The 72,089-nt window shown below is 43.6% G+C and overlaps 3 protein-coding genes and 1 pseudogene across 9 annotated transcripts; 1 reads left to right on the top strand and 3 right to left on the bottom strand.

Moving 5' to 3' along the window:
• The first annotated feature begins 34,852 nt into the window (after positions 1–34,852).
• On the top strand, positions 34,853–38,388 carry LOC125556039 (uncharacterized). 7 transcript variants are annotated; one of them, XR_015604711.1, is made up of 6 exons: positions 34,853–35,610; positions 35,841–35,984; positions 36,964–37,122; positions 37,769–37,835; positions 38,014–38,132; positions 38,205–38,362. XR_015604711.1 is itself a non-coding variant. In XM_087526149.1 (6 exons), exons 2-5 carry the CDS (start codon positions 35,899–35,901, stop codon positions 38,081–38,083), a joined length of 423 nt encoding a protein of 140 aa, XP_087382275.1. In that variant the 5' UTR covers positions 34,853–35,610; positions 35,841–35,898; the 3' UTR covers positions 38,084–38,132; positions 38,205–38,388. The 7 variants fall into 7 exon arrangements, 5 of the variants coding, with proteins under 5 accessions (XP_087382275.1, XP_087382276.1, XP_087382274.1 ...); XM_087526149.1 differs by having other exon boundaries at positions 37,973–38,132; positions 38,205–38,388; XM_087526150.1 differs by having other exon boundaries at positions 38,024–38,132; positions 38,205–38,384.
• A 736-nt stretch (positions 38,389–39,124) lies between these two features.
• LOC147971511 (endo-1,4-beta-xylanase 4-like) lies at positions 39,125–40,972 on the bottom strand. The gene is made up of 2 exons (XM_087522791.1): positions 40,721–40,972; positions 39,125–40,622 (listed from the first exon to the last, which is right to left on the bottom strand). The coding sequence occupies exons 1-2, from the start codon at positions 40,959–40,961 to the stop codon at positions 39,220–39,222; spliced, it is 1,644 nt and encodes a 547-aa protein (XP_087378917.1). The 5' UTR covers positions 40,962–40,972; the 3' UTR covers positions 39,125–39,219.
• A 3,975-nt stretch (positions 40,973–44,947) lies between these two features.
• Positions 44,948–48,030, bottom strand: LOC125509149 (ubiquitin-ribosomal protein eL40 fusion protein-like). Its single transcript, XM_048674051.2, has 4 exons — positions 47,847–48,030; positions 46,862–47,084; positions 46,534–46,600; positions 44,948–45,335 (listed from the first exon to the last, which is right to left on the bottom strand). The coding sequence occupies exons 1-4, from the start codon at positions 47,947–47,949 to the stop codon at positions 45,297–45,299; spliced, it is 432 nt and encodes a 143-aa protein (XP_048530008.1). The 5' UTR covers positions 47,950–48,030; the 3' UTR covers positions 44,948–45,296.
• Positions 48,031–52,498: 4,468 nt separating this feature from the next.
• LOC147971510 (uncharacterized) lies at positions 52,499–56,423 on the bottom strand (annotated as a pseudogene).
• Between the last annotated feature and the right edge of the window lie 15,666 nt (positions 56,424–72,089).

Genomic DNA, 72,089 nt, shown 5'->3' with positions numbered 1-72,089 from the left:
AACTCCTTGTGACGTCCAGGATCTCGTCCGGGACTCTGAACAACTTTCGGGTTACTGCATATTCATATCTCTACAACCCTAGCGTCACCGAACCTTAAGTGTGTAGACCCTACGGGTTCGGGAGACATGTAGACATGACCGAGACGGCTCTCCGGTCAATAACCAACAGCGGGATCTGGATACCCATGTTGGCTCCCACATGCTCCTCGATGATCTCATCGGATGAACCACGATGTCGAGGATTCAAGCAACCCCGTATACAATTCCCTTCGTCAATCGGTATGTTACTTGCCCGAGATTCGATCGTCGGTATCCCAATACCTCGTTCAATCTCGTTACCGGCAAGTCACTTTACTCGTACCATAATGCATGATCCCGTGACCAGACACTTGGTCACTTTGAGCTCATTATGATGATGCATTACCGAGTGGGCCCAGTGATACCTCTCTGTCATACGGAGTGACAAATCCCAGTCTTGATCCGTGTCAACCCAACAGACACTTTCGGAGATACCCGTAGTATACCTTTATAGTCACCCAGTTACGTTGTGACGTTTGGTATACCCAGAGCACTCCTACGTTATCCGGGAGTTACACGATCTCATGGTCTAAGGAAAAGATACTTGACATTGGAAAAACTCTAGCAAACGAACTATACGATCTTGTGCTATGTTTAGGATTGGGTCTTGTCCATCACATCATTCTCCTAATGATGTGATCTCGTTATCAATGACATCCAATGTCCATAGTCAGGAAACCATGACTATCTGTTAATCAACGAGCTAGTTAACTAGAGGCTTACTAGGGACATGTTGGTGTCTAAGTATTCACACATGTATTACAATTTCCGGATAACACAATTATAGCATGAATAAAAGACAATTATCATGAACAAGGAAATATAATAATAATGCTTTTATTATTGCCTCTAGGGCATATTTCCAACACCCCTCCCCCATGTCGCCCTCTGCGCCCAGCTCCTTTCCCTCTCCTCCCTCATCGCCGTCGTGCCCGTCGGTGGCCTCGGCGCCGTCTTTCGGATCTCGTTTCTGGGCTCTGGGCGATGATGGTGATGATTCCTCCGACGGGGAGGTCGCTCCCTCGTTGGTGCCCCTACTGTTGGCACTGGCGTCCAAGGGCGCGCCCCGCCCCCGCAAGTTTTCCCCTGGGGGTCGGTGCCGGCCAGTGGCGTCGCTGGAGGGGGCGATGGCTGGCTTCGCATGTCCCGCCGTCGTTGGAAGTCTGGTAAGTTCTCCTCCCCCTCTGCGGCTTATGGGATCCTTGGTGCGGCACAGGCCATGGTGAGGGCGGTGGACGGCGGTGTGTGCCTCCCTGGCTTGTGCGGCTCTCCAGCCTCCCCTTCGCCTTCTCTGGGGCGCCGTCGCCGGCGCTCCTTGGCTCATCGGGGGTTGCGGCGGCAGCGGACGTGCTAACCCTAGATCTGGCTCGCCCCTCGGTGGTTAGTGGGCCCCATGGGGGGCTGGATCCTGGGCCGTCCGCGAGTGGGCGGCCCGCACCCCTCCTCTGTCCTCGGTGGACGCTTTTCCTCCTCTCCCTTGTGTGGGCCCTGGGTAGTTGGTGGTGGCAATGGTCCCTCCCCTCCTCCTTGGCCCATGTGGCTTGCTCGGCCCAGGTGGGGCTGGCTCGCTCGGGCTATTTATGGGTGCGCCGCGGCTCCCTACCCCCATCCTAGGGTTTCCGGCCTTTGTTGCAGATCTGCGTAAACACAGAGCTCCTATCCGTTGTCTCCTCAGATCCACTCCACCTCCTCTTCTAGATAAGCCATGCTCGGCAGCAAGCGCCGGCACGAGGAGTTGTTGGGCTCTGGGCTTGATCTGTAGTATGAAGCTTCTCTGTGCTCAAAGCTGGAGGCCGAGCAGGCGGCACGTGAGTAGGTGGCTCGCGACCGCGAGGCTTGGGCGGCTGGCTCGAAGTGGCTCCAGCGCGATGAGCGCGAGCGGCGCAGCCTAGATCTGGCCTCCTGGGGTCTGGATCTGTTGCTGGAGGGCCTTTGCCGCGGGATCCCTGGGAGGTCGCGACGTCGGGCGGGGCTGGTGGCTCCTCCTTCTCGGGCCCGCGCCCGGCTCCTACTTCTGGTCAGGGCCCGGAAACTCCGCTGTGGCAGCCTCCTCGTCCCTCTAGTGCTGGGGCCGGCTCCCGTCCGCCTCCGCGCGACTTCTCTGGCCTTGCATCCATGCAGTTCAAGGCGCGCCGTCCTCCTACCCTGCCCCTGAATCCTCTTCAATGGGGCTGGGGGATGGCATCGTTCCCCCTCCTCCTCCTCCTCCCCCTCGCCAAAATGCCAGTGCGCCGAACAACCCTTCCGCTCTCACATGCTTCGCCTGCCACCATCCTGGCGACTTCCAATCGAGGTGCTTCAACCCTCCATTCTGTCCGATCTGTAGATCTGAGGAACACCTCATTGTTGACTGTCAAAACCGAATGAAACCCCCGGCTTTTGTTCACTTTGGGACGGGCCTCCTTGGATGCTCTTTCTTTGCTCTATATAGTGAGCTTCCGCTGGTGGTTACGGCCCCATCTCTCTCCAATGCTGCCATTGTGATGGTTCAGGGTCAAAAGATTTCTCCTCAGACCTTGCTGGAAGGGCTTCGGATCTGGGATGAGGGGGGTTGGGACTGGCGAGTGAACCAGCTATCTGATTTTGAGTTTGCGGTGGTCTTCCCCTCCAAGGATTGTCTGCACATGATCTCCTCCTGTACAAGCGGCGACTTGCGGCATTAAAGCGGTGGGACCGCTCTATCAAGTCTGGGTGCTAGTTGATGATGTTCCGGCCGGTCTGCGTTCGGTGCCGTTTCTGATGGCATTTGGTGTTTTAGTTGGTAAACCTGTGGAGGTGGATGCTGAGTCCTTGGAGAAGATTGGCCCGGTGCGGCTCAAGGTTTGGTGTGTGGATCCTGTGTGTGTCCGAGGTGCTATCGATGTCTTTGAAGGAAATATGCCCTAGAGGCAATAATAAAGTTGTTATTTATATTTCCTTATATCATGATAAATGTTTATTATTCATGCTACAATTGTATTAACCGGAAACTTAGTACATGTGTGAATACATAGACAAACAGAGTGTCACTAGTATGCCTCTACTTGACTAGCTCGTTAATCAAAGATGGTTAAGTTTCATAGCCATGGACATGAGTTATCATTTGATGAGCAAGTATCATTATAGAATGATGTGATTGACTTGACCCATCTGTTAGCTTAGCAGTATGATCGTTTAGTTTATTGTTATTACTTTCTTCATGACTTATACATGTTCCTATGACTATGAGATTATGCAACTCCCGAATACCGGAGGAACACTTAGTGTGCTATCAAATGTCACAATGTAACTGGGTGACTATAAAGATGCTCTACATGTCTCTCCGATGGTATTTGTTGAGTTGGCATAGATCGAGATTAGGATTTGTCACTCCGATTGTCGGAGAGGTATCTCTGGGCCTTCTCGGTAATGCACATCACTATAAGCCTTGCAAGCAATGTGACTAATGAGTTAGTTGTGGGATGATGCATTACGGAACGAGTAAAGAGACTTGCCGGTAACGAGATTGAACTAGGTATTGAGATACAGACGATCGAATCTCGGGCAAGTAACATACCGATGACAAAGGGAACAACGTATGTTGTTATGCGGTTTGACCAATAAAGATCTAGAATATGTAGGAACCAATATGAGCATCCAGGTTCCGCTATTGGTTATTGACCGGAAGTGAGTCTCGGTCATGTATACATAGTTCTCGAACCGTAGGGTCCGCACGCTTAACGTTCGATGGCGATCGGTATTATGAGTTTATGTGTTTTGATGTACCGAAGGTAGTTCGGAGTCCCAGATGTGATCGCGGACATGACGAGGAGTCTCGAAATGGTCGAGGCATAAAGATTGATATATTGGAAGGCTATGTCTGGACATCGGAATGGTTCCGGATGAGTTCGGGCATTTACCGGAGTACCCGGGGGTTACCGGAACCCCCCGGGGAGTCAATGTGCCTTATTGGGCCTTAGTGGGAGAGAGGAGGAGGCGGCCAAGTGGAGGGCGCCCCCCCAATCCCAATCCGAATTAGGTGGGGGGCCAGCCCCCCCTTTCCTTCCCTCTCTCGCCCTCTTCCTTCTTCTCCTACTCCAACTAGGGAAGGGGGGAACCTACTCCTACTGGGAGTAGGACTCCCCCTTGGGCGCGCCATAGAGAGGGCCGACCCTCCCCTCCTCCCCTCCTTTATATACGGTGGAGGGGGCACCCCATAGACACACAAGTTGATTGTTTAGCCGTGTGCGGTGCCCCCCTCCACAGAATTCCACCTCGGTCATATCGTTGTAGTGCTTAGGTGAAGCCCTGCGTCGGTAACTTCATCATCACCGTCATCACGTCATCGTGCTGATGAAACTCTCCCTCGACCTCAACTGGATCAAGAGTATGAAGGACGTCACCGAGCTGAACGTGTGCAGATCACGGAGGTGCCGTGCGTTCGGTACTTGATCGGTTGGATCGTGAATATATTCGACTACATCAACCGCGTTTCATAATGCTTCCGCTTTCGGTCTATGAGGGTACGTAGAGATACTCTCCCCTCTCATTGCTATGCATATCCTAGATAGATCTTGCGTGATCATATGGAATTTTTTGAAATACTGCGTTCCCCAACAGTCTTCCCATCGTCTGATGGCATGCGGCTGCGGGTTCGGGTGGAGGGTGGTGAGGCGTTTGAGGCTCCCCCACCCCCTCCTCCTCCTAGTTCTAAGAATCTTGATAAAAATGACAAGAATGGTGATGGCTCTGTTGGTGGGCAGAATCCTAGTGAGGGCTCTGACCCTCGTTTCACTCACTCTGAACGGGGTGGCCTTGATGATGCTGAGCGCGAGTTGTTTAAGTCCAATGCCCCGGTGGGTAAGGCTCAAAAGGAGGCGATGGAGGTGCCTAGTCAAGGAGTAGGGTACGTGCGTGAGGGTGTTCAAAAGGAAAATGCTGCTACGACCACGGGCACTCCCATCTCTGGGGTTTGCTCCAATCTGTCAGTTCGCCCGCTGTCCCCCACCTTCTCTGGGATTGAGGACCTGCCTCCTTCTCCTCTCCGGCCATCGGAGCCGCCCTCGTCTAAGCAAAAGAAGAAATATATGCTGAGGAAATATTCGTCAAAGAGCAGGGCTTCCTCGGGCTTCAAGCAGTCGATGATGGGCATTTGTCGGCGTCTGGATAAGGACCGGGTCGGCTTCAAGATCTGGTCCTGCTTCGGCTTCTCCTACAACGTGTTCTCCCCTGATCCGCTCTCATGCTTCCACAGCGCGCAAGCGTCGACATGTTCGGGACTCGGGCGAGCCGGTGGCCCTGCGGGCGTAGCGCCATGTGGCTGCCAAGGATCTGTTGGGGAACGTAGTATTTCAAAAAATTCCTACGATCACGCAAGATCTATCTAGGAGAATCATAGCAACGAGCAGGGAGAGTGTGTCCACGTACCCTCGTAGACTGAAAGCAGAAGCGTTTAGTAACGCGGTTGATGTAGTCGAACATCTTCACTATCCAACCGATCCAAGTACCGAATGGACGGCACCTCCGCGATTTGCACACGTTCAGCTCGGTGATGTCCCTCGAACTCTTGATCCAGTTGAGGCCGTGGGAGAGTTTTGTCAGCACGACGACGTGGTGACGGTGATGATGAAGTTACCGACGCAGGGCTTCGCCTAAGCACTACGACAATATGACCGAGGTGAAAAACTCTGGAGGGGGGCATGGGGTGTCCATGGGGTGCCCCCTCCCCCGTATATAAAGGAGGGGAGGAGGAGGAGGGCCATCCACAAGGGGCGCGCCAAAAGGGGGGATTCCTACTCCTAGTAGGAGTAGGTTTCCCCCTTTCCTAGTCCAAGTAGGAGAAGAAGGAAGGAGAGGAGAGGGAGAAGGAAAGAGGGGGGAGCCGCCCCCTCCCTAGTCTAATTCGGACCAGCCCATGGGTGGGCGCGCGGCCTCCCCTTGTGGCCCTTCTCTCCTTTCCACTAAGGCCCATGAAGACTCAATACTTCCCTCGGTGAATTCCTGTAACTCTCTGGTACTCCGAAAAATACCCGAACCACTCAGAACCTTTCCGATGTCTAAATATAGCCTTCCAATATATCGATCTTGACATCTCGACCATTTCGAGACTCCTCATCATGTCCGTGATCTCATCCGGGACTCCGAACAAACTTTGGTCATCAAATCACATAACTCATAATACAAATCGTCATCGAACGTTAAGCGTGCGGACCCTACGGGTTCGAGAACTATGTAGACATGACCGAGACACATCTCCGGTCAATAACCAATAGTGGACACTGGATGCTCCTATTGGCTCCTACATATTCTACGAAGATCTTTATCGATCAAACCGCATAACAACATATGTTGTTCCCTTTGTCATCGGTATGTTACTTGCCCGAGATTCGATCGTCGGTATCCTCATACCTAGTTCAATCTCGTTACCGGCAAGTCTCTTTACTCATTCCATAATGCATCATCCCGTAACTAACTCTTTAGTCACATTGCTTGCAAGGCTTATAGTGATGAGCATTACCGAGAGGGCCCAGAGATACCTCTCTGACAATTGGAGTGACAAATCCTAATCTCGATCTATGCCAACTCAACAAACACCATCGGAGACACCTGTAGAGTGATACATCTCCAACATATCAATAATTTTTGATTGTTCCATGCTATTATATTATCTGTTTTGGATGTTTATGGGCTTTATTATACACTTTTATATTATTTTTGGGACTAACCTATTAACCGGAGACCCAGCCCAAATTGTTGTTTTCTTGGCTATTTCAGTGTTTCAAAGAAAAGGAATATCAAACGGAGTCCAAGCAGAATGAAACCTTCGGGAGAGTTATTTTTGGAATGGAAGCAATCCAGGAGACTTGGAGTAGACGTCAGGGAAGCTTCAAGGAAGCCACGAGGCAGGGAGGCGCGCCCTACCCCCTGGGCATGCCTCCACCCTCGTGGGCTCCTCGTGGCTCCCCTAACCGACTTCTTTCTCCTATACATGTCCATATCCCCTAAAAACATCGGGTAACAGAATAGATCGGGAGTTCCGCCGCCAGAAGCCTCCGTAGCCACCGAAAACCAATCTAGACCCATTCCGGCACCCTACTGGAGGGGGCAATCCCTCTTTGGTGGCCATCTTCATCATCCCGGCGCTCTCCATGACGAGGAGGGAGTAGTTCACCCTCGGGCTGAGGGTATTTACCAGTAGCTATGTGTTCGATCTCTCTCTCTCTCTCGTGTTCTTCAGTCGGCACAATCTTGATGTATCGCGAGCTTTGCTATTATATTTGGATCTTATGATGTTTCTTCCCCTCTACTCTCTTGTGATGAATTGAGTTTTCCCTTTGAAGTTATTTATCGGATTGAGTCTTTAAGGATTTGAGAACACTTGATGTATGTCTTGCACGTTCTTCTCTATGGTGACAATGGGATATCACGTGATCCACTTGATGTATGTTTTGGTGATCAACGTGACCTCGTGAACTTATGCATAGGGGTTGGCACACGTTTTCGTCTTGACTCTCCGGTAGAAACTTTGGGGCACTCTTTGAAGTTCTTTGTGTTGGTTGAATAGATGAATCTGAGATTGTGTGATACATATCGTATAATCATACCCACAGATACTTGAGGTGACATTGGAGTATCTAGGTGACATTAGGGTTTTGGTTGATTTGTGTCTTAAGGTGTTATTCTAGTACGAACTCTTTGATAGATTGAACGGGAAGAATAGCTTCGCATTATTTTACTATGGAATCTTGAATAGATCGATCAGAAAGGATACCTTTGAGGTGGTTTCATACCCTACAATAATCTCTTCGTTTGTTCTCCGCTATTAGTGACTTTGGAGTGACTCTTTGTTGCATGTTGAGGGATAGTTATGTGATCCAATTATGTTATTATTGTTGAGGGAACTTGCACTAGTGAAAGTATGAACCCTAGGCCTTGTTTCAACACATTGCAATACTGTTTACGCCCACTTTTACCATTAGTTACCTTGCTGTTTTTATATATTCAGATTACAAAAACCATTATCTACTATCCATATTGCGCTTGTATCACCATCTCTTCTCCAAACTAGTGCACCTATACAATTTACCATTGTATTGGGTGTGTTGGGGACACAAGAGACTCTTTGTTATTTGGTTGCAGGGTTGTTTGAGAGAGACCATCTTCAACCTATGCCTCCCACGGATTGATAAACCTTAGGTCATCCACTTGAGGGAAATTTGCTACTGTCCTACAAACCTCTGCACTTGGAGGCCCAACAACGTCTACAAGAAGAAGGTTGTGTAGTAGACATCAAGCTCTTTTTTGGCGCCGTTGCCGGGGAGGTTAGCGCTTGAAGGTAACGAGGAGGAGCCTTCTATTCAACCAATTTCATCAATAAGGAGCTCCGAAAAGAGGATTAAATATACACATGATGTGAAGAAGAAAAAGAAAAGACGGAGAAGCAAAGGTAAAAATGTATCCCTCCCAAATGATGTTGCTCCTATTACTCATTGTGATGATGATAATTGTTATACTATTGGTGTTATCCATACTACTAATGATGAGAGTGATTATGCTTATGATATGAAAAGGCCCAAGCTTGGGGATGCTATGTTTGATGAGAATGACATGTTTGAAAATGTATTTGCTGCAATTAATGTTTGTACAAAGCTTGGGGATGGTATGTTTAATGAAGATGATATTTGTAGTTTCCCAAGTTTTGATATGCAAATTTATCATGATGATAGCATGCCTCCTACTTATGATGATTATATTGATGAAAGTGGGTTTGGAAGAGTGTCAACTTTAGGAAGTAATGATCCCACTATTTTGGAGGATGTTGAATCTTACTGTGATAATTATGAAAGTGGATTTGGAGAGGTCATGACTTTATTTAGTAATGATTCCACTATCTTGGAAGAGGTTTCAATTGATTATGATGAGAACAAAGTTGCTACCTATGATGATTATTGTGATGACACTTATGCTATAAAAAGTAGTGATGATTATATTTATAAAACTTGTCATGATTATGATTACCCTTTTTCTGAACATTACTCTTTTAATGTGGAAACAATTTATAGTATTCGAGTTTCTTATGATACTCCCACTATTCCGAATGAGAAGAATTTTTCTTATGTGGAGAGTAATAAAATTTCTATGCTTGTAGATCATGAAAAGAATGCTTTATGTGATAGTTATATTGTTGAATTAATTCATGAAGCTACTGAAAATTATTATGAGGGAGGAATATATGCTTGTAGGAATTGCAATAATATCAAGTTTCCTCTCTATGTGCTTAAAGTTTTGAAGTTATGCTTGTTTTGCCTTCCTATGCTAGTTGATTATTGTTCCCATAAGTTGTTTGCTCACAAAATCCCTATGCATAGGAAGTGGGTTAGACTTAAATGTGCTAGTCATATTTCTTCATGATGCTCTCTTTATGTTTCAATTCTTATCTTTTATCTGAGCATCATTGAAATCATCATGCCTAGCTAGGGGCCTTAAACGTTAGCGCTTGTTGGGAGGCAACCCAATTTTATTTTTGTTCCTGTTTAGTAATAAATAATTTATCTAGCCTTTTTTATATGTGTTTTTATGCTTTTAATTAGTGTTTGTGCCAAGTAGAACCTTTGGGAAGACTTGGGTGAAGTCTTTGTGATCTTGCTGTAAAAAACAGAAACTTTAGCGCTCACGAGATTAGCTGCCATTTTTTACCGGAGAGTGTGATTAAGTTGATTCTTTTTGCAGATGATTAATAGACAAATTCCTCACGTCCAGAATTTTATTTTATAATTTTTGGGGTTCCATAAGTATACGTTTGATCCATATTACTACAGACTGTTCTATTTTTGACAGATTCTGTTTTCTATGTGTTGTTTGCTTATTTTGATGAATCTATGAGTAGTATCGGAGGGTATGAACCATAGATGAGTTGCAATACAGTAGATATTACACCAATATGAATTTAGAATGAGTTCACAACAGTACCTAAGTGGTGATTTATTTTCTTATACTAACGGAGCTCACGACTTTTCTATTAAGTTTTGTGTTGTGAAGTTTTCAAGTTTTGGGTAAAGATCCGATGGACTATGGAATAAGGAGTGGCAAGAGCCTAAGCTTGGGGATGCCCAAGGCACCCCAAGGTAATATTCAAGGACAACCAAGATCCTAAGCTTGGGGATGCCCCGGATGGCATCCCCTCTTTCGTCTTAGTTCATTGGTAACTTTACTTGGAGCTATATTTTTATTCGCCACATGATATGTGTTTTTCTTGGAGCGTCATTTTATTTTATTTTGCTTGCTGTTTTAATAAAATAACAAGATCTGAAATTCTTAAATGTTAGAGAGTATTCACATAGTTGCATAATTATTCGACTACTCATTGATCTTCACTTATATCTTTTGGAGTAGTTTGTCATTTGCTCTAGTGCTTCACTTATATCTTTTAGAGCACGGCGGTGTTTTATTTTATAGAAATAATTAATCTCTCATGCTTCACTTATATTATTTTTGAGGGTCCTTGAGAACAGCATGGTAATTCGCTTTTGAGATAATGAAAAACTTTCATATAAGTGCATTGAATACTAAGAGAAGTTTGATACTTGATGATTGTTTTGAGATATGGATATAGTGATATTAAAGTTGTGCTAGTTGAGTAGTTGTGAATTTGAGAAATACTTGTGTTGAAGTTTGCAAGTCTCGTAGCATGCACGTATGGTAAACGTTGTGTAACAAATTTGAAACATGAGGTGTTATTTGATTGTCTTCCTTATGAGTGGCGGTCGGGGACGATCGATGGTCTTTTCCTACCAATCTATCCCCCTAGGAGCATGCACGTAGTACTTGGTTTTTTATGACTTGTAGATTGTTGCAATAAGTATGTGAGTTCTTTATGACTAATGTCGAGTCCATGGATTATACGCACTCTCATCCTTCCATCATTGCTAGCCTCTTCGGTACCGTGCATTGCCCTTTCTCACCTTGAGAGTTGGTGCAAACTTCGCCAGTGCATCCGAACCCCGTGATACGATACACTCTATCACACATAAACCTCCTTATATCTTCCTCAAAACAGCCACCATACCTACCTATTATGGCATTTCCATAGCCATTATGAGATATATTGCCATGCGACTTTCCACCGTTCCGTTTATTATGACACGCATCATCATTGTCATATTGCCTTGCATGATCATATAGTTGACATCGTATTTGTGGCAAAGCCACCGTTCATAATTCTTTCATACATGTCAATCATGAGTCATTGCACATCCTGGTACACCGCCGGAGGCATTCATATAGAGTCATACTTTGTTCTAGTATCGAGTTGTAATCTTTGAGTTGTAAATAAACAGAAGTGTGATGATCATCATTAATAGAGCATTGTCCCAAAAAAAGAAAAAAAGAAAAAAAGAAAGGCCAAATAAAAAAATAAAGGCAAAATAAAAAAGGGACAATGCTACTATCCTTTTTTCCACACTTGTGCTTCAAAGTAGCACCATGCATCTATTGCATGGTAATCCCTACTCCTTGCATTGACATCAATTGATGGGCATCTCCCTAGCCCATTGATTAGCCGCGTCAATGTGAGACTTTCTCCTTTTTGTCTTCTCCACATAACCCCCTTCATTATATTCTATTCCACCCATAGTGCTATATCCATGGCTCACTCTCATGTATTGCGCGAAAGTTGAAAAAAGTTTGAGATTACTGAAGTATGAAACAATTGCTTGGCTTGTCATCAGGGTTGTGCATGATGAGAGCATTCTTGTGTGACGAAAATGGAGCATGACCAAACTATATGATTTTGTAGGGATGAACTTTCTTTGGCCATCTTATTTTGAGAAGACATGATTGCTTAGTTAGTATGCTTGAAGTATTATTATTTTTATGTCAATATTAAACTTTTGTCTTGAATCTTATGGATCTGAATATTCTTGCCACAATAAAGAGGATTACATGGATAAATATGTTAGGTAGCATTCCACATCAAAAATTCTGTTTTTATCATTTACCTACTCGAGGACGAGCAAGAATTAAGCTTGGGGAAGCTCATACGTCTCCAATGTATCTATAATTTTTGATTTTTTTCATGCTATTATATTATCTATTTTGGATGTTTATGGGCTTTATTATACACTTTTATATTATTTTTGGGACTAATCTATTAACCGGAGGCCCAACCCAAATTGTTGTTTTCTTGCCTATTTCAGTGTTTCGAAGAAAAGGAATACCAAACGGAGTCCAAATGGAATGAAACCTTCGGGAGAGTTATTTTTGGAACGGAAGCAATCCAGGAGACTTGGATTAGACGTCAGGGAAGCTTCGAGGAAGCCACGAGGCAGGGAGGCGCGCCCTACCCCCTGGGTGCGCCCCCACCCTCGTGGGCCCCACGTGGCTCCCCTGATCGACTTCTTTCACTTATATATGTCCATATACCCTAAAAACATCGAGGAACAGAATAGATCGGGAGTTCCGCCGCCAGAAGCCTCCGTAGCCACCGAAAACCAATCTAGACCCGTTCCGGCACCCTGCTGGAGGGGGCAATCCCTCTCCGGTGGCCATCTTCATCATCCCGGCGCTCTCCATGACGAGGAGGGAGTGGTTCACCCTCGGGCTGAGGGTATTTACCAGTAGCTATGTGTTCGATCTCTCTCTCTCTCGTGTTCTTCAGTCGGCACAATCTTGATGTATCGCGAGCTTTGCTATTATATTTGGATCTTATGATGTTTCTTCCCCTCTACTCTCTTGTGATGAATTGAGTTTTCCCTTTGAAGTTATCTTATCGGATTGAGTCTTTAAGGATTTGAGAACACTTGATGTATGTCTTGCACGTTCTTCTCTATGGTGACAATGGGATATCACGTGATCCACTTGATGTATGTTTTGGTGATCAACGTGACCTCGTGAACTTATGCATAGGGGTTGGCACACGTTTTCGTCTTGACTCTCCGGTAGAAACTTTGGGGCACTCTTTGAAGTTCTTTGTGTTGGTTGAATAGATGAATCTGAGATTGTGTGATACATATCGTATAATCATACCCACAGATACTTGAGGTGACATTGGAGTATCTAGGTGACATTAGGGTTTTGGTTGATTTGTGTCTTAAGGTGTTATTCTAGTATGAACTCTTTGATAGATTGAACGGGAAGAATAGCTTCGCATTATTTTACCATGGAATCTTGAATAGATCGATCAGAAAGGATACCTTTGAGGTGGTTTCATACCCTACAATAATCTCTTCGTTTGTTCTCCGCTATTAGTGACTTTGGAGTGACTCTTTGTTGCATGTTGAGGGATAGTTATATGATCCAATTATGTTATTATTGTTGAGAGAACTTGCACTAGTGAAAGTATGAACCCTAGGCCTTGTTTCCTAGCATTGCAATACCATTTACGCTCACTTTTATTACTTGTTATCTTGTTGTTTTTATAATTTCAGATTGCAAAAAACCTATGTCTACCATCCATATTGCACTTGTATCACCATCTCTTCGCCGAACTAGTGCACCTATACAATTTACCATTGTATTGGGTGTGTTGGGGACACAAGAGACTCTTTGTTATTTGGTTGTAGGGTTGTTTGAGAGAGACCATCTTCAACCTACGCCTCCCACGGATTGATAAACCTTAGGTCATCCACTTGGGGGAAAATTTTTACTGTCCTACAAACCTCTGCACTTGGAGGCCCAACAACGTCTACAAGAAGAAGGTTGTGTAGTAGACATCATAGAGCATCTTTATAATCACCCAGTTACATTGTGACGTTTGAGAGCACACTAAGTATTCCTCCGGTATTCAGGAGTTGCATAATCTCATAGTCATAGGAACATGTATAAGTCATGAAGAAAGCAATAGCAACAAACTAAACAATCATAGTGCTAAGCTAATGGATGGGTCTTGTCCATCACATCATTCTCTAATGATGTGATTCCATTCATCAAATGACAACACATGTCTATGGCTAGGAAACTTAACCATCTTTGATTAACAAGCTAGTCAAGTAGAGGCATACTAGGGACACTCTGTTTGTCTATGTATTCACACATGTATCAAGTTTTCGGTTAATACAATTCTAGCATGAATAATAAACATTTATCATAATATAAGGAAATATAAATAACAACTTTATTATTGCCTCTAGGTCATATTTCCTTCAGTCTCCCACTTGCACTAGAGTCAATAATCTAGTTCACATCGTCATGTGATTTAATGCCAATAGTTCACATCTTTATGTGATTAGTTCACATCTCCATGTGACTAATACCCAAAGGGTTTACTAGAGTCAATAATCTAGTTCACATCACTATGTGATTAACACCCAAAGAGTGATCATGTTTTGCCTGTGAGAGAAATTTAGTCAACGGGTCTGCCACATTCAGAGCCGTATGTATTTTGCAAATTTTTCTATGTCTATAATGCTCTGCACGGAGCTACTCTAGCTAATTGCTCCCACTTTCAATATATATCCAGATTGAGACTCAGAGTCATCCAGATCGGTGTCAAAACTTGCATCGACGTAACTCTTTATGACGAACTTTTTTCACCTCCATAACCGAGAAACATATCCTTATTCCACTAAGGATAATTCTGACCGATGTCCAGTGATCCACTCCTGGATCACTATTGTACCCTCTTGCCAAACTCATGCTGAGGTACATAATAGGTCTGGTACACAACATATCATGCTTTATAGAACCTATGGCTGAGGCATAGGGAATGACTTTTCATTCTCTTATTACTTTCTGCCATGGTCGGGTTTTGAGTCTTTACTCAACTTCATACCTTGCAACACAGGCAAGAACTCCTTCTTTGACTGTTCCATTTTGAACTACTTCAAAAACTTGTCAAGGTATGTACTCATTGAAATTTTTTATCAAGCATCTTGATCTATCTCTATAGATCTTGATGCTCAATATGTAAGAAGCTTCACTGAGGTGTTTCTTTGAAAAACTTCTTTCAACTACTCCTTTATGCTTTCCAAAAATTCTACATTATTTCTGATCAACAATATGTCATTTACATATACTTATCAGAAAGGCTGTAGTGCTCCCAGTCACTTTCTTGTAAATACAGGCTTCACCGCAAGTCTGTATAAAACTATAAGCTTTGATCAACTTATCAAAGCGCAAATTCCAACTCCGAGATGCTTGCACTAGTCCATAGATGGATCGTTGGAGCTTGCTCATTTTGTTAGCACCTTTAGGATTGACAAAACCTTCTGGTTGCATCATATACAATTCTTCTTTAAGATATCCATTAAGGAATGCAGTTTTGACATCCATTTGCCAAATTTCATAAAATGTGGCAATTGCTAACATGATTCGGACAGACTTTAAGCATCGATATGAGTGAGAAAATCTCATCGTAGTCAACATCTTGAACTTGTAAAAACCCTTTTCGACAAGTCAATCTTTGTAGATAGTAACACTACTATCAGCGTCTGTATTTCTCTTGAAGATCCATTTATTCTCAATGGCTCGCCAATCATTGGGCAAGTCAATCAAAGTCCATACTTTGTTCTCATACATGGATCCCATCTCAGATTTCATGGCCTCAAGCCATTTCGCGGAATCTGGGCTCATCATCGCTTCCTCATAGTTCGTAGGTTCATCATGGTCTAGTAACATGGCTTCCAGAACAGGATTACCATACCACTCTGGTGCGTAACATACTCTGGTTGACCTACGAGGTTCGGTAGTAACTTGATCTGAAGTTTCATGATCATCATCATTAACTTCCTCACTAATTGGTGTAGGCATCACTGGAATTGTTTTCTGTGATGAACCATTTTCCAATTTGGGAGAAGGTACAACTACCTCATCAAGTTTTACTTTCCTCCCACTCACTTCTTTCGAGAGAAACTCCTTCTCTAGAAAGGATCCATTCTTAGCAACAGATAACTTGCCTTCGGATCTGTGATAGAAGATGTATCCAACAGTTTCCTTTGGGCATCCTATGAAGATGGATTTCTCCGATTTGGGTTCGAGCTTATCAGGTTGTAACTTTTTCACATAAGCATAGCAACCCTAAAATTTAAGAAACGATAGCTTAGGTTTCTTGCCAAACCACAATTCATATGGTGTCGTCTCAACGGATTTATATGGTGCCCTATTTAACGTGAATGCAGCTGTCTCTAATGCATAACCCCAAAACGATAGTAGTAATTCGGTAAGAGACATCATAGATCGCACCATATCTAATAAAGTACGGTTATGACATTCACACACACCATTATGTTGTGGTGTTCCAGGTGGCATGAGTCTGTGAAACTATTCCACATTGTTTTAATTGAAGGCCAAACTCATAACTCAAATATTCGCCTCTGCGATCAGATCATAGAAACTTTATTTTCTTGTTACAATGATTCTCTACTTCACTCTGAAATTCTTTGAACTTTTCAAATGTTTTAGACTTGTGTTTCATCAAGTAGATATACCCATATCTGCTCAAATCATCTGTGAAGGTCAGAAAATAATGATGCCCTCCACGAGCCTTAACACTCATCAGACCGCATACATCGGTATGTATTATTTTTGATAAGTTAGTGGCTCGCTCCATTGTTCCAGAGAACGGAGTTTTAGTCATCTTGCCCATGAGGCATGGTTCGCAAGCATCAAGTGATTCATAATTAAGTGATTCCAAAAACCCATCAGCATGGAGTTTCTTCATGCGTTTTACACCAATATGACCTAAATGGCAGTGCCACACAATAAGTTGCACTATCATTATTAACTTTGTATCTTTTGGCATCAATATTATGTGTATCACTGTGATCGAGATTCAGTAAACCATTTACATTGGATGTAAGACCATATAAGGTTGATACGTCTCCAACGTATCTATAATTTTTGATTGCTCCATGCTATTACATTATCTATTTTGGATGTCAATGGGCTTTATTTTAACTTTATATCATTTTTGGGACTAACCTACTAACCGGATACCCAGCCCAAATTGTTGTTTTTTGCCTATTTTAGGGTTTCACCGAAAAGGAATATCAAACAGAGTCCAAACGGAATGAAACCTTCGGGAACGTGATTTTCTCAACGAACGCGATCCAGGAGAATTGGAGTGGGCATCAAGAAACAATCGAGGAAGCCACGAGGCAGGGGGCGCGCCTACCCTCCCTGGGCGCGCCCTCCACCCTCGTGGGCCCCTCGTTGCTCCACCGACCTACTTCTTCCTCCTATATATATCCACGTACCCTCCCCCCCCCAAACATCTAGGAGCACCACGAAAACCTAATTGCACTGCCGCAACCTTCTGTACCCGAGAGATCCCATCTCGGGGCCTTTTCCGGAGCTTAGCCGGAGGGGACATTAATCATAGAGGGCCTCTACATCAACTCCATGGCCTCTCTGGTGATGTGTGAGTAGTTTACTTCAGACCTGCGGGTCCATAGCTATTAGCTAGATGGCTTCTTCTCTCTCTTCGGATCTCAATACAAAGTTCTCCTCGATCTTCTTGGAGATCTATTCGATGTAATCTTCTTTTGCGGTGTGTTTGTCGAGATCCGATGAATTGTGGGATTATGATCCAGTTTATCTATGAACAATATTTGAATCTCCTCTGAATTCTTTTATGTATGATTGGTTTATCTTTGCAAGTCTCTTCGAATTATCAGTTTGGTTGTGCCTACCAGATTGATCTTTCTTGCAATGGGAGAAGTGCTTAGCTTTGGGTTCAATCTTGCGGTGCTCAATCCCAGTGACATAAAGGGAAACGACACGTATTGTATTGTTGACATTGAGGATAAAAAGATGGGGTTTATATAATATTGCATGAGTTTATCCCTCTACATCATGTCATCTTCCTTAAAGCATTACTCTGTTCTTATGAACTTAATACTCTAGATGCATGCTGGATAGCGGTCGATGTGTGGAGTAATAGTAGTAGATGCAGAATCGTTTCGGTCTAATTGTCATGGACGTGATGCCTATATACATGATCATACCTAGATATTCTCATAACTACGCTCAATTCTATCAATTTCTCGACAGTAGTTCGTTTACCCACTGTGATACTTATGCCATTGAGAGAAGCCACTAGTGAAACCTATGGCCCCCGGGTCTATCTTCCATCATATTAATCTCCCAACACTTAGTTATTTATATTGCCATTTATTTTACTTTGCATCTTTATTTCTCTTTATCATAAAAATACCAAAAATATTATCTTATCATATCTATCAGATCTCACTCTCGCAAGTGACCGTGAAGGGATTGACAACCCCTTTATCGCGTTGGTTGCGAGGTTCTTATTTGTTTGTGTAGGTGCGTGGGACTTGAGCATGATCTCCTACTGGATTGATACCTTGGTTCTAATAAACTGAGGGAAATACTTACACTACTTTGCTGCATCTCCCTTTCCTCTTCAAGGGAAAACCAATGCAGTGCTCAAGAGGTAGCAAGAAGGATTTCTGGTGCCGTTACCGGGGAGATTCGCGCCAAGTCAAGTCAAGATTTGACTCCCGACAACGAGCCATTTCTGGCGTCGTTGCCAAGTCAAGACATACCAAGTACCCATCACAAACTCTTATCCCTCGCATTACATTATTTGCCATTTGCCTCTCGTTTTCCTCTCCCCCACTTCACCCTTGCAATTTTATTCGCCCTCTTTTCCTCTCGCCCTCTCTTTTTCTGTTCGCCTCTTTTTCGCCTGCTTCTTGTTTGCTCATGTGTTGGATTGCTTGCTTGTCACGATGGCTCAAGATAATACTAAATTGTGTGACTTTGCCAATACCAACAACAATGATTTTCTTAGCACTCCAATTGCTCCTCTTACCAATGCTGAATCTTGTGAAATTAATGTTGCTTTGTTGAATCTTGTCATGAAAGATCAATTCGCCGGCCTTCCTAGTGAAGATGCCGCTACCCATCTAAACAACTTTGTTGATTTGTGTGATATGCAAAAGAACAAAGATGTGGACAATGATATTGTTAAATTGAAGCTATTTCCGTTTTTGCTTAGAGATCGTGCTAAAGCTTGGTTTTCATCTTTGCCTAAAAATAGTATTGATTCATGGACTAACTGCAAAGATGCTTTTATCTCTAAGTATTTTCCTCCCGCTAAGATCATCTCTCTTAGAAACGATATTATGAATTTTAAGCAACTTGATCATGAACATGTTGCACAAGCTTGGGAGAGGATGAAATTAATGATACGTAATTGCCCTACACATGGTTTGAATTTATGGATGATTATACAGAATTTTTATGCCGGATTGAATTTTGCTTCTAGAAATCTTTTAGATTCGGCAGCGGGAGGCACTTTTATGGAAATCACTTTAGGAGAAGCTACTAAACTCCTAGATAATATTATGGTTAATTATTCTCAATGGCACACCGAAAGATCTACTAATAAAAAAGTGCATGCGATAGAAGAAATTAATGTTTTGAGTGGAAAGATGGATGAATTTATGAAATTGTTTGCTAATAAGAGTGTTCCTCTGATCCTAATGATGTGCCTTTGTCTACCTTGATTGAGAATAATAATGAATCTATGGATGTGAATTTTGTTGCTAGAAACAATTTTGGTAATAACGCGTATAGAGGTAATTTTAATTCTAGGCCGTTTCCTAGTAATTCCTCTAATAATTATGGTAATTCCTACAACAATTCTTATGGAAATTTTAATAAGATGCCCTCTGAATTTGAGACTAGTGTTAAGGAGTTTATGAATTCGCAAAAGAATTTCAATGCTTTGCTTGAAGAAAAATTGCTTAAGGTTGATGAATTGGCAAGGAACGTTGATATAATTTCTCTTGATGTTGATTCTTTGAAACTTAGATCTATTCCACCTAAGCATGATATCAATGAGTCTCTCAAAGCCATGAGAATTTCCATTGATGAGTGCAAATAAAGAACCGCTAGGATGCATGCTAAGAAAGATTGCTTTGTGAAAGCGTGTTCTTCTAGTTTCTATGAAAATAAAGATGAAGATCTAAAAGTTATTGATGTGTTCCTATTAAATCATTGTTTTGCAATATGAATCTTGATAATGATGGGACTTAAGATGAGCCACCTTTACCTAGAAGGCGTTCCAAAAATCTGGAGTTTTTAGATCTTGATGCAAAAATTGGTAAAAGTGGGATTGAAGAGGTCAAAACTTTAAATATCAATGAACCCACTATTTTGGATTTCAAGGAATTTAATTATGATAATTGCTCTTTGATAGATTGTATTTTCTTGTTGCAATCCACGCTAAATTCTCCTCATGCTTATAGTCAAAATAAAGCTTTTACTAAACACATCGTTGATGCTTTGATGCAATCTTATGAAGAAAAACTTGAGTTGGAAGTTTATATCCCTATAAAACTTTATGATGAGTGGGAACCTACAATAAAAATAAAAATTAAAGATCATGAGTGCTATGCTTTGTGTGATTTGGGTGCTAGTGTTTCCACGATTCCAAAAACATTGTGTGATTTGCTAGGTTTCCGTGATTTTGATGATTGTTCTTTAAACTTGCACCTTGCGGATTCCACTATTAAGAAAACTATGGGAAGAATTAATGATGTTCTTATTGTTTCAAATAGGAACTATGTGCCCGTAGACTTCATTGTTCTTGATATAGATTGCATTCCTTCATGTCCTATTATTCTTGGTAGACCTTTCCTTAGAACGATTGGTGCAATTATTGATATGAAGGAAGAGAATATTAGATTCCAATTTCCATTAAAGAAAGGCATGGAACACTTCCCAAGAAAGAAAATTAAATTACCATATGAATCTATTATGAGATCCAGTTATGGATTGCCTACCAAAGATGGCAATACCTAGATCTATCTTCGCTTTTATGCCTAGCTAGGGGCGTTAAACGATAGCGCTTGTTGGGAGGCAACCCAATTATTTTTATTCCTTGCCTTTTGCTCCTGTTTAGTAATAAATAATTTATCTAGCCTTCGTTTTTGTTGTGTTTTTTGTGTTTAATTAGTGTTTGCGCCAAGTGGAACCGTTGGGAAGACTTGGGGAAAGTCTTTTTGATCTTGCTGTAAAAAACAGAAACTTTAGCGCTCACGAGAATCGCTGCAATTTTTATTTGGAAATTGCTATTTAGTTAATTCTTTTTCAGATGATTAATAGATAAATTCATCACGTCCAGCGATTTATTTTAGAATTTTTGGGTTTCCATAGGTTGCGTTAGCTATAGATTACTACAGACTGTTCTGTTTTTGACAGATTCTGTTTTTCGTGTGTTGTTTGCTTATTTTGATGAATCTATGGCTAGTAAAAGAGTTTATAAACCATAGAGAAGTTGGAATATAGTAGGTTTAACACCAATATAAATAAATAATGAGTTCATTACAGTACCTTGAAGTGGTGTTTTGTTTTCTTTCGCTAACGGAGCTCACGAGATTTTCTATTTAAGTTTTGTGTTGTGAAGTTTTCAAGTTTTGGGTAAAGATTTGATGGATTATGGAACAAAGAGTGGCAAGAGCCTAAGCTTGGGGATTCCCATGTAACCCCAAGGTAAAATTCAAGGACACCAAAAAGCCTAAGCTTGGGGATTCCCCGGAAGGCATCCCCTCTTTCGTCTTCGTCTATCGGTAACTTTACTTGGAGCTATATTTTTATTCACCACATGACATGTGTTTTGCTTGGAGCGTCTTATATGATTTGAGTCTTTGATTTTTAGTTTACCACAATCATTCTTGCTGTACACACCTTTTGATAGAGACTCACATGATTTGAAATTTATTAGAATACTCTATGTGCATCACTTATATATCTTTTGAGCTATATAGTTTTTGCTCTAGTGCTTCACTTATATCTTTTAGAGCACGGCGGTGGCTTTATTTTATAGAAATAATTGATCTCTCATGCTTCACTTATATTATTTTGAGAGTCCTTTAGAACAACATGGAAATTTGCTTTAATATAAAAACTTTCATAGAAGTCCACTGAATACTATGAGAAGTTTGATACTTGATAATTGTTTTGAGATATGGAGAGGGTGATATTAGAGTCATGCTAGTTGAGTAGTTGTGAATTTGAGAAATACTTGTGTTGAAGTTTGTGATTCCCGTAGCATGCACGTATGGTGAACCGTTATGTGATGAAGTTGGAGCATGATTTATTTATTGATTGTCTTCCTTATGAGTGGCGGTTGGGGACGAGCGATGGTCTTTTCCTACCAATCTATCCCCCTAGGAGCATGCGCATAATACTTTGTTTCGATAACTAATAGATTTTTGCATTAAGTATGTGAGTTCTTTATGACTAATGTTGAGTCCATGGATTATACGCACTCTCACCCTTCCACCATTAATTGCTAGCCTCTCTAATACCGCGCACTTTTCGCCGGTATCATACAGCCACCATATACCTTCCTCAAAACAGCCACCATACCTACCTATTATGGCATTTCCATAGCCATCCCGAAGAGGCTAGCAATGATGGAGGGTGAGAGTGCGTATAATCCATGGACTCAACATTAGTCTTAAAGAACTCACATACTTATTGCAAAAATATACAAGTCATCAAAAACCAAGCACTAGGTGCATGCTCCTAGAGGGATAGATTGGTAGGAAAAGACCATCGCTCGTCCCCGACCGCCACTCATAAGGAAGACAATCAAAGAACACCTCATGTTTCAAATTTGTTACACAACGGTTACCATCCGAGCATGCTACGAGACTTGCAATCTTCAACACAAGTATTTCTAAAATTCACAACTACTCAACTAGAACACTCTAATATCACCATCTTTATATCTCAAAACAATTATCAAGTATCAAACTTCTCATAGTATTCAATGCACTTTCTATGATAGTTTTTATTATACCCATCTTGGATGCCTATCATATTAGGACTAGTTTCATAACCAAAGAAAATTACCATGATGTTCTAAAGGACTCTCAAAATAATATAAATGAATCATGAGAGATCAATAATTTCTATAAAATAAAACCACCACCATGCTCTAAAATAATATAAGTGAAGCACTAGAGCAAAATTATCTAGCTCAAAAGATATAAGTGAAGCACATAGAGTATTCTAATAAATTCCAATTCATGTGTGTCTTTCCCAAAAGGTGTGTACAGCAAGTATTATTGTGGCAAACTAAAAATAAAAGACTCAAATCATACAAGATGCTCCAAGCAAAACACATATCATGTGGTGAATAAAAATATAGCCTCAAGTAAAGTTACCGATAGAAGAAGACGAAAGAGGGGATGCCTTCCAGGGCATCCCCAAGATTAGGCTCTTTGTTGTCCTTTAATTTTACCTTGGGGTGCCTTGGGCATCCCCAATCTTAGGCTCTTGCCACTCCTTATTCCATAATCCATCAAATCTTTACCCAAAACTTGAAAACTTCACAACACAAAACTTAAACAGAAAATCTCATGAGCTCCATTAGTATAAGAAAACAAACCACCACTTAAGGTGCTGTAATGAACTCATTATTTATTTATATTGGTGTTAAACCTACTGTATTCCAATTTCTCTATGGTTCATACCCTCCGATACTAGGCATAGATTCATCAAAATAAGCAAATAACACACGAAAAACAGAATCTGTCAAAAACAGAACAGTCTGTAGTAATCTGTAGGTTTCGAATACTTCTGTAACCCCAAAAATTCTAAAATACATTTCTGGACGTGAGTAATTTATCTATTAATCATCTTCAAAAAGAATCAACCTAATCGCACTCTCCAGTAAAAATGGCAGCAAATCTCATGAGCGCTAAAGTTTCTGTTTTTTACAGCAAGATCGCAAAGACTTTCCCCAAGTCTTCCCAAAGGTTCTACTTGGCACAAACACTAATTAAAAGCATAAAACCACATATAAAAAGAGGCTAGATGAATTATTTATTGAAAAATAGCAAGGAAAAATATTGTGTTTTCTCCCAGCAAGCGCTTTTCTTTAACATTAAAGACAAGAACTGAAGCACAAAGAGAGCATCATAAAACACGTGACAAACACATCTAAGTTTAACATACTTCCTATGCACAGGCATCTTATAGGCAAACAAATTATCAAGGCAAGCAAAAACTAGCATATGCAAGGAAGTGGAAAGAAACAATAGCAATCTCAACATAACGAGAGGTAATTTAGTAACATGAAAATTTCTACAACCATATTTTCCTCTCTCATAATAATTACATGTAGGATCATAAGTAAATTCAACAATATAGCTATCACAAAACATATTCTTAACACGATCCACATGTATGCAAAGTTGACACTCTTCCAAAATAGTGGGATTAGCATTAACTAAATTCATGACCTCTCCAAACCCACTTTTATCAAAAACTTCATAAGATTGAAGATTCTCCAAATATGTGGGATCTAAAGTTGACACTCTTCCAAACCCACTTTCAATATTATTGCAAACATTATAATCAATCTCATATTCATCATGGGAATTAAATAAATTTTCAAGATAATAAGAAGAATCACCCCAATCATGATCATTGCAACAAATAGTAGTCATAGCAAAACTAGCATCCCCAAGCTTGAGGTTTTGCATATCATTAACACAATTGACATTAAGAGAATTTATAATAACATCATTGCAATCATGTTTTTCATCGAAGGAACTATCAAGTATGGGTGCAATAGCAATGATCTCATGTTTAACATAAGGAACTATAGGAAATTCATCTTCATAAATATTGGCATCATGGCCACAAGAATAGCAAGCATCATGTTCATCAAGGGATATTTCAATCAAATCACTGGAATCATAATCATCTATAGATTCATGCATATCATTATTTTCTTCTGAAGCAACGGTCATTCCTTCAATAAATTCTTTGGCATAGACATTATGAGCATAGTTTTTATAGCAATATTTAAGTATGTCAAAATTTTCAGATTCGTAGAGAGTAATATCATACTTTTCAATCAAAGAAGCAACTTCATAATCACCCTTAAAAGCAACAAATTCTTCAATTTGTTCGATATCGTAGTAACTATAAACACCCTTTGCATAAGAAGATAAGATTTCATTATCATTAAACTCACAAAGGTAGGGGAGGTGTTTTTTAGGGTTCTTAGAGCAACAAGTAAAATCAAAAATTTCACAAAGATTCCAAGAATAACACATCAATCTGTTTATTTGATCCCATAAGAGTCTCCCTTTTTCAGACAAACGATGACGCACAAAATGAGCATGCTCATCTAAAGATTTCCCATCAACTAGGCTAGTTGGGGTTTCAGCACGAGCGCATAGGGATCGAAGATTATCCAAGAGAACACTTTAAGTGGATCCATATCAATAGATTTTTAGCAAGAAAAGATGCAAGCAAATAGAAGGCACGTGGAAACACAAACAAAAATACATACGGGAAGAGGGCGAAGAGAAGGCAAAGGCAAAGGTGAAATGGGGGAGAGGAAAACGAGAGGCAAATGGAAAATAATGTAATGCGAGGGATAAGAGTTTGTGATGGGTACTTGGTATGTCTTGACTTGTTGTCGATCTCCCCGGCAACGGCGCCAGAAATGGCTTGCTGACGGGAGATCAAATCTTGACTTGACTTGGTGCAACCTCCCCGGCAACGGCGCCAGAAATCCTTCTTGCTACCTCTTGAGCATTGGGTCGGTTTTCCTTTGAAGAGGAAAGGGTGATGCGGCAAAGTAGCGTAAGTATTTCCCTTAGTTTTTGAGAACCAAGGTATCAATCCGGTAGGAGACTACACGCAAGTCCCTCGTACCTACACAAACAAATAAGAACCTTGCAACCAACGCGATAAAGGGGTTAACAATCCCTTCACGGCCACTTACGAGAGTGAGATCTAATAGAGATAATAATAATAAGATAAATATTTTTGGTATTTTATGATATAGATTGAAAGTAAAGATTGCGAAATAAAATAGATTGGAAACTTATATGATAAAAGATAGACCCGAGGGCCATAGGTTTCACTAGTGGCTTCTCTCAAGATAGCATAAGTATTACGGTGGGTGAACAAATTGCTGTCGAGCAATTGATAGAAAAGTGCATAATTATGAGAATATCTAGGCATGATCATGTATATAGGCATCACGTCCGCGACAAGTAGACCGAAACAATTTTGCATCTACTACTATTACTCCACACATCAACGACTATCCAGCATGCATCTAGAGTATTAAGTTCATAAGAACAGAGTAACGCATTAGGCAAGATGACATGATGTAGAGGGATAAACTCAAGCAATATGATATAAACCCCATCTTTTTATCCTCGATGACGACAATAAAATACGTGCCTCGCTGCCCCTGCTGTCACTGGGAAAGGACACCGCAAGATTGAACCCAAAGCTAAGCACTTCTCCCATTGCAAGAAAGATCAATCTAGTAGGCCAAACCAAACTGATAATTCAAAGAGACTTGCAAAGATAACCAATCATACATAAAAGATTTCAAAGAAGAATCAAATATTGTTCATAGATAAACTTGATCATAAACCCACAATTCATCGGATCTCGACAAACACACCGCAAAAAAGAGTTACATCAAATAGACCTCCAAGAAGATCGAGGAGAACATTGTATTGAGATCTAAAGAGAGAGAAGAAGCCATCTAGCTAATAACTATGGACCTGAAGGTCTGAGGTAAACTGCTCACACGTCATCGGAGAGGCTATGGTGTTGATGTAGAAGCCCTCCATGATCGATTCCCTCTCCGGTGGAGCTCCGAAAAAGGCCCCAAGATGGGATCTCTTGGGTACAGAAGGCTGCGGCGGTGGAAATACGGTTTCGTGGTGCTCCTTTGTTTTCGGGGTATATGGATATATATAGGAGGAAGAAGTAGGTCGGTGGAGCTACGAGGGGCCCATGAGGGTGGGGGCGCCCAGGGGGGCAGGCGCGCCGCCCTGCCTCGTGGCTCCCTCGTTTCTTTCTTGACGTCCACTCCAAGTCCCCTGGATCACGTTTGTTCCAAAAATAACTCTCCCGAAGGTTTCATTCCGTTTGGATTCCATTTGATATTCTTTTTCTGTGAAACACTGAAATAGGCAAAAAAATAGCAATTTGCACTGGGCCTTGGGTTAGTAGGTTAGTCCCAAAAATAATATAAAAGTGTATAAATAAGCCCATTAACATCCAAAACAGATAATATAATAGCATGGAACAATCAAAAATTATAGATACGTTGGAGACATATCAGTAGCCCCAAGGGCCGTCTCATTACGATGTGATGAGTCGGGTCTTCAATAAGGCAAGTAAAAAATGACTTTGCATTAGCCCCCAAGTGTCATGGTGCATGCTTGCAGCGACATGGGACTTGCATATTTGTTGTAATCTCAACTTTGAACAATGTAGCCCCCAAGTGCCGGGTCGTAAGCGTGCAGCGACTCGGGACTACTCCTTCCATTATAGAATAAATCATATCCATTGATAAAATAATAGCCATTGCGCTGAAGCGACTTTGAAAACCTCAATCATAATACTGGTTATTGATAACCATAACAAAAAATCCAGCCATGTTGGCTATTCAAGATTTGAATAATATAATCCAATGATTTATAAGCGCATGATTCCAATGGCGCAATCCAAAATATACTAGCGACTTAACATCCAAAACCAGGGCAGGGGGTAATATTCCAGAACTTAGAGCATATCGCTTCCAAGTATATAAGATCATCATACACTAACGACTTATTGTCCAAAGCCATGTCGGGTTAATAAACACTGGATAATTTCATGTATGAACCATAAGGCATCATAGCCCTCATCGGTTTTTAACCATGTATTAATATGTCACAGGAGAGGAACCTCAAAAAATGTTCAAATCAAATAACAAAAAATCAAGGCTTTCATAGGCGGCCAGGCCTAAAAAATCAAGTGCTTTCAAGGGCCGCACATCCACTGAGTTAAACCTTCATACAAACCTTATAAGCCGGACCTCACATAACCAATCGTCGTTTTAACTTTGACAAGTTCAGGGTCTGTATAAGATTGACTTGTCAAAAGTACGGCGGGTCATTCGAAGATTACCTGGGTGGAGTGGCAGACTTAAAAAGGCAGGATAACCCGGGTTTTTAGGTGAAAAAACCTGGCTTTCAAGCCTATTACAAGGGTCATAAAAACTCTTGTCCGTTGAACAAAGAGCCCCCAAGTAACATTTTATTTCAGGCATATAAGCCGGATCAACAAGAGTAATCATAGCTATGCTCGATGAGCAGGAAGCCCCCAAGTGATATATTTCTGAGCTGTGCTCGCCGGGTACCTATGTTTGAGTTGTGTTGTCCAATAAACTCTCTTTGGTCCCTAGTGTGAGGACTTAGTCGTGAGGCCAACGCATCTATGTGGTAGCTTGAGAGGGGTTGATCGGGATGAGAGACGTTAAGCGTATTAACACACAAGAGAAGGGTTTAGACAGCTTCGGGCCCCGGGAAACATCATCCGGTAATAGCCCTATATGCTGTTTGTGGCTAGGTCTCACTATACTCATGAGGGACTCACCGCATAAGCTGGCTCCCCTTTGTTGTATCTAGCCTTGGCGATTATTTTATGTCCCTCTTGGGGTGCCCTGCCCCTCCTTATATAAGTTGAAAGGGCGGGTTACATGTAGAGTCCTAGTCGGATTAAGACTTAAACTATTCTGACTTATCATCACGGGCTTCTCTCCATGGGCTTCTTAACGTCTTGGGCTTCTTAACATCTCGGGCTTGTTAACCCCAGGCGACTCCGTCTGCCAGGTTATTGTCTGGCTTGCCATTATCTGCCGGCTTACCATATGGCTTACCATCTGACTTACCATTATCTGCCGGCTTACCATCTAGCTTATAATCTGGCTCATAATCTGTTCGCCGGCTTACAATCTGGATTATAACTGTCCGTCGACTTACCATCTGGCTTATAACTGTCCGCCGACTTACCATCTGTCTTACTAATATCTGGCTTATAATCTGTCTTGTCATCAATGAAATACCAAGTCCTGGCCGGGTCATATCTCCGGCCGGGTCATACCGCGGGGTATATCCCCGACAGCCATCATCATCTTGCACCTTTGATCTCCATCTCGAAAGTACCGTCATGATCTCTATCGTCACCAGCATGACACCATGATCTCCATCATCTTGATCTTTATCAATGTGTCGTCACATGGTCATCTCGCCAACTATTACTTTTGCAACTATTGCTATCGCATAGCTATAAAGTAAAGCAAGTATATGGCGCTTGCATCTTATGCAATAAAGAGACAACCATAAGGATCCTGCCAGTTGCCGATAACTTTAACAAAACATGATCATCTCATGCAACAATTTATATCTCATGACGTCTTGACCATATCACATCACAACATACCCTGCAAAAACAAGTTAGACGTCCTCTACTTTGTTGTTGCAAGTTTTACGTGGCTGCTACGGGCTTCTAGCAAGAACCGTTCTTACCTACGCATAAAAACCACAACGATTTTTTTGTCAAGTGTGCTGTTTTAACCTTCAACAAGGACCGGGCGTAGTCAAACTCGATTCAACTAAAGTTGGAGAAACAGACACCCACTAGCCACCTGTGTGCGAAGCATGGCGGTAGAACCAGTCTCATGAACGTGGTCATGTAATGTCGATCTGGGCTGCTTCATCCAACAATACCACCGAATCAAAGTATAACATGCTGGTAAGCAGTATGACTATTATCGCCCACAACTCTTTGTGTTCTGCTCCTGCATATAACATCTACGCATAGACCTGACTTGGATGCCACTTTTGGGGAACGTAGTATTTCAAAAAAATTCCTACGATCATGCAAGATCTATCTAGGAGAAGCATCGCAATGAGCGGGGAGAGTGTGTACACGTACCCTCGTAGACAGAAAGCGGAAGCGTTTAGTAACGCGGTTGATGTACTCGAACGTCTTCGCGATCCAACCGATCCAAGTACCGAATGCACGGCACCTCCACGATGTGCACACGTTCAACTCGGTGACGTTCCTCGAACTCTTGATCCAGTTGAGGCAGAGCGAGAGTTTTCTCAGCACGACGACATGGTTACGGTGATGATGAAGTTACTGACGCAAGGCTTCGCCTAAGCACTACGACAATATGACCGAGGTGGAAAACTATGGAGGGGGGCATCGCACACGGCTAAGAAAAATCTTGTGTGTCTATGGGGCCCCTCCCCCGTATATAAAGGAGGGGAGGAGGAGGAGGAGGGCCGGCCACAAGGGGCGCGCCCAAAGTGGGGATTCCTACTCCTAGTAGGAGTAGGTTTCCCCCTTTCCTAGTCCAAGTAAGAGAAGAAGAAAAGAGAGGAGAGGGAGAAGGAAAGAGGGGGGCGCTGCCCCCTCCCTAGTCCAATTCGTACCAGCCCATGGGTGGGCACGTGGTCTCCCCTTGTCGCCCTTCTCTTCTTTCCACTAAGGCCCATGAAGGCCCAATACTTCCCCCGGCGAATTTCCGTAACTCTCTAGTACTCCGATCCCCCGGCGAATTTACGGTCTGAATGATGAAGCTATTGTGGTGATCAAGGTGTTTGGACCAGAGTACTTGAGAGAAACAACTTCCAAAGACACCCCACGGCTCATGGAACTTTCAGAAGCAAGAGGTAGGCCAGGTATGCTCTGATCTCTGGATTGCATGCACGGGCAATGGAAGAATTGCTTATATGCACTACAATGGCAATATCAGGGCCAATGCAAAGAAGCCCGCCATCATTTTTGAAGCACTTGCATCACAAGACTTCTGGATTTGGCACTCTTTCTTTGGGATGTCCGGTCTCACAATGATATCAACATGCTGCAGTGGCATGGGCAGAGCTACAAGGGTACTTGGGTGTACAAATGTACACCCATCATTTTGCCAAAAAAAACATTAAGTATTCACATGTACAGAATAATATGCATCATATAAATTAGAAAACATGAGTAAATCTATAAATTAGGGACTTTCAACACCCATTATATGAATGTTAGCTCCGCCACTGTGCAGCGGTCCCCATTGTTTGCGATATTCTGTGCGAAAACTCCTCTATGCAACTATAACATGAATGGTCATGACTGCAACATGGGCTATTATCTTTGTGATGGTATTTATCCTTCATGGAAGGCCTTTGTCAAGATCATATCTAATCCAAGGGGTGAGAAAAAATCTCACTTTTCCCGGCAAGGAGTTAGAAAGGACCTTGAGACGGCATTTGGAGAGCTCCAAACCATTTTTGTAGTTGTGTTGAGGACCTGTAAAAATATTGGATCCAGAGACATTGTGTGTGCGTGGGAGGGGCCGGGGGGTGATGACAGCCTGTGTGTGATTATGCACAACATGATTGTGGAGGATGAGGGTGACGGAGTTTGTCACGGTATGGAATTTGAGCGCATGAGTGATCCTCTCCGACTTGCAGAACAGAATCTGACAACGTTTGAGGATTTTAGCCAAATGTATCAATAGATTCTCCATGTAGCAACTCATGAGCAACTTCAACAGATCTAGTTGAGCATTTGTGGGCACTTCGAGGGAAGAACTAACAAATGTATCCGCATAAGTTGAATTCAAGTTTAAACTATTTTATCAGAAAACTTCATGTTTAGATATTCCCTCCCTCCCAAAATAAGTAACTCAACTTTGTCCTAACTTTGATACAAACTTAGTACATAGTTGAGTCACTTATTTTAGGACGGAGTGATTAATGTTTATATTTGAATTGTTATTGCATTGGGATCTTTGCACAACATGATTATGGTGAATTTATCTTTAATCTATACCTATACCAATATAAAAAGACACAAAGGGACAAATCCAATAATCGGAACCATCAAACCATGTCAAGCCAACGACCTACATTCTCCAATGGTGAGCCTTCAACATGTTTCTCATGCAATTAATACCATACCAAAAATCAACGTCTACGCTAATCACACAATAACTGCATAATTGATATCCTACCTATTATCAATGTACGATCAATTTCCTTCCTAATATCAACGTGCATTGCATGTACGTATTTACTAGTTATTTTAAGTGCTCTGGGTATAGGAAAAAAATAGAGACAAATATTTCATGCATAGGGTTGGATGACTGTCACCTATCTGCTATCCACGAACATGTCCAGACATATCCACGGATATTTGGAGTGTCCATTTCATGGCATTAGAGATGCCCTCAAGAGGCTATTTATGCAAGAATTAAGCTTTCCTATTAACCTTTTTTTGTCATCATACAACTATTTTTTTCCGCAAACATAGTTGTGGTAACATTCACGATGAAAATTGTGTGCCAAAATCACCAATTTATCAATAAATGCATTAAGTTTGTGCGTATTACTGTCTCCGTTCTAGACAGGTGACACAAATGTGTAATAATTTTTTTTCTTACATTGAAAACTTATTAAGGAAAACACTATTTAAACTGGTTAAGGTGAAAAATAGAAACAGGATCCTGATAAGTGCCGCACGTGTGGGCTGAAGGATGTCAGATCACACGCCCTTCTAGCCACACATTGTGACACGTCAGCCTTTTTATCTTTTTCACACATGCATATATACAAGCAGAGAAGAAAACCGATGATGTCAACGAGAATCTTTGAGTTTTTCAAACTTAAAAATGTTTTATCTCTTAAATGAAAAATCCGATTGAAAATCCATTTTCAACATTAGATCCGTCGCGGCGAGAACTTCAAAACTAGATCACATATCTATATATTTCAACGATATTTTTTGGCGATCAAAAGTTGCCATGTCTATTGCACATAAATTGCCATGATGTTTACACTGAAGTTGTCATGATATGTTGCAACTACATTTTCTTCAAGTTTAAAGTAAATTTTGACATGTTATGAAAAAAGAAATTAAACTTGCCATGGTGAATTACTAAAATTTGACATGATCCAGGAAATAATTTTGACATGGTTCACAATTAAAAAGAAAATCTGTCATCGGTTACTTTAAAAATGCATGGTCAATGACCCTAATTTACCATGAACTAGAAACTAAAATTGCCATGATGAATTACTTAATTTTCCATGATACATGCACAAAAATTTGCCATGGTTCATACAAAAAATAATTTTCATGGTCAAATACTATAATCGCCATGGTCAAAATACTAAAATCACCATGATTTGTAAATTAAAATTGCCATCATGAATTACTAAAAATTGCCATGATCCATGAATTAAATTTGTTGTGGTTAATTAGTAAAAATTTCCATGGTCAATTAATAGAAAAATCATGAAAAGTAGTTGAAATACAATGGTATTTTCAAATCTAGAAGAAAAAAATAGATGAAACATATCATGGCAACTTTAGTGTAAACACTATGGCAACTTCAGTGTAACATCATGGAAACTTTTGGCCCCAAAAAAGTCGTCGAAACATATCAATATGCAATCTAGTTTTGAAGATCTCGCCAAGACAGATTCAATGATGAAAACGGATTTTTAATTGAATTTTTTATTTAAGAGATAAACCATTTTTAAGTCTAAAAAACCAAAAAGATTTCGCTGATGTCATCTATTTGATGTGGCAAAATGAATGATAATGGGAGTGTTTGGACCATGTTGTGTCATGCCACACGCGTGGCAATTATCATTTGGGTAGAAATAATGTTTTCACGAAGTCAACCAAGTGAAACACACCATTAGTTACGAAACTCATCAAAGATGTGTGGATTGGCCACACATCTCAAGTTTGGGTTGCAAAGCACGTATTTCATGTGTTGATTGGCCACACATCTAGTAAAATATGATGTAGTGGTTACATAACTTTGTTTTATGAGCACCTTGATCGCTTTCTGACCCCACAAATGAAATGACGCTAATGTGGCGTGTTGACTAGGTAAAGGAGATCATTTTGGCACAATGTACAATAATCAGTGAGTATACCGCATTGCTGGAAGCGAGTATTTTACAAAAAAGACCCTTACATAATCTATTTAAGATTCTTTTCACACACATTGTGATTCGAGTTAAAATTCCCCAATCCGATATAGGGCACATACAATGATGATATCTTAACGATGCCACATACAATAATTAGTGAGGTAGAAAACATTGCATTCTCTTGCCTAAGAAATGACCTCTTAATAAGAAAGCTTTAAAAAATAAAGACGCCAAAGGGCGTCTGATAAAAAACAAAACAAAAAACAAAAGTCAGTACAATGGACAGAAAACTCGGCGCGGATGGACCAGAAAAGCTAAATTACATTGAAAATGATATTAGACTTGTTCTTCCTTAGTTGTATGCCGCCCGCTAAAGATTGAAAATTTGACTTAACCAACACTAAAGGAAAGGGACACCCGCTGACGCACTTGTCATACCAGGCTTTCAAGACTGCAATAGCTACTCGCCCCCTGAGACGAGATCTATAAGTCAGCGAAGCATGCATCACCCCAGATAGTACATGCTTGCAATCGATCACCACCATTTAGAGGGTTGGAGAAACTGAACCATGCCACCGAACAACATGAAAGAAGATGTCAAAGCCGCCGCACCAATAGACATCCAATAGCTCTCACTGAAAGACACACCAACTGCCAAGATCGAAAGAGAACCAACAGATGTGGGGAGACAAACTCTCACAAGCATCTTCCGCAACGCCGAATTGGACATTGTCGATGTAGGAAGCTACCAAAGAGACATTAATTCAACACACCATCGCCGCGACCACCTCGTCGATATCACTAGAGAAACAAAAATCTAAGGAAAAGAAAATGAAACGACGGGTCCCCACTCCCGTCTATGTGGTAGCCGGACAGGAAAGAGGGGGAGGACTGAGGCGCTGGCCTGTGGGGAAGTTGTGACATCACCGACTAGGGTTGCGAGTTATGAGCAGCAACCGGTGAGTTTGTCATGCTTTTCGTAGTCTCTACTACTATTAAACAAGCAAACATATTCTTTTCTAAACACACCTGAAAACACGTACACAGAACTACCGAGAGAAAATATCACCACACGATCTGGCCCACCTAATTAGATCTAACCGTCAACATAAAACTTAACCCTCACCTGTGTACGTCTAGCAATTCACGAGGGCGGACGAAACTCTGCCATATCTATCGAACGCTTGTAGTCCGCGGCCAAGAAAAATAGGCACAATTAACGTGTCCTCCCCTGCCGTGGACGTTGCCGCTGGCGATTGTGACGGCCACGAGAATCCCCTCTGTGTCGGCGTCCCTGGCGGCTGCACTCGCCGAGCCATCCTCGGGATCATCCGCGGGTTCTTTCCCTTGGGCTCTCCGAGACCTAGCACCCATTCCCTTATTTCACCTCCCGTCGAGGAAGACCGGTAAGAGTAGGCAGGGGGAGATGGGAATGGGAGGTCGGTCCTGTGGTACGCGGTGAGGGACGAGGCACCGCTGCGGCAGGAGAAGAAAGCGCGGGCGGGAGCTGACGCCCGCGGAGCGCCTGCTCGACCTCGTCGAGCTGAAGCGGCTGCGGCGGGCGGGATGGGGGACGGGTCGGTGCGGGCCAAGAAGTCCGGGGTGACGACAAGGTGATGAAGGGCGTGTGCAGGGTGTGATCCGGCTGCCAGGATCTCGCTACCGTCTGGGTCGTCGGGCCGCAATGTGGGGTGACGGAAGCCACGACAAACCCGCAGCAGCCGGTGGTGGCCGCCTCCGGTGGGCGGCACACGAGGCCTCCTAGCCGGCGTCGCAGTCGGCAAGCAAGCCTGAGAAGTGGCGTGGTGGAGCGGCCCCTGGGTTGCAGTCATCAATAATAAAGGTATGTTCTCTGCCCATATCTCTATTGTATGCGCATCCTCAAGAAGTACCCCAACTCTCACCTCGACACCGTGAAACTCAACAAGATGTTCGTGGCCATGCTCCGCAGCAAGTAGCTTCGGTGATTGACTCATATGTCATATCTCCCTCTATATCAGTTGACATGATTCTGCATCCAGTGTAGCATTATTTTCAAGATCTGATTTCTGAACACCTCTTGCTGTAATACAGGGCCTCCCTTAGCTGGTATAATGTGAGGTACAAGGCTGAGGAGATTTTCAAGGATTTGATGGCCAAGACTCCCAAGTTCAATGACCTGCTGCGGTTGCCCAATCACCGAGACAGGCCCCACCGCATTCTCCCCATAGGATCCTGGTATGTTCTTCGTACTTCAAATTCTCACTCATGTTCTGAATCCTTGACAATCTAAGTCATCACACCTTGCTCCATTTCAACAAGTATGTGATTGATCTTCAGTTCCAGTTAGAATTGATGTATCTATACTCTTTATAATTGATGTAATCAAATTGGTTGCTTCAAATTTTGTTCGGGTATGTGCTTTCACTGATTACCTTAATACCAGTAATTCATGATTTTCGCTTCATATATGAAATGATTTGGCTGCTCTTGATTAATATCCTTCAGTACACCTGTAAGTTCTATAGCAAATGGTTGTAAGCAGTCTCGGTTCGACTAACAATATTGATAGATACCAAATAGTGCTACCAATCATCAATGTCAACTATCCCAACTCTATATTAGTTCTAGCAAATAATCTGATAGAAAATAATCGATTTCAGAAAAAATCTGCAAAACTTGTAAGTTTACACAATTCTGTTGTTTTAATCTTTGCACTAAGAATTTCCATGCCTATATTTTTATAGGTATTCTTAGCAATTCGGATTGTACACTGAAATTTAGGTGCTTTTGGAGAGCTTACTGTACAATAAAATTATCTACCTTGCAACATCATTTATACTTCATGTTTGGGGTTCTATTCATGAGCACTAGGCACTTCCCGACACTGCCACAATTATTCTAGAACCTCTTTAAATTTGCAATTGTCATCAGACCATGTCACGTGTCCAGTACAGGTTTTCCAGTCAACTATTCAGATTATTGACTTTGGACGATATTTTCAGTCCTACTGAGTTTGCAAAGGACGCGCCAGGCCAAGATTAATTACAATTTTTGTAAATTACATCGATTTATTCATGTACCTGCTCCTTAAATTATAGTGATTCAATCATAGAAATTTCAGGTCTTTCTTCGAGTGTCCGGAAAAATGATTCAACGCACGTTTGCCAGAAACTGTAGAAACACGTGTTGAGCATGTCAGTCTATGCATGGGCAGGAGTGAACCTGTAGATTATGCTGGAGACGAGTATCCAAAAAAAGTCTTCGAGATGGCGTTGCTGCTGCTGCTGCTCCAGTGCTCCTTCTATGGGCAAAGTGGAGGCTGCAGTTCGAGGACTTCAAGGAGGAAAGGAAGACATGATTGCTTCTTGGAGAGGTGAGTTGTTTCCTTGCAGAAAAAAAATCTTTAGAGTTGTTTGACTGAACCTTTTCCACTGTCATTGTTATGTTGAGATAAAAAAACTTGCATGAATTGTTATTGGTCACTCAATGCCGGAGCCGTTGTTGGTTAATTAGAAATTGGATTGTACTCCAAGAGTCCATAAGATGTCATTTCCATATGTGGTAGCTAATTTCAGAACTTGGCAACATTTTTCTAAATATAGGGCTGGGCAGTATGAGCCAACCACAGGGGAGGATATTTCAAGAGAATAAACTGATTGTAGTTGCCGAATTGGTATTAGTAAGTTGCTGTTCCAACTTCCTAGAGAACCACAGGGGTTCTTTTCTAAAAATGCTTCTAATGCGTAATTCATCTAAGGAGTGTTTTAGTGTTGTGATTCAGCCCTCCTGCAAGCGGTCATTTTGGAGCTTTCCATTGCCTCCGGCGAATGTCATCTCCCAGCTTGTGGCCTTGCCCCCAAGTTTTTTCTTACTGTAGTACGCCGCAAATGATTTTCTATTGGTTATTTTAACTGATCACAACACTCCATATAGAAAGCGTGATAATAAGATTGCCCCTTTTGTGTTTTCTACAAAAAGTAGCCTCCATGCTTCTCAAATCTGGGTGTTGTTTTCTCCAGAGGCTTTCATTTACAGAGAAGCACATCAATGGAGAAAAAAGGTGTGGTGAAAGGCAATCTGTTTCAGGTACATACTCTGTACTGATTAAAACATACGAGCAAGGTTGCCAAAATGATATTCTATCTCAAAATGTTTTCTAAAACCTGACCTCATAAATTTTGTTGTCTTATTCATATTTGTTCTCCACCGCTTTTTGTCCATAGCTTTTGGTCTCATTCTCTTCATTGTGTTGGGATTTTACAAGCATTGAGCAGTCACATGGCAAGTATAAGGGACATCCTCACTGCAACAGAGAGGTTGAAATAAGAAGTTGAGGTGATCAATCAAGGCAATAAATTGTATCATATTCTTCTGAATGAAGAGGTACCTATCCCCACTGTTTCAAAATCGAATATCGGAATGGTGCTTTGGTTTTTTTACTCTTATTTGTTGCAGCGCATCGCGACGATGACGAGCACTTGTGTTTTTGACATGCTGCACGTCTGTTTTTGTCGACCTTTGATTCATGTATATATGTAAATTCTATGGAAATGTATCATATGAAATGTGAATTCATAACTCTATGTTTGATGTAATCTTTATTATGTATATTCTCAATAATGAAATACATATTAATATGAAATTCTTTTTTCATTCATTTCTTATTTTTCCTAACGGTTATAACAGACTAGGATATATCACTCCCTGCTTTGCCAAACCATTTTTTTAGACACTAATTTGCCAAAACTGACACCCACATAACCATTGCTCATGTTTGAACTATGAAGTCATCACTTAAATATCCCACTAAGTTTTTTTGCATGGTTTGACGTGCATTGCACGTGCACAATTACTAGTACTCCCTCCTTCCATCTATATAGGGCCTAATGCGTTTTTTAAGACCGCCTTTGACTATTGAAAAGATTAATAATGCATGACATGCATAATGTGAAAATTATATCATTGAAAGCTCCTTTCACACATGAATTTAACGGTGTGCTTTATGTAAGTTGCATGTCATATATTATTGCTCTAATATTTGGTCAAAGTTAGCCTTAAAAAATGTATTAGGCCCTATATAGATGAAAGGAGGAAGTAGCAACCAGTCACCGCTCTTAACAAGAAAGATTGACATTTATCTTTGTTGTACGGGATTCTTCCTTGTATTCACAATTTTTTAATTTTTACTTTTATTCTATCACCCCATAATTTCTTTAAGAGCTCGTAACATTAAATGCCAGAGATATCAATACTACATTATATAACAAGTTCCCTTTCTATTCCATTCCTAACATGGGGAGGTTCCTTTATTTTACTATTTGTTTCCGTTATCTGATGGTAGTGAAAAAGAAAATATAACAAGTTTTATTGCATTCTCTAGTTGGCGTGGAACTACATAAAAGAAGAATTCCTATGATCGCCTTATTTTATCAACCATTCTACGTGGCTAAATAAGTCTCATAGTATATTCCTACAGCTTCACACTGATGATGTGCTCGGAGGCTGCTGACCCCGCATCCACCGTCATGGTGTGGGACACGGCCGTCGTCTGCGAAGGGTGGTCCACCGTTAACTTGTAATCGCCGTGGGCGAGGTCGAGCTCGAGCATTCCATTCGCGTCGGTGGCGGCGGACGTCTTGTGCGTCTTCCACTCGGCGATGAGCTTGTCGACGAGGTCGCCGACGGGTAGGTTCTTGAAGCTGTTGTCGGTGAGGCACATGACGTAGCATCCGTAGGGGTGCCACGCGGCCCACATGACGATGCCCTGCACGCCCGGGTGGCCGTAGGCTTCCCTTAGCACCTGCTCGAGGAACTTGACCTGGTTGGGGCCCTTGACGACGTCGACCTCGGTCATCCACATTGGCAGCTTGAGCTGCGCGAGCGTGTCGAGGGCGCCCCTGACGTAGGGGAGATTGGGCGTGGTGAAGTGGCTCTCGAGCCCGACACCGAACTTGAAGCCGGCGTTGCCAGGGTAGCCCTGAATGAGCTTCATCTTGGCGACGTACTTGGTGGGCGTGCCGTTGGGGTCCATGGGCTGCTCCAGCGTGTTGAACTCGTTCATGAAGAGGACGGCGGTGTGGTCGATCTGGCCGACCTGCTGGTAGATCATGGGCGACGCGCTGGGGCCGAGCTTGGTCTCGAAGAAGTTGAAGTGCAGGTTCTCGTTCACCACGTCCCAGTGGATGAGCTTCCCGGCGTAGCGCGACACCACGTTCTTGAGCCGCTTCTGCATGGCCGCCTTGAGCTGGTTCAGGTTCATCGGCATCACCCACTTGAGCTGCGAGCTCTGGTCGTCCCAGAACACGTTGTGCCCGCGCACCTTGACGCCGTACTTCTGGGCCAGCGCCAGCATGGCGTCCGGGGTGCGGTAGTCCTCCTGGTTCTGGACCCACTCCGTGCCGTACCACTTCATCTCGTTCTCCATGGTGGCCACCGTGAAGCGCGAGAAGAACCACTTCTCGTACGCCGGGTTGCCCAGGATCTCCTTGGTCATCGCGTTGCCGAACGGGAACCCGGCGCGGAGTTGCTGGATGCTCACGTTGGCGTTCGCCATCGGCTGCCCGTCGGGGCCCCTGGCGACGATCTTCACCGTGCTCCGGCGGGCCTTGTTGGCGGACTGGCGAGCGTGGGCGTTCCATTCCTCGAAAGAGAAGGGCTGCAGGGAGACGCTGTCCACCCAGATGTCCACCGGAGCGTCACTCTCGAAGAAGACCTCGCCTTGCCCGTGGTGATAGGCGCGCGCGGTCATGCCGCCCTTGAGCATGGTCCAGCAGCCGGACTGGGCGTCGATGGCGCCGGCGGTGATGTTCTCGCCGTTGGGGGCCTTGACCACCGCACGCACGTGGGCCGTGCCGGCCGACACCCGCAGCCATGCTGCACACGCGGAACACCAAGATGAACTTGGTCACATGCACTGCATCATGCACACCTACGTACGTTACGTACATTCGGTATGGAATGTATATATATACCTGATAGCGAGTAGTGAGTGTCGCCCTTCATCTGGATTTTCTGGTAGACGCTGTGGGACGGCGACGCGGCCACGGCGCCGGTGCCCAACGGGGAGCTGCTCGCGCCCTGCACCACGGCGAACTTGTTGCCGGAGGCCGACTTTCTGACGCCGGCCTTGATGTCCCGGCGCGTCGACCACCCCATCAGGCCGTTGTTGAACTCGCCGTTCTGGATGATGCCGCCTTTGTAGAGGGGCTTCATCGGATCACCCAGGCACTGAAACCACAACGACATGCTTGTAAACGAATTATGAAAACTGATGGTTGTTTCTTTGTCACACAACAATATCGATCTAACTATAGATTTCGTTTTTGGAGGCTGCATGCATGCATGCACAGATCAAGATCGAGACAAACAACACCAGAAAGACTCAACAGGAACGCCGTGACTTGCCTCGATACTAGCCCTATGATCATATTCCACAGACTGGACAATGCACCCTGCATCAACACAGACACACGTCAGCGAGGTGACCGTGCGTTTCATGCCCATATTCACGTTAATTAACGTACGGGCACATAAAATTAATCACCATCAAGGCATCAACTGACCTTGGAGCAGCGAGATCCATAGCAAAGAGAGCACCAGTTTCTCGACGAAATTCCTCATTGTCACTCCCTCTGAGTTACTCGTACTGACTGAGATGCGTTAGTGAATGGACAGATGGAGGTAAATATCCCACATATATAAGCACGCACTGCAGAGTAACCGGTGAATTTGTCAGTTTCACTTGACTCGGCACTACTCAGCGACAGATACGGTGTAACGAAGAGGCAGTTCAGAATGTGCGGATGCCATATCAAGTTCCCAAAGAGTGTTACAGACTGTGTCCTCGTTGCATGCGTCGCCCCAGCCACTCGTGTTGGAGCTCCTCCAGCAGAGCTGTCGTGTGTGGCCGATCACCGTAAATAACCGCCGGTGTAATATTTTGACCCCCAAAATCAATCGAGCAGAGTCGTTACGAGCTCCATCGTCATGTTTTTGGAGATCACTCTAAACCGAACCTGCACGCCTCCATATTTGAAGGGTGTTTTTGGAGCACACTTCATCCTGAAAAAGGTTTGGCCCGACCGACATTTCCCCACTCTTCTTTCATCGTGTGACGCCTCCTCCCTCCCTCGTCATAGCGTCGTCTTTAGCGCCCGCAGTCCCCGCCGACAACACCATGGACTCTATCCCGACTCCCATGTCACATTCCTCTGGTTTGAAGCCGGTTCCCGCGACTTCGCTGCCTACACATCACCTCCCGCTCTCCGCTGGCCCAACATTAGTGCAGAAATGCCACCAGACTGACTTCATAAGTGATGCGTCAATTTCAATCCATGTCAATGCGATTTTTTTCGAAATAGTGATGGTGTGGGTATATTTGGTAGGTTACTGGTGGCGTGGCTGCATTTTCACACGACACAAGTGTGTGACACCAAGTGTCCGGCACAAGTTAATGGTGACGAGGCACAAGTCTGCACGCCACTGGTATTGTCACTAGTGCTGACGTGTGTGCCTTCTCCACATGCGCTGCAATGTGTTCCATCGAAGAACCGGGGTAAGAAGGCGGCTGCGACGGGCAGCATCCCTTCCGCTCACCCCTTCGTCTTGGTGGCGGGTGAAACTCGGATGTCTACCCAACTCCAATACATTCATAGATTTTCCTAGTTGGTAAAGAAAACCTCTTACCTGTCTTTTCTTTCGATAGGTTCATTTGAATGTAGTTTGGCAGTGAAATAATGGTGGATCTTTGTGTGTAGTGATGCTTTTGTGCATTTGGGAGCACGGTCAAGAACAAATCATTCTTAAATAGTATGGTGGATGATTTGGTTGTGGCCAATGATTTTGATCTTGTTGGTGAGTCGGTCCTGCAGTTTGAGCAATTGAATGAGGAGGACAAATATGACGAATTGGATCAATCTCATTTCTCCGGTTCTTCGAGGAAGAAAGGAATTCAGATCGTAAACTACACCAGGAGTGAGGATGCTGCTCCTCTGAGGGCATGGCAGGATATTACTCTCGATGCGATCCATCAGAAAGATCAAACGAGTGCAAACTATTGGAGGCGCATCGAGTAGGGTTCCATCATAACCTTGGCTTAAATCCAACCAAACTCTTTAATTCAAGAGATGTGCAACCATTGGGATGGTTATTTGGAACAAGTGAGGAACCCTCCTAGAGGTGTCACCAGTGACCAATATAAGAACACTCCTGTTATTTTTTAGAAAAAAGTATACTTTTCATTCTTCAATTCTTCGTGAAGTCTAGATTTGGTCCCTTAACTCAAAAACCGGACAACTTGCACCCTTAACTACTGAAACCGGACAAGATTCATCCTTGGTCACGGTTTTGATCGGTTTTGGTGTTGTCACACCCCGGTTTTGACCGTGCCGACTCAAATCCGCGTACATTTTCTAATTCCGCTTAATGTTTTCAAATTCAGGTACTTTTTCAAATACGTGAACTTTTAAAAAAATTGTGTACTTTTTCCAAATCCGCGTACTTTTTTCAAGTACACATATTTTTTTAATCCACGTACTTTTTTAAAGTTCATGTGGTTTTTTCAAATTCATGTAATTTTTTAAAATTGACGTACTTATTCATATTCGCGTACATTTTTTGGATTTGAAAATTTTATGCGAACTTGAAAACGTACGCGGATTTGAATTTCTTTCACGCAAAATAGAAAAAAAAATGTGTGGAGTTGAAAAATTATGTCAACTTGAAACAACTATCTGAATTTCAAACAAAGTTCATGGATTGGAAAAGGAACATGGATTAAAAAACTACACCAACTTTACAAAGTATGCGGATTTGAAACAAGTATGTGAATTTCAAAAACACTTCATAGATTTGAAAAAAAAATACTTGGATTTGATAAAATTACACGAACTTGAAAAAATACACTGATTTGAAAAAAGTACACAAATTTCAAAAAGGTCATGGATATGAAAAAATTAGACGAATTTGAGTCAGCACCGGTCAAAACCGGGGTCAGTCAGCACTAAAACCGGTCAAAATCGAGAGCAGGGACGAACCTTGTCCGGTTTCGTTAGTTGGGGGTGCAAGTTGTCCGGTTTCGGAGTTGAGGGACCAAATCTAGACTTCACCCAAAGTTGAGGGACGAAAAGTATACTTTTCTCTATTCTTTATTGTTGTAACCTTAAGCATTTTCAATATTGCTCCTCCACATTGTTGGAGAGTACTCGATGTCAATGAGAAGTGAAAAATGAGGAATGAGGAGGCTCCTTCAAAACATGAGAGGTCGTGAAACATTTCCTCTTTGGTATTGGATGACGGCGAGGAAGATGATGGTGATGGAGAGGATAGGGTGGCTAGAAGTCCCACACCGGTGTCTAGCGTGGAGTGGCCTGACGGAAAGGAAGTGATCAAAGAAGATGCCCAAGAAACAAGGAGACGTGCAGGTGTTAAAAAATAAGATTGATGAGTTGATCAATTAAAGGAATCAGTACATGGAGAGGAGGAAACAAGAAAAGTTGGAGATAGAGAAGAGTAAGCTTCAAAAGAAGAGGCCAAGGTTGAAAGCTATGCATGAAACTGTAAGCCCATGGAAGAAATGATGGCACGTAGGCTTCAACTTGAGGAGAATCATTTTGTTTTTGCAAGAGTAGAATCGGTTGATGCAAGAGAAGGTGTATGAGGAAAACCGGTTGATGATGTTTGATCCCACTACCATGAATCCAACATCAAGATCATTTTTGTAGGTAATACAAGTGGCGATCATGCGTTTTAGGACGACATGGAGCGCCCAACATACTTGAGGAGGAGCAGACGACATGTGATTTGTATATATCGGTTGAATGTATGCATGATGCTTTGTCTCTTTTTTCATGCAGCTTAGTTGCTTACGGAATAATACAAAACGTTCCACCCAAATCAAAATGTGTGAACAAAAAGATCGTTTCATCGAAACATGTGAACGAAAGAAGAAAATGAGATATGACGACTATGTGCTTGTGCGTCGCCTTGGCCACAGTGCCGGCCGGCGATGGACACGGAGCAGCACAGTGAAGCAACAGAATTGCCTACACTATTTGGGTGGGCCAGTTCAACAACCTGAGCAACTCAACTGAAACCGGAACAGAGAAACAGAAGGGTCATATAATACAGGAACAAAACTTGGCACATAACAGAATGCTAACAATTGGCCGAAACTGAACCAAGGTGCCTGCCATGTAAACTGGAGAAGCATCCATTCATCTATTCCAACAGAACAGAACCCATGTCCATGTGATGATAACAGCAGGAATTCGTAACTAGCATCCCTTAAGCACGGCATCACCATCAAGAGTATTTAGGGGATCATCAACAGAACCCATGATGCAACAGGAATCCATATTACTATTCAGCTAGAGTACGCATTTAGGGTGTTTAAAACCCAGCAGCAGCAGCAGGAACTTAAAAGGTACTACGGGTAACCAGAAGCTACTATGGTATCAATCAAGAAGCTAATATAAGGAGACGGTAGGGTAAATTCAGCTGGTGCGTGTCACTTGGGTATCCCTTTCTCTTGCTGGCCAGTGCAGTGCTTCATGGGTCCCTGGGTTTCAGCTTCTTCTTGGTCCTCGTCTGAAAATATAAAATGTTGAAACAGAGTTAAGTTGGCAGCCACAAGTGATTCAAATCTCTAGGAGTGGGTTATCAACCCATTGCACATACTGCTCCGGAATCGAGAGATCGACGATTCAGCACAGCAGAATATGAAGAGCAGTACACAGCAAAAATATAACTGAAGTCTGAAGGAGACATAATAACATATACAGAGCTGTACTAGTTATCTCTGTCAGCGTCAGATTGATGCAAAACACTAGTGAGCTGACTTGGCACATTGACTTTGAAACCAAACATCATGAATTTGTGTATGCTAATGATAAAGTTTCAGAGAAGGTGTTTGATGCTACAATAACTGAAGCCAAAGGCAAAGAGACATTAACAATGATAGCGTCATTATGTCTAGATTGATACACAACTGTAGTGTAGTTAGCTCCACTATGTGTCTAAAATGCTACAGTACTACTACCTTACAAGTTACAATAACTCTGAAACAAGCATCATAAATAGGTACGGATGGTGAAGAACAGAATGTGTTCGATGTTATATGACTACTGCGGCATGACAAAACGAAGAACATGCATGAACAGTATCTATCAAGTCAAATAAGCAAGTGACACCAACAAATAGAATTAAAGTTGGCAACTACTGCACAAGTGATTGAAATCTCCACAAGCAGGGTATCACTCGATTGCACACATTGTTGCAGAATGAGGATTCCAGACGGCAGAATACACACAACTGTAACTTAAGTACACGACATAACATGAACAAAGCTGTAGTAGTAAGCTCCCTGTCTCCCTTAGCATCTAGAATGATGCAAAACACTAGTGAGCTGACTTGGCATATTTACTCTGGAACAGGCATCATGAGATCAACACCTACAGAAGGTGTTGATCCTACAATGACTAGAGGCAAATAACATGGACAGGGCAATATTTATGGTGACCAAGGCCAAGAACATGAACGATGATAGCATAGTAGGCTCCATTATTTGTAAATTGATACATAAGTACCTTCCAATAACTCTGAACCAAGCATCATAACAAAACATTGTGATGAAAAACACAATATGTTCGACACCCAAGTGACACGCATATATCATGACTGAGGTATGGCGAAACAAAGAACATTGACGGACAGCATACATAAAGGCTAGTAAGGCCAAGCATGTAAGATGATAGCAAAACAATAATAGGTCGCAGTTAAGGCTCACCTCGTTGCAGTGGCCACATTTCTTCTTGCGGCAGTTGGCAGACCTGACGGGAAGGCGTGCATAGCACCTGCAAAACAAAATTGCTGTAATCTTAGGGCATCTCTACATTGCCATTGCAGTGATTGCACACAAAATTGCTTCTCAACGATTATCTTCTTATGCAAAATATGACAAGGAAATGTTTAAGAGTGGTCATATGCCACTGCTAATTATAGTTGTCAACTACAACAAACAAGCACATCAGAGATAGCTCATAGCAACCACACCTTCAAACAGCACATGCATGAACTTGACCAGACGAGGGGGAGGCATCGATTCAGGGGCTTACTTGCGGCAGATGAGCTTACGCTGCCTGTACTTGAGGGCGAGCTGAAGGAGGTTGGGCTCGATTGGTGGGTAGGTTCCCCCCTTGCCGGTGCCGCCCCTGCCGCCGTGGAGGCGGAGCACGAGGTGAAGCGTGGACTCCTTCTGGATGTTGTAGTCCGCCACCGTGTGGCCTTCTTCCAGCTGCTTCCCTGCGAAGATGAGGCGCTGCTGATCCGGCGGCACATCTGCAGTTAATTACAGCAGTCCATCAGGCGGGAGACCAGTAATTAGAGAACGACCAACACTAATTTAAGATCAACAGCAGTTAGATTTGGTATCCAAATCGAGAGTTCAAATTTGAAATGCGTCGTCGCTAGCAGGTTGCTGAAGAAAGCAGACGGTCCCATCACTTATTAGGAAACTCATAAACGCAAGCCGATCTAACTCTACCCGCGGGACTCGTCTCGGGTCAAACATGGAATCTATTGATGTGAAGCTAGCTTGAGTGCTTAACGCGACGGATCGCCCAGATCGCGCGCTCTGCTCTGTTCCCAACCAATATGAACAGCGACAGGAAGCAAGCACTACTCGGCAATCTACCAATCGAACACGCAAAAACGCAGAGAAATGTTCCTAGCATCGCCTGGATTTGATGCGCGGAAGGGTAAACCGAAAACGAAGAGTAAAACAAGCGCCTCCACAGGCCGATCGGAACAAACAGACGCAAGGGAGAGGGCATCCCGACGGCGAGCAAGCGACTGGAGCAAACGCAGAGAAATGTTTCGAGCTAGCATCTCTCGGATTCGATCGGAAACAGGCATGTGTAAACAGAAAACGAGGATTGAAACAAGCGCCTCCAATTCCGAGGTCCGACCGACACTAGAACAGGAGCGCAACAGATGCAAGCAACAGGGCTGCCGGGCGGCGAGCAGAAGGGGCAAAGGGTCGTAGGCGAGCGCGCACACCAATGCGGCACAGAGATGAGAGGCGGGGAGATGTTTCGCTACCTTCCTTGTCGTGGATCCTGGCCTTGACGTCGGCGATGTCGTGGCCGCCCTCGACCTCGAGCGTGATCGTCTTCCCCGACGGCGTCTTGACGAAGATCTGCATCTTCGCGGGTCGCCGGAGTGCAGCGTGGGTGGCGGTGGCGGTGGTGTGAGGCGGTGTGGAGTTGGATGGACAGCGCCGCGGACTTGGCGCACCTTATATAGAGCGGAGCGGAGCGTGTGAGGGGGAGGGAGGGGGGCTTGGACTTGAGTTGACGCGTCCGCTACGAAACCCTCGGAGCCCGAAGCGTGGATGGATAGGCCCGAATGGAGTGCGAGTGTGGAATCGCTAAGCCCTGCAGGGCCCGGCCCGGCCCGGGGATTTTGGTCACTGACTGGTGGACCGTACCAGTGGTGCCGTGCCGAGGAAGTTTCGATGATTTCACTCTCTGGGAAAGGGTGTTTTCTTTATTTATTTTTTGACAAAGGATGAATTTTATTAGCTTAATATGAAACATCAAGAAGATACAAATACAAAGAGCACATACCTAGTCTCTGCATAGCTAAGATACACACAGTCAACACGAACGCACACAGACAAAAATCACACCAACAACTAGTAAAGTCATACGACCGAAGCTATGTCAAGGCGGATAGAAAACAAAAAGAAAGTGAAAAAAGTAATGATAATCCACGCTGAGCAGGTGTTGATCCAAAAGAAGATGGTGCAAGCGCACGTGATCTGAACGTGGACACAGCCACGCAAACTAAACGCGCACGCACTATGAAAGCGGCTTGCCAAAGACCATCCGCGGAACCAGAACCTCCGTCGATATTTAAGTGACATCGGTCACAGCTCAAATGGCAAGAGATGGTACCGCCAAAATCTCATGGAGACGCTCCGGCGATCCCATGCTTCCGACGCAAGTGTTTGTCAATGATAAATCTTAGCATCATCATGGGCCTCAGACAATACACCACGAGCCTACATTGCACCGCCTTGGCTGCAACAAGCCGTCAATGTCATCGAACATGATTTGGCTATCTGTACCGCTATCACATCCCTCGACTACCACTGTGCATCATGTTCGCAAGGTCACACTGCAGCAACGGATCATTCCTGCTTGACAGCACAAAAGCAACCGGCAAACCACCAACAGCCACTAGTCTCGCTAGCTAGGCCCAACTCCAAGATGATACCCCCAACGGGGAACACGACCCCAAGTGCCGCCATCATCCGATCCGGGCGAACCCGGACCTAGGGTTTCCCCTCAAGTGTTCTGGGAGGGAAGCCGAAGATTACATGTCGACGCCTTCATCAAGGTAGCGACGCCCATAGGCGCCGTCGTCGTTCACTTAGACCGTAGTCAAAGTCTGGCTTTCGCCCGCAATCTCCATCTCCTCCAGAAAAATGAGCCTAGCTGCTCCACCACATCCACCTTCTTCACCACAGGACCACCATGGCCGGAGGACTGGATCCTTCTAAGCCGGAAAGTCCCGAGGCAGGCCGATGAGATATGAATCAGATCAGGGAACCGCATCGCCTGAAGAAGACGCCAGGCCAGATCGTCGGAGCGTCGTCCCCTTGTGCACGCCATCCAGCCACTGCCATGCATCTGGGCCTCCCAGCGTCGACGCCATGCCGCCGCCTGTCGGTGAGCGCCGCAGCTCCACTACCCTCTCCCGCAGATCCGGCCAAGGCATCCCGTGGCCAGCCGCCACACGGATCAGCCGAGGCATCCGATGGGTTGCCGCCAATGAGATCCAGGCCCAAGGAGAGAGGTCGACTCAGGGAAGCGCCCCGCCGTTGCCGTCCCCGGACCTGCCCGGGCTTCGCCTGCAGGGCCTCAGGCGGCGGCAAGACGAGGAGGAGGGAGGGGGAGTCCGGCGGCGACGCGATTGGATCTCCCCCAAGTCGCCAGAGAAGGAGGGGGTGTTTTCTTTATTACCTAGGTAAAAGATGGGCGGCTTTTTTATTACTTCCTCCGTACCTTCATATAAGTCATTTTTTAACACCGTAAGAGTGTAATTAACAGCAGCAAGTTCGTTCAAATGATATTTCAGATCAGATCCGGGACATCATTAATCCCACACGGCATCAACAGAGTGCCTTGCCCTACTAGCGGGAACATCAGCCACCAGATTACATGATGTAGACTGATGAGTAAAAACAACGGAGTTTTATCATTTATGTCACTAGTTGTGTCTCACTACTCAATTTTACCAATAAAAATTACAACTACTCAAAAATGTCATCCTTCTGTGGGTTGCTTGCACAAAAATGACATAAGATATCTAAAAACTAGCATCGTTTCATTAGATGTTTGCTCAAAAATGTCATTAGACATCGTTATTGCTAGATCAAAGCCGTTGATCATGTTATATGATAAAAATACCCATAGACCCACATGGTAGTTCTCTCTATCTCGTAAGATAAATGTGCCCCCCACAAGTCAGGACTAAGGGCTTGTTCGGAGACTCGCTAGCTTCTTCAAAACTTCTCGTATCCAACTTCTAACTTGACAATTTTCTGCACATATTCTTGTGGGAGCGGCGGCCTTATGCTGGGCAATGTGGCTTACCAGTAATGTTGTGGTTTGTAACAATAAATGTGTCTCATCTCCTATGCAGGTTATTCATATTTGTACACTATGGCTCCGTACGTGGTCTATCCAGCAGAAGCCGGAGGACAGTGACCTTTTTATGATGGTGTCTATGTGGCTGGAGCGTACGGCCAGGGAGGTTTTCTACTCCATGGATGGCGGTGTGATTTACGGATAGGATCTACCGCTCCTTAGGCTAGACATGATTTATTGCTTGGCTTTGTATCGAATTATTTTATTTTTAGGGTGCTTTGGACGTTATTACTGTGTGCATCTAGCTATGCAGAGGCCGGGCTTTCTTTCAATACGATTGTATCATCTCAATATATCTATTCACTAAAAAGTCCTTTATCAAAAAAACTTCTAACTTGACAAAATTGAGTAGTGGGACATAACTAGTGACATCACCGTCACAATATTTTACAGAAAAGTCCCTTATATTTAAAAAAACAACCCGCAGCACATCTTTGTTTTTCTGTCCGGCAGCCGCCGCACAGGGACAACTGTTGACTGGGCCAGCCCGCTGTCACGTGAAAACAGTCAAACAATTTCATTGGAAAAAACACCTGAGCAAGGAATCAAACCCTGGACCTCAACTCGTGAGCGCTCCTCAATCGCCAGATGAGCTGTTGAACTTCAACGTTTAATTACAGGTTATAAGAACCATATGACATGACGAGATCTAAATAGTGAAAATTTCACCGAAAAAGAAATACGCTCGTGCAAGGGGATCGAACCCTTCACTGCAGATTTGTGAGTGCTCGACGTTCACCACAATACCTGATGACCTTAGTTGTGTACATAAATTGAACTAAAGAAATTAGTACATACCATTGCTGCACCGCTGGGCCTACTCAGCATAAAGTCACCGCAATGATGGGCCTTCTTTTATTCATAGCGAGGCACACGACAATATTATATGTTAAATTATCTCACCTCGCCTGTTTACACTGATTCTTACAAGTTTATATATGTTTGTAGTTGACCTTAATTATCAACAAGATGACTAAAAACAGATCATAGGCTGTCTTGGAGGTGTATTAAAGCAATGATGAATGATGGATTGGAGGATTGTGGAATGGAAGGATATTCACGTACCGATTCTGGAATGGAAGGATATTAACAAAAAAAATCAATTGTGGGGTTGCAAAGATGCAAAGGAATTAAACCAGTGGTGATTGAGAAATAATGGTGAAACTAAAGTGAGAGAGATGAATCGGGCACTCAATAGGATATTAACAAAAAAATCAATTGTGGGTTGCCAAAGATGCAAAGGAATTAAACCAGTGGTAATTGAGAAATATGTAAGAGATATACGCACACGGTCTAACCCCTATTCCTCGATCCTTTTCCGTGGTTCCGCTCACAATGATCAATTGAGGCTAGCGGTTAGGGACCTTTATATAGTGCTATTCCGGTTAATTTCAAACTGTATAAACTGCAGATAAATGTCCAGATAAAATTTGTTTAAACGAAGACTCCAGGTTAACTTAACCAACCACGATCATTAGTAACCATCAAGGAGTTTCATCTGCAAACTGTCCCATAAGCACGTACGTGTGAGTCGCACGCTGAATTTGAATTACAATTCGAATTCACAGGCTTTACCAATTCATGGAGCCAATCCCATGAACAACCTGGCATTCCATAATATGCTGTGCCTGGGCTAATATACATTTAGTACAATAAATATTCCAGCATTAATAAATACTGTTTCCAGCATATATGTACCGGCTTCCATGAACTATATTCCATTCATGTATTCCAAGCAATATTCAAGTGCATCGGTAAATTCCATATCGAGGTAAACATATTCCAGGAACTATGTAGTAAAAATGTTGCAAGCCACACATAAGTATTTCCTACATCTCCCACTTGGCTAAAACATTCTAATTCCATAAATAAACACCCATGTTGCAAACATGTTTACAAAATACTTCCTGACTAAGAGGTTTAGTCAGTGGATCGGCAACCATGTCCACACTAGGTAAATAATCTAAACGAACTGTTCTTAATCTATTAACGACGTCACGAATGTAATGATATCTTCCCTCAATATGTTTGGTTTTGCTATGAAACTTGGGATCCTTTGAGACCTTGATTGCCGCCTGGTTATCACAGAAAATAATAACAGAATATGAAGCGCTTTCCACCACCACGAGAGACGCAAGAAACCCCTTTAACCATATACCTTCTTTCACAGCTTCCGACGCAGCAATATATTCAGCCTCCATAGATGAAAGTGCTACAGAATCTTGCTTCTTGCTACTCCAGGAAATAGCTCCTCCTGCTAGTGTAAACAGATAACCAGAAGTCGATTTCCGGTCATCAAGATCCCCTTGCCAATCAGCATCAGTAAACCCTTGCAGCTGAAGATTGTGTCCATTAAAACACAGAAAATAGTCCATAGTTCCCTTGACATAACGCAAAGTGTTCCTAATCTGTTTCCAATGCTCAGGTCCAGGGTTCACTTGATATCTACTCAACAAACCCACGGCATGGCATATATCAGGTCTTGTAAATAGCATAGCATACATTAAATAACCTAATGCAGATGAATAAGGAATATTGCTCATTTGTTTCTTTTCCTCAGGAGTTTTAGCACACATTTCCTCACTAAGTTTAGTTCCCCTAAGAATAGGTACTCTAACAGGCTTGCAATTTTCCATAGAGAATCTCTGAAGTACATTATTGAGATATGCCTTTTGAGACAAACCCAACATTCTCTTCCTTCTATCTCTATGTATTTCCACTCCCAGAACATAGGAAGCTTCCCCCATATCCTTCATGTCAAATTTAGAGGATAACCAGGTTTTAACTTCCATCAGTGTAGATTATCATTTGAAGCAATGAGAATATCATCAACATAAAGAGATAACAAAACAAATTTATTTCCCATTATCTTAAAATAGATACAATGGTCACCTTCCGTCATTGAAAAACCATATGACGTGATTGCATTATCGAAAAGAATATACCAATGACGTGAGGCTTGTTTAAGACCATATATAGACCTGTATAATTTACAGACCTTCCCTTCATTCCCCCTTTCCACAAAACCTTCTAGTTGGTTCATGTATATTTCTTCTTCCAACATTCCATTTAAGAATGCTGTTTTAACATCCATTTGATGCAATTCCAGATCATAATAAGCGGTTAATGCACTAATGATCCGTATGGAGGTAAATTTAGCAACGGGAGAAAAGGTTTCTACAAAATCAACTCCTTCCATTTGTGTAAATCCTTTAGCAACAAGCCTTGCTTTATACTTATCCACCTGACCAGTCACATTCAGTTTCCTTTTAAAGATCCATTTAGAACCAATAGACTTTCGATTGTTTGGTAATTCAACTAATTCCCAAACATTATTTTTCCTCATAGAGTTTAATTCTTCCTGCATGGATTCCATCCAAAGATTTGATTCAGGACTTGCCAATGCAGCTTTGAACTATTTTGGTTCTTCCTCTAAGTTCTGAATTTTAGAGTGCACTTCCCCCAGAAAAACAAAATACTCATCTAAATATGCAGGTGGTTGTGTATTCCTCCCACTTCTCCTAGGCATGCTATTCGAAATAGAGTTAGTAGATTGACTAGCATCATTATTTTCCTGAACTAGAGGTTCAGTTTCAGGTAAAGAGATATCTTCAGGTTCTACTAATAATTCCACCCTAGCTCGTTTAGCACGGCGAGGTGTATCCTGATCAAGAAAAACTGCATCTCCACTTTCAATCAATTTCTTTCTTTGAGGATCCCAAAAACGGTAACCATTAGAACGTGATGCATAACCAATAAAAATTCCTGGGGTACTTTTAGATTGTAGTTTGGTGCGCAACTGGCTAGGTATCCTTATTTGAGCATTACACCCCCAAACTGCCAAATGGTGAAGTGAGGGCTTCCTTCCCTTCCAAAGCTCATAGGGTGTTACCCTTACAGCTTTAGAAGGTGAGTGATTCAATAAATATACAGCAGTGTGAAGTGCCTCTCCCCAAAAAGACAATGGCAAGTCAGAATAAGCCATCATAGACCTAACCATATCCATTAAAGTCCTATTCCTTCTTTCTGCCACTCCATTCTGTTGTGGAGTATATGGCAAGGTATAGTGATGAATAATGCCATGTTCTTTGCAGAAATCATCTAGTATTCTTGACGTGTATTCACCACCACGGTCAGTTCTAAGTATTTTAATTTTCTTGTTTAGCTGATTTTCCACTTCCGCTTTGAACACTTTAAAAGCATCAAATCCTTCCGATTTGTGTTTAAGCAAATACACATAACCGTACCTTGAATAGTCATCTATGAAAGTGATAAAGTAGATTTTCTGCCCTCCCAAAGTGGGTGTGGAAAATTCCCCACAAATGTCAGAGTGAACAATGGCAAGCTGTTCTGTTGATCTATTTGCTTTGGGAAAAGGCGACCTTGTCATTGTACCCATAATACATGCTTCACAAATACCATAATCCTCCCACTTAAAGTTCAAAATTCCAGAACTAATAAGTCTCTTAATCCTATTCTTAGATATATGTCCAAGTCGCAAATGCCACAAGTAAGATTCGGAACAATTATTCTGTCCATTTATATTCCTCACAACGGAGTTATCTTCGCCTACTAAGCAATTATTTTCCATGATGTCATTTAGAAAATATAGTCCATCATGTCTATCGCCTGAATGTACTAATCTTCCATTTAAGACAATTTTATCCTTCCCATCACCAAAGATAGTTTTATATCCTATTGACTCTAGTTTGGACACTGAAACTAGATTCCTTCTCATATTGGGTGAATAAAGTGCATTTTCCAACACTAAGTTTCCTCCATCAGGGAGTTTAAGCACATAGTTTCCAATTCCTAGTATGTCTGCTTTAGCTTGAGTTCCTAAATAGACATGTCTTGTTCCTTTTGGAATTGTTTTGAGTGTGGAAAAAGAGCTAAGTTCTCTAGCTATGTGTGAAGTTGCACCAGAATCTACTACCCAACTATTCTGAAAAGTAGTAGTAAATAAGGATTTAGTGCAAACATAAACATCGGTAATACCTTCAGGGGATTGATTCCCCTTGCGGTTGTCATCCTTGTGAAAATTATCCCTTTCGTTGTTCGGCTTCCTCCTCTTGGTGCATTCTGACCTGAAGTGGCCTGTATTACCACAATTATGGCACTTGTAGTTCCTCTTGTCAATCTTCTGAAAAGAGTTGTTGTTGTTGTTATTTCCATGCTGCCCCCTGTCCCTCCTCTCATCTCTGTAGTTCCTTTGATCCCTATCACGTTTATAATTGATCTTGTCCCTTAGGTCCGGTCCTCCTCCTCTATTATTCCAATTCCTCCGGTTCCCATTGTTTTTGTACTCACCAAGGTGAAGCTCTGGCTGATAAGAAGCTTTATCTTTCCCTGAGTTAAGCCTGCGATCCTCCTCCATTAGCAAGTGTTGCCTCAGGTTCCTCATATTGAGTGTGCGTTCTGAATGACAAAAAGAAATCTTGAACTGTTCCCATGATGGTGGCAAAGAATTCAGAACAACCATGACTTGTACTTCCTCCTAGAACGGATAACCAGCAGTTTTTAGTTCTTCCGCCAAGACACAGAGCTTGTTGAAGTGTTCATTGACTGTTTTATCACCCATCTTCGATGTCAGAAACTTGTTCACAAGACTAAGAACCTTCACAAGGGAAACTTCTCCAAAATCTTGTTCCAGCCTGAGCATTATTCCACAAGCTGTTCTATCCGACTCATATTCCGCAGCCAACGAATCAGTCATCGAGCCAAGGATATAAACTCTGGCAGTCTTGTTGTCCTTGGTCCATTGCTTCAGTTCATCATTGTATTCCTGCTTTTCTTCATCTGTAGCATCCTCTACTGGCTCGTTAGGCGTCGGAGTTTCAGAAACATAATCAATATTCTCAGCCGTAAGCAAGAACATGATTTTCCTTTTCCAAACCGTGTAGTTTGTTCCATCAAGTTTGTAGGCACGGAGTAATTCAGCGAACACCCCATTGGAAGCCATTGAAATTGGTTTCTTCTTCAGTTACCTGAAGTTCCTGTCGTTGTTGATGTCGGAGCAGTCCTTGCCGTGGACGCGAAGCAGGCCGGCGAGAGTTGGTCAGGGCAAGCTTGACGAGGCGGCAGTAAGCTGGCGACGAACACGGCGGGCTCCCTCCGGCTCGGCAAGGTTGACGGGGCAAACGTCGATGGGGAACGGCACGAACGTCGAGGAGGAGCCAGCCACGAGCGGTGGCAGGGTCGGCCCGAGGTGGATGGCGAGGCGGACCAGAGGTGGAGATGTGGGCGTGGGGTGGATGCGGCGGCGTTGGGCGCTGATGCGAGCGGAGCGGCGGCGCTGATTGGTGGAGGTCGAGCAATGCGGTGGCGGCGCTCGGTCGAGAGGAATCGAGCCAGATCGATCTAATCTTGGGTGGAGCTGTTGTGTACGTACATGCCTATCTCTTTCCCTTTCTTAAGGAAAGAAAGACAGAGTACGCAGCGGAATACTAATCCAGATCGTAATTGATTCGACGACTAACAAAATCGTCAAACCCTTAATCGGCTCTGGTGCCAATGTAAGAGATATACGCACACGGTCTAACCCCTATTCCTCGATCCTTTTCCGTGGTTCCGCTCACAATGATCAATTGAGGCTAGGGGTTAGGGACCTTTATATAGTGCTATTCCAGTTAATTCCAAACCCAAACGCCAAGCTATGGGGGAAGATCCAGCCAAGTTAATCGAGGCCGAATTCATTAGAGAAATAAAACATCCGGACTGGCTAGCAAATTTGGTGATGATACCTAAGAAGGACTAATCCTGGCGTATGTGCGTCGATTTCAAAGACCTTAACAAGGCATGCCCCAAGGATCCCTTCCCCCTCCCCCACATCGATCAAATCATTGACGCCACCGCAGGACATGACTCGCTATGTTTTCTTGATGCATATTCCGGATACCATCAAATCAAAATGAAGGAATCCAATCAAGCTGCAACAGCATTCATCACCCCATATGGACCATTCTGCTTCACACCATGCCCTTCGGGCTCAAGAACGCTGGCGCCACATACCAACACATGATTCAAACATGTCTGGAGAAACAGATCGGCAAAACATTTGAAGCTTATCTGGACGACGTCGTCATCAAAACTAGGCACGTCAAAACACTAATAGAAGATTTACGTCTCACATTCGACAACCTCCGCGTGTATGATATTAAGCTCAATCCGGAGAAATGCATTTTCGGCATCCCTGCTGGAAAACTGCTAGGCTTCATCGTTTCCAATAGAGGAATTGAAGCAAACCCAGCCAAAATCCGAGCTTTGTCACAAATTGGCTAAGCCAACAGACCTTAAACAAGTTCAAAAGCTCGCGGGTTGCGTAGCAGCTCTAAGCCGCTTTATCTCCGGATTGGGAGAAAAGGCACTACCATTCTATCGCCTTCTACGGTGAACCGACCAACTTCAAGTGGACAGACGCGGCAACAGCCGGACTGGAGGAAATAAAAGCCCTTCTTGCGAGCAATCCAATCCTGGCCGCACCAAACGCCGGCGAACCGATGTTATTATACATATCAGCAACACATCAGGTGGTGAGAGCCGTACTCGTCGTTGAACGAGAACAGGACGGGCATAAATTCCCGCTTCAGAAGCCAGTATACTATGTATCTACTATCCTTACACCATGCAAATCCCGGTACCCTCATTATCAAAAGATAGCATATGCGGTCTTCATGGCATCCCGAAAGCTCCATCACTACTTTCAGGAGTGTTCGATCACGGTGGCCTCCGAAGTACCACTCAATGACATTATAAACAACCGCGATGCTACAGACCGGATTGCCAAATGGGCCATTGAGCTACCCCCATTTGACATTACATATAAACCACGTTGAGCTATCAAATCCCAAGTACCGACCGACTTCGTCACCGAATGGACAGAGGCCGAACTCCCTAAAGAGTACGGCACATACTCCAATTGGGTCATGTATTTCGACGGCTCCAAAATGCTGGCGAGGTTAGGAGCGGGTGTCGTTTTAATGTCCCCTACTGGAGAAGTCATTCAGTACATCCTCCAAATACTATACACAGACTCCAATAACGCAGCCGAATACGAGGCCTTATTATATGGTTTCCGGATGGCTGTCTCCATGGGCATACAATGCCTAGAGGTGCGTGGGGACTCAAACCTGGCAATATCTCAAATAAATGGAGACTTCGACGCCAAAGATCCGAAGATGGCAGCGTATCGTAACACAGTCATAAAAATGTCGGCCCGGTTCGAGGGGCTCGAGTTCCATCATGTGGCTCGAGAAAGTAATCAAGTGGCGGATGTTCTTGCTCGTATCGGCGCTAAGCACGACCCCGTCCCACCTAATATCTTCCTGGAAAAGCTTTTTAAGCCATCTGTGGTGTGGCAGGGGGAAAACGGCAATACTAGTCCGGATCCAAACATAACCCCAGATCCTGGAAACACCGACGTCGTCGGGGGCTCGGCCATCGAAATAACACCATCGGTGCATCTCATCATGGCAGTCATTGCCCCATGGACCGAACCCTTCCTGGCCTACCTTAATAGGAAGGAGCTTCCTGAGGACCAGAATGAGGCCCGCTGCATTGTCTGGCGTTCAAAGGCCTACAAGGTTCATGATGGAGAGCTCTATAAGAAAAGCGCCACCGGAGTCCTTCAACGATGTATATCCGAGGAAGAGGGGCGGCAGCTCTTGGCTGAAATTCATGCCGGACTCGGCGGTCACCACGCCGCAGCTCGGGCCCTTGTTAGCAAGGCCTTCCATACAGGGTTTTATTGGCCGACAGCCCGAACAGATGCGCAGGACCTTGTCCAACATTGCGTCGGATGCCAACTCTTTGCCAACCAAAGCCATATGCCTCCCACTTCCTTACAAACAATCCCCATCACTTGGCCTTTTGCGGTCTGGGGGCTCGATATGGTCGGACCCCTTAAAGGAGGAAGTCATGAGAGAAAGTATCTGCTGGTCATGGTGGATAAATTCACTAAGTGGATAGAGGCCAAACCAGTCAAAACGGCCGAAGCGGGACCAGTAATAGATTTCATATCCGGTGTGGTACACCATTACGGCATCCTGCACAGTATAATCACCGATAATTGAAGGAAATATGCCCTAGAGGCAATAATAAAGTTATTATTTATTTCCTTATAATCATGATAAATGTTTATTATTCATGCTAGAATTGTATTAACCGGAAACTTAATACATGTGTGAATATATAGACAAACAAAGTGTCACTAGTATGCCTCTACTTGACTAGCTCATTAATCAAAGATGGTTATGTTTCCTAACCATGAACAATGAGTTGTTATTTGATTAACGAGGTCACATCATTAGTTGAATGATCTGATTGACATGACCCATTTCATTAGGTTAGCACCCGATCGTTTAGTATGTTGCTATTGCTTTCTTCATGACTTATACATGTTCCTATGACTATGAGATTATGCAACTCCCGTTTGCCGGAGGAACACTTTGGGTGCTACCAAACGTCACAACGTAACTGGGTGATTATAAAGGAGCATTACAGGTGTCTCCAAAGGTAGATGTTGGGTTGGCGTATTTCGAGATTAGGATTTGTCACTCTGATTGTCGGAGAGGTATCTCTGGGCCCTCTCGGTAATACACATCACATAAGCCTTGCAAGCATTACAACTAATATGTTAGTTGTGAGATGATGTATTACGGAACGAGTAAAGAGACTTGCCGGTAACGAGATTGAACTAGGTATTGGATACCGACGATCGAATCTCGAGCAAGTAACATACCGATGACAAAGGGAACAACGTATGTTGTTATGCGGTCTGACCGATAAAGATCTTCGTAGAATATGTAGGAGCCAATATGGGCATCCAGGTCCCGCTATTGGTTATTGACCGGAGACGTGTCTCGGTCATGTCTACATTGTTCTCGAACCCGTAGGGTCCGCACGCTTAAGGTTACGATGACAGTTATATTATGAGTTTATGCATTTTGATGTACTGAAGGTTGTTCGGAGTCCCGGATGTGATCACGGACATGACGAGGAGTCTCGAAATGGTCAAGACGTAAAGATTGATATATTGGAAGCCTATGTTTGGATATCGGAAGTGTTCCGGGTGAAATCGGGATTTTACCGGGTTACCGGGAGGTTACCGGAACCCCCCGGGAACCATATGGGCCTTCATGGGCCTTAGTGGAAAGGAGAAAGGGGCAGCCCAAGGTGGCTGCGCACCTCCCCCCTCCCCTAGTCCTATTAGGACTAGGAGAAGGTGGCCGGCCACCCCTCTCCCTCTTTCCCCCTTGGGAATCCTAGTTGGAATAGGATGGGGGGGGGAGTCCTACTCCCGGAAGGAGTAGGACTCCTCCTGCGCCCTCCTCCTTGGCCGGCGCCCCCCTCCCCCTTGGCTCCTTTATATACTGAGGCAGAGGCACCCCAGAAACACACAAGTTGATCCACGTGATCTATTCCTTAGCCGTGTGCGGTGCCCCCTGCCACCATATTCCTCGATAATACTGTAGCGGAGTTTAGGCGAAGCCCTGCTGCTGTAGTTCATCAAGATCGTCACCACGCCGTCGTGCTGACGGAACTCTTCCCCGACACTTTGCTGGATCGGAGTCCGGGGATCGTCATCGAGCTGAACGTGTGCTCGAACTCGGAGGTGCCGTAGTTTCGGTGCTTGATCGGTTGGATCGTGAAGACGTACGACTACTTCCTCTACGTCGTGTCAGCGCTTCCACAGTCGGTCTGCGTTGGGTACATAGACAACACTCTCCCCTCTCGTTGCTATGCATCACATGATCTTGCGTGTGCGTAGGAAATTTTTTGAAATTACTACGAAACCCAACAGTGGCATCAGAGCCTAGGTTATTTATGTTGATGTTATATGGACGAGTAGAACACAAGTGAGTTGTGGACGATACAAGTCATACTGCCTACCAGCATGTCATACTTTGGTTCGGCGGTATTGTTGGACGAGACGACCCGGACCAACCTTACGCGTACGCTTACGCGAGACCGGTTCCCTTGACGTGCTTTGCACATAGATGGCTTGCGGGCGACTGTCTCTCCAACTTCAGTTGAACCAAGTATGGCTACGCCCGGTCCTTGCGAAGGTTAAAACGGGGTCTATTTGACAAACTATCGTTGTGGTTTTGATGCGTAGGTGAATTGGTTCTTACTTAAGCCCGTAGCAGCCACGTAAAACTTGCAACAACAAAGTAGAGGACGTCTAACTTGTTTTTGCAGGGCATGTTGTGATGTGATATGGTCAAGGCATGATGGTGAATTTTATTGTATGAGATGATCATGTTTTGTAACCGAGTTATCGGCAACTGGCAGGAGCCATATGGTTGTCGTTTTATTGTATGCAATGCAATCGCGATGTAATGCTTTACTTTATTACTAAACGGTAGTGATAGTCGTGGAAGCATAAGATTGGCGAGACGACAACGATGCTACGATGGAGATCAAGGTGTCGCGCCGGTGACGATGGTGATCATGATGGTGCTTCGGAGATGGAGATCACAAGCACAAGATGATGATGGCCATATCATATCACTTAAATTGATTGCACGTGATGTTTATCTTTTTTATGCATCTTATCTTGCTTTGATTGACGATAGCATTATAAGATGATCTCTCACTAAATTATCAAGAAGTGTTCTCCCTGAGTATGCACAGTTACCAAAGTTCGTCGTGCCCAGACACCACGTGATGATCGGGTGTGATAAGCTCTACGTCCATCTACAACGGGTGCAAGCCAGTTTTTGCACATGCAGAATACTCAGGTTAAACTTGACGAGCCTAGCATATGCAGATATGGCCTCGGAACACGGAGACCGAAAGGTCGAGCATGAATCATATAGTAGATATGATCAACATAACGATGTTCACCATTGAAAACTACTCCATCTCACGTGATGATCGGTTATGGTTTAGTTGATTTGGATCACGTAATCACTTAGAAGATTAGAGGGACATCTATCTAAGTGGGAGTTCTTAAGTAATATGATTAATTGAACTTAAATTTATCATGAACTTAGTCCCTGATAGTATCTTGCTTGTTTATGTTGATTGTAGATAGATGGCTCGTGCTGTTGTTCCGTTGAATTTTAATGCGTTCCTTGAGAAAGCAAAGTTGAAAGATGATGGTAGCAATTACACGGACTGGGTCCATAACTTGAGGATTATCCTCATTGCTGCTTAGAAGAATTACGTACTGGAAGCACCGCTGGGTGCCAGGCCTGCTGCTGGAGCAACACCAGATGTTATGAACGTCTGGCAGAGCAAAGCTGATGACTACTCGATAGTTCAGTGTGCCATGCTTTACGGCTTAGAATCGGGACTTCAACGACGTTTTGAACGTCATGGAGCATATGAGATGTTCCAGGAGTTGAAGTTAATATTTCAAGCAAATGCCCGGATTGAGAGATATGAAGTCTCCAATAAGTTCTATAGCTGCAAGATGAAGGAGAACAGTTCTGTCAGTGAGCATATACTCAAAATGTCCGGGTATAATAATCACTTGATTCAATTGGGAGTTAATCTTTCGGATGATTGCGTCATTGACAGAATTCTCCAATCACTGCCACCAAGCTACAAGAGCTTCGTGATGAACTATAATATGCAAGGGATGAACAAGACTATTCCCGAGCTCTTCGCAATGCTGAAAGCTGCGGAGGTAGAAATCAAGAAGGAGCATCAAGTGTTGATGGTTAACAAGACCACTAGTTTCAAGAAAAAGGGCAAAGGGAAGAAGAAGGGGAACTTCAAGAAGAACGGCAAGCAAGTTGCTGCTCAGGAGAAGAAACCCAAGTCTGGACCTAAGCCTGAAACTGAGTGCTTCTATTGCAAGCAGACTGGTCACTGGAAGCGGAACTGCCCCAAGTATTTGGCGGATAAGAAGGATGGCAAGGTGAACAAAGGTATATGTGATATACATGTTATTGATGTGTACCTTACTAGAGCTCGCAGTAGCACCTGGGTATTTGATACTGGTTCTGTTGCTAATATTTGCAACTCGAAACAGGGACTACAGAATAAGCGGGCACTGGCAAAGGACGAGGTGACGATGCGCGTGGGAAACGGTTCCAAAGTCGATGTGATCGCGGTCGGCACGCTACCTCTACATCTACCTTCGGGATTAATATTAGACCTAAATAATTGTTATTTGGTACCAGCGTTGAGCATGAACATTATATCTGGATCTTGTTTAATGCGAGACGGTTATTCATTTAAATCAGAGAATAATGGTTGTTCTATTTATATGAGTAATATCTTTTATGGTCATGCACCCTTGAAGAGTGGTCTATTTTTATTGAATCTCGATAGTAGTAATACACATATTCATAATGTTGAAACCAAAATATGCAGAGTTGATAATGAAAGTGCAACTTATTTGTGGCACTGTCGTTTAGGTCATATCGGTGTAAAGCGCATGAAGAAACTCCATACTGATGGACTTTTGGAACCACTTGATTATGAATCACTTGGTACTTGCGAACCGTGCCTCATGGGCAAGATGACTAAAACACCGACAGATGTATGTGGTCCGATGAATATTGAGGCTCGTGGCGGATATCGTTATTTTCTCACCTTCACAGATGATTTAAGCAGATATGGATATATCTACTTAATGAAACATAAGTCTGAAACATTTGAAAAGTTCAAAGAATTTCAGAGTGAAGTTGAAAATCATTGTAACAAGAAAATAAAGTTTCTACGATCTGATCGTGGAGGAGAATATTTGAGTTACGAGTTTGGTGTACATTTGAAAAACTGTGGAATAGTTTCGCAACTCACGCCACCCGGAACACCACAGCGTAATGGTGTGTCCGAACGTCGTAATCGTACTTTACTAGATATGGTGCGATCTATGATGTCTCTTACTGATTTACCGCTATCGTTTTGGGGTTATACTCTAGAGACGGCTGCATTCACGTTAAATAGGGCACCATCAAAATCCGTTGAGACGACGCCTTATGAACTGTGGTTTGGCAAGAAACCAAAGTTGTCGTTTCTTAAAATTTGGGGCTGCGATGCTTATGTGAAAAAGCTTCAACCTGATAAGCTCGAACCCAAATCAGAGAAATGTGTCTTCATAGGATACCCAAAGGAAACTGTTGGGTACACCTTCTATCACAGATCCGAAGGCAAGACATTCGTTGCTAAGAATGGATCCTTTCTAGAGAAGGAGTTTCTCTCGAAAGAAGTGAGTGGGAGGAAAGTAGAACTTGACGAGGTAACTGTACCTGCTCCCTTAATGGAAAGTAGTTCATCACAGAAAACTGTTTCAGTGACACCTACACCAGTTAGTGAGGAAGCCAATGATAATGATCATGAAACTTCGGATCAAGATACTACTGAACCTCGTAGATCAACCAGAGTAAGATCCGCACCAGAGTGGCCGGTAATCCTGTTCTGGAAGTCATGCTACTAGATCATGATGAACCTACGAACTATGAAGAAGCGATGGTGAGCCCAGATTCCGCAAAGTGGCTTGAAGCCATGAAATCTGAGATGGGATCCATGTATGAGAACAAAGTATGGACTTTGGTTGACTTGCCCGATGATCGGCAAGCAATTGAGAATAAATGGATCTTTAAGAAGAAGACTGACGCTGATGGTAATGTTACTGTCTACAAAGCTCGACTTGTCGCAAAAGGTTTTCGGTAAGTTCAAGGGATTGACTACGATGAGACCTTCTCACCCGTAGCGATGCTTAAGTCCGTCCGAATCATGTTAGCGATTGCCGCATTTTATGATTATGAAATATGGCAGATGGATGTCAAAACTGCATCCCTGAATGGATTTCTGGAGGAAGAGTTGTATATGATGCAACTGGAAGGTTTTGTTGATCCAAAGGGAGCTAACAAAGTGTGCAAGCTCCAGCAATCCATTTATAGACTGGTGCAAGCCTCGCGGAGTTGGAATAAACGTTTTGATAGTGTGATCAAAGCATTTGGTTTTATACAGACTTTCGGAGAAGCCTATATTTACAAGAAAGTGAGTGGGAGCTCTGTAGCATTTCTGATATTATATGTGGATGACATATTGCTGATTGGAAATGATATAGAATTTCTGGATAGCATAAAGGGATACTTGAATAAAAGTTTTTCAATGAAAGACCTCGGTGAAGCTGCTTACATATTAGGCATTAAGATCTATAGAGATAGATCAAGACGCTTAATTGGACTTTCACAAAGCACATACCTTGACAAAATTTTGAAGAAGTTCAAAATGGATCAAGCAAAGAAAGGGTTCTTGCCTGTGTTACAAGGTGTGAAGTTGAGTAAGACTCAATGCCCGACCACTGCAGAAGATAGAGAGAATATGAAAGATGTTCCCTATGCATCAGCCATAGGATCTATCATGTATGCAATGCTGTGTACCAGACCTGATGTGTGCCTTGCTATAAGTTTAGCAAGGAGGTACCAAAGTAATCCAGGAGTGGATCACTGGACAGCGGTCAAGAACATCCTGAAATACCTGAAAAGGACTAAGGATATGTTTCTCATATATGGAGGTGACAAAGAGCTCACCGTAAAAGGTTACGTTGATGCAAGCTTTGACACTGATCCGGACGATTCTAAATCGCAAACCGGATACGTGTTTACATTAAACGGTGGAGCTGTCAGTTGGTGCAGTTCTAAACAAAGCGTCGTGAAGCGGAGTACATAGCTGCTTCGGAAGCAGCGAACGAAGGAGTTTGGATGAAGGAGTTTATATCCGATCTAGGTGTCATACCTAATGCATCGGGTCCAATGAAAATCTTTTATGACAATACTGGTGCAATTGCCTTGGCAAAGGAATCCAGATTTCACAAAAGGACCAAACACATCAAGAGACGCTTCAACTCCATCCGGGATCTAGTCCAGGTGGGAGACATAGAGATTTGCAAGATACATACGGATCTGAATGTTGCAGACCCGTTGACTAAGCCTCTTCCACGAGCAAAACATGATCAGCACCAAGGCTCCATGGGTGTTAGAATCATTACAGTGTAATCTAGATTATTGACTCTAGTGCAAGTGGGAGACTGAAGGAAATATGCCCTAGAGGCAATAATAAAGTTATTATTTATTTCCTTATAATCATGATAAATGTTTATTATTCATGCTAGAATTGTATTAACCGGAAACTTAATACATGTGTGAATATATAGACAAACAAAGTGTCACTAGTATGCCTCTACTTGACTAGCTCATTAATCAAAGATGGTTATGTTTCCTAACCATGAACAATGAGTTGTTATTTGATTAACGAGGTCACATCATTAGTTGAATGATCTGATTGACATGACCCATTTCATTAGCTTAGCACCCGATCGTTTAGTATGTTGCTATTGCTTTCTTCATGACTTATACATGTTCCTATGACTATGAGATTATGCAACTCCCGTTTGCCGGAGGAACACTTTGGGTGCTACCAAACGTCACAACGTAACTTGGTGATTATAAAGGAGCATTACAGGTGTCTCCAAAGTTAGATGTTGGGTTGGCGTATTTCGAGATTAGGATTTGTCACTCCGATTGTCAGAGAGGTATCTCTGGGCCCTCTCGGTAATACACATCACATAAGCCTTGCAAGCATTACAACTAATATGTTAGTTGTGAGATGATGTATTATGGAATGAGTAAAGAGACTTGCCGGTAACGAGATTGAACTACGTATTGGATACTGATGATCGAATCTCGAGCAAGTAACATACCGATGACAAAGGGAACAACGTATGTTGTTATGCGGTCTGACTGATAAAGATCTTCGTAGAATATGTAGGAGCCAATATGGGCATCCAGGTCCCGCTATTGGTTATTGACCGGAGACGTGTCTCGGTCATGTCTACATTGTTCTCGAACCCGTAGGGTCCGCACGCTTAAGGTTACGATGACAGTTATATTATGAGTTTATGCATTTTGATGTACCGAAGGTTGTTCGGAGTCCCGGATGTGATCACAGACATGACGAGGAGTCTCGAAATGGTCGAGATGTAAAGATTGATATATTGGAATCCTATGTTTGGATATCGAAGTGTTCCGGGTGAAATCGGGATTTTACCGGGTTACCGGGAGGTTACCGGAACCCCCCGGGAACCATATGGGCCTTCATGGGCCTTAGTGGAAAGGAGAAAGGGGAAGCCCAAGGTGGCTGCGTACCTCCCCCCTCCCCTAGTCCTATTAGGACTAGGAGAAGGTGGCCGGCCACCCCTCTCCCTCTTTCCCCCTTGGGAATCCTAGTTGGAATAGGATTGGGGGGGGGGAGTCCTACTCCCGGAAGGAGTAGGACTCCTCCTACGCCCTCCTCCTTGGCCGGCGCCCCCCTCCCCCTTGGCTCCTTTATATACTGAGGCAGAGGCACCCCAGAAACACACAAGGTTATCCACGTGATATATTCCTTAGCCATGTGCAGTGCCCCCTGCCACCATATTCCTCGATAATACTGTAGCGGAGTTTAGGCGAAGCCCTGCTGCTGTAGTTCATCAAGATCGTCACCACGCCGTCGTGCTGACGGAACTCTTCCCCGACACTTTGCTGGATCGGAGTCCGGGGATTGTCATCGAGCTGAACGTGTGCTCGAACTCGGAGGTGCCGTAGTTTCGGTGCTTGATCGGTTGGATCGTGAAGACGTACGACTACTTCCTCTACGTCGTGTCAGCGCTTCCGCAGTCGGTCTGCGTTGGGTACGTAGACAACACTCTCCCCTCTTGTTGCTATGCATCACATGATCTTGCGTGTGCGTAGGAAATTTTTTGAAATTACTACGAAACCCAACAATAATGGCTCCAATTTTACAGTCGATGAGGTGAAAACCTGGTGCGCTAATCTAGGCATTAAGCTCGATTATGCCTCTGTCTATCATCCGCAGACAAACGGTCAAGTCGAACAGGCTAATGGTCTTATTATGAGCGGCATCAAACCCAGACTAGTGCGGTCTTTGAAGGAATCGGACAAGCACTGGGTGGAGGAACTTGACTCCGTGCTCTGGGGGCTGCGGACCATGCCCAACCGCACTACCGGATATACACCCTTCTTCATGGTGTATGGTGCGGAAGCAGTGTTACCCTACGATATTATTCATGACTCACCTCGAGTGCGTATGTACGAAGAGAGAGAAGCCGAGCTAGATCGGCAGGACAGCTTAGATACCTTGGAGGAGGAGCGCAACGTCGCAAAAGCCCGTTCCGCATATTATCAACAGCAGGCTTGCAGGTACCAAAGTAGAGAAGTGCGGGCCAAAACTTATAACGTTGGTGAACTCGTTTTACGCTTGCTGGAGAAGAAAAAGGACAAACTCAAGCCCAAGTGGGAGGATCCCTTCATCATTGACAAAGTTCTCACCGGAGGAGCGTACCGCCTATGTGATGTGTCAGACAATCACCTGGAGCCGAACCCCTGGAACGCGGCCAAACTACGACGATTTTATGCCTAGAGCCGAACTCTGTGTTCATTTCCTCCCTCCTGTTATTACAGTTATTTTTCCCTCTCTTTTCGTTTTTTACCTTTTTCATTTTTTCTTCAGCCTTACGGCTTTAGTACGGCTAGACCATCCCTACCTGATGCGTACATCTCTAAATATGTATGTTCATTATACCTGGGGGCTTCTCGTACAGAAGCTTGCGACTATTCTTCGAGCATCAAGCTCAGCACATATGCGTTTTTTCCATATGTACCTTTTCTTCACCATTATATGTGTCGATATGACTTAAGTTTTGGCCAAGCTGGGTTGCCTGGCTCTTGTGCTTATGCCCTACGTTCCCGTTAGTTCGGCTAGGGCATAAAGGGAGCACCTTTGCGATTGTTACCGTCGGGTCATCTAGATGTGTACCTCAGACTGGGTGAAGCCGAAAGCTAGCGTTCTTAAGGAAATATTCGGTCGGCGAAATAAAGGTGTTTCCGCATTCACTCCATTGTGAACCCCAAATGTTACTTACTCTACGATTTTTTTCAATCACACTTTAGACATGCACATTAAATGCATGCACACCCAGGGAAAGGAACCCTTAACGAAACTATTCTCTCTAGAAGATGTTTCTTACATAATGTAACATAACATAACTAGCCGGATACACATTGTCTGTTCGAGCAATTATGACCCCTACGCCTGGTTTCCACGCATACCCCGGTATATTCTACCGCTAGGGTATTCGGAAACACTCCGCACCTTCGGGTCCAGAGGTTGAAGCGAAAAGGTCGACGATGACAATTGTCTTTATTATCCAGCTAGAAGGAAAGTACATAGTCACTCATGACTCAAACACTTCCTCCTCTATACCGTCCAAAAGGCGGTCTAATTTACAATCCTATTGGGAATATTTGGCGGCCACCTCTACTTGGTCATATACTAAACTAATGGGAATTTATTCCCCATTTGGCCCTAGCGGTCCGACACAAGCCAAGTGATTATGATACAGTTTGGTATATCGCGTCTTCACCATGGCCCAGGCCTCTCGTGCACCCTCTCGGTAGTCTGATATCTTCCACAGTCGGATACGCCACCGCGCTCCCTTGAACAGCTCTACCAGCTTCTCCATGCTTCCTCGAGGGGAGTCGGATGGCCATAAGGCCTTGGCTACACTCCGCATCGCCTGCCGAGCTTGCTCGTGCAACTACGACAGCCCTAGCAGAAGATCACTTGATGATCCGGACACCTCCTCTTCGGGGCGGTTCGTCAATACACCTGCAATTACAGCTATATTAGCTACTGCTACCTCCAAACTGTTATAAGATAAAAGTGGCCACGTACTGAATATGCCGCCTCGCAGCTTCTTGTTCTCCTTCTCAGAGTCCGCTAGCTGAGCTCGCACATCTTTCAGTTCTTCGCCCAGTTTGGTGTTCGAATCCTGGAGTTTCTTTTTCTCTTGAACGACTTTTGTCAATACACGCTCGCCCACTGCTAATAGCTTTTTGGCTCCGTGTTCTTCGCTTCGAGCGGCATCCAGCTGCTCTCATAATTGGTCTAACGACCCAACACAAAGATAAGCACCCAGATTCACACTATCAGTGTATCATTATGAATTCTCGATAGAGGGAAATATTACCGGGAGATGCCTTGTATTTCTCCAGTTTGGCATTGGCAGCAAGCAGCCGGCGCTGACACTTTTCTAGTTCTTGAGCTAGCAGGGTGTTCTTCTCCGTAAGCACCTGGTTGTACATTGATCCTTAAATCAGTTGTATCAACTCCTTTAAGTCTCAGGGGCTACTGGCATATGGTTGGGGCTACTGGCATATGGTTATCATAGTCAGACAAAACAAATTTACCCGCACATCTTCCAAATGCTGCCTTGTGGCCCTGTTAAGCCCATGTCGAGCAGCTCGGATGTATGCATCGGCCGAGCGGAAGGCGTTAAACGACTCTTCCAAAAAACCAGGGTCTTGTAAAATGGCCCGGCGGCGCCGATGATTCATGGCACTCTCCACTTCCAAGTTGGTGACGGATACATCATCCGAGTCCTCGGCTGGAGGACAGTCCGGCGTCGCCCCTGCATCAGCCCCCGTCTTCACGGCAGGATTTGAATCCTGGCTGTGAGAAGTACGGCCGCTCGAACCTCCGGATATAGTCCGGCGCACCTTTTTCCCGACACATGGAAAATGGGAAGGTCACGGTTGGACGTGACTGCCAATGTGCACATTGGCAAATTCATACCTCTTCGATGAAGGCCCGGACGTGTCTTCATTTGCTTTCCTCTTGGGAGGCTCGCCTGGTGTGGGGGACGCTCTCTTCAGAGATACCCCTGGAGCGGTACGACGCGTCGAACCCTTCCCCTTTTGAGCACAGGATAGTGCGGTGGGTGAGAAGGATGAGAGATCTCTTTTGGAAAAGGTGTCTTTGGGTTACTTACGTGTGAAACTGAAAGGAGGCCGGGGTTGTAACATCCCAAATTTTCAATTTGAAATGTTATACATAGTCATCCATGCATATCATATTTTATTTGCATTTCGTCTCGCGATCCTCGAAATCCTAAGCAACTCAAGGACCCTCGGAGAGAGTTGGGGATTTCCCAGTTTTCAAATTTGATCTTTATCAAATCTTGAAAACGAGGATTTTTGGTTTTAATTATTTTCTCTCCAAAAATATTTCACACTAAAATATATGAGAGGAGATAATATGACTTCTCCAAGATAATTGAAATATTTGAGGAAAAATATTAAAACCAAATAATTGTTTTATTTGGATTTTATCGCAATTTTGTTTGCATTAGAAAAATTGCATGTTTTCCAAAATTGCATTTTAGGGCCAAGAAAATGTCCATCTCGTTCTAAATATTTTATTTAGACGGTGAAAATTTATTTTGGCATTTTTAGACTTTTATTTTTTTTAGGATTTATTTCGGTCGGCGAAATTATTTTTAAAAAAAAGAGGTTCCCGCGCCGACTGGGCCTAAGGCCCAGCCGCGCCAGGCCGCCGCCGCCGCCTTCCACGCGAGCGCCTCCGCCTCCGCCGACTCCGACTAGGAGTCCGAGCCGGACTCCTCTCCGCCGCTGCGTCTTGCCCCCTCCTCCAAGCCGCCCCGCCCCGCCCTTATATACGCCGCCACCCCCGCCCCCAACACCCCACCACACCACCGCCGCCCGCGCCGCGCCAAGCCGCCGCCGCCGCAGCCAAGCCGCCGCCGCCGTGCCGCCGCCTGCTGCCGCCGCCCAGATGTGAGCTTGTTAACTGATGGTTCAACTTAAGG

This window comes from Triticum urartu, chromosome 5A (genome assembly GCF_056163025.1).
Source record: "Triticum urartu cultivar PI428250 chromosome 5A, HENAU_Tu73, whole genome shotgun sequence".
Taxonomy (NCBI): domain Eukaryota; kingdom Viridiplantae; phylum Streptophyta; class Magnoliopsida; order Poales; family Poaceae; genus Triticum; species Triticum urartu.
This window is presented reverse-complemented; position numbering and strand designations above follow the sequence as displayed.

Excerpts from the sequence above, each read along its gene's own strand:
- LOC125509149 (XM_048674051.2), bottom strand. The coding sequence starts at position 47,949 with ATGCAGATCTTCGTCAAGACGCCGTCGGGGAAGACGATCACGCTCGAG. Across the intron at positions 47,085-47,846 it reads CAGGATCCACGACAAGGAAG|ATGTGCCGCCGGATCAGCAG; the intron begins GTAGCGAAACAT and ends AATTAACTGCAG. Across the intron at positions 45,336-46,533 it reads AATGTGGCCACTGCAACGAG|ACGAGGACCAAGAAGAAGCT; the intron begins GTGAGCCTTAAC and ends TTATATTTTCAG.
- LOC147971511 (XM_087522791.1), bottom strand. The coding sequence starts at position 40,961 with ATGAAGCCCCTCTACAAAGGCGGCATCATCCAGAACGGCGAGTTCAAC. Across the intron at positions 40,623-40,720 it reads CACTCACTACTCGCTATCAG|CATGGCTGCGGGTGTCGGCC; the intron begins GTATATATATAC and ends CCGCGTGTGCAG.
- LOC125556039 (XM_087526149.1), top strand. The coding sequence starts at position 35,899 with ATGGCCAAGACTCCCAAGTTCAATGACCTGCTGCGGTTGCCCAATCAC. Across the intron at positions 37,123-37,768 it reads CATGATTGCTTCTTGGAGAG|AGGCTTTCATTTACAGAGAA; the intron begins GTGAGTTGTTTC and ends TGTTTTCTCCAG. Across the intron at positions 37,836-37,972 it reads TGAAAGGCAATCTGTTTCAG|CTTTTGGTCTCATTCTCTTC; the intron begins GTACATACTCTG and ends TTTTGTCCATAG.